The sequence below is a fragment of the Brachyhypopomus gauderio genome, chromosome 16 (genome assembly GCF_052324685.1).
Source record: "Brachyhypopomus gauderio isolate BG-103 chromosome 16, BGAUD_0.2, whole genome shotgun sequence".
Taxonomy (NCBI): Eukaryota; Metazoa; Chordata; class Actinopteri; order Gymnotiformes; family Hypopomidae; genus Brachyhypopomus; species Brachyhypopomus gauderio.
The window spans coordinates 16,509,283-16,580,706 of NC_135226.1; the positions used below are offsets into that span (position 1 = coordinate 16,509,283).

Below are 71,424 nucleotides of genomic sequence, written 5' to 3' on the forward strand. Positions count from 1 at the left end.
CCAGAGAATTGATGGGGATGAATTTGGAGAGTCATTCATTTCCAGATAGGATGCCCACTCTCTTTTAATAAGGGTATTAAACTGAGTATCATTGAGTAGGGAAGTGTTGAAACGCCATCTGTTCTTAGGGTTTGGTTTGTCAAGGAGTAGTGTAAAAGTGACTGGGGCATGATCGCTGATGATAATAGGATGTATTTGTGTGTTTGTAATGTTGGGTAGAAGTGAATTACTAAAAAGAAAATAATCAATGCGGCTGTAAGATTTGTGAACTGGTGAGTAAAATGTGAATTCTCTTGCTGATGGGTGTTGTAATCGCCAGCCATCACAAAGACCAAAATCACCCATGAATTGGTTTATGGTAACGGTTGACTGTGAGATGCGGTTGTTAGTGTTACTTCTGTCAATAGATGGGTTGATAACGGAGTTGAAGTCTCCTCCTATAATAATAGGTAGGTCGAAAGTTGTGGTTAAGGTAGTAAAGATGGTATGGAAGAAATCTGGATTATCTATATTGGGTCCATATAAGTTGCATATTGTTAGAGGTTGATTGTTAATTGTTATGTTAATAATAATATAGCGACCTTCAGAGTCTGCAATGGTTGTATTATGAGTGAATGAGATATTTTTTTTAATTATTATGGAGACTCCTCTTTGTTTACTATTGTATGTAGCTGAAAATGGTTGGTGAAAATGTTTAAAGTGTAGTGCGTTTTTGTCAGATGGGGATAGATGAGTTTCTTGCAATAAGCAAATGTCTGCTAGTTTGGAAATGTGATTTAATATTTTTGTTTTTTTTGCCTGTGAGCCGACTCCCCGGACGTTCCAGGATAGGAATTTTAATGTAGGCATCAAAGTGTTATTGTTAATGTAAGTTCTGTTAATTTCTGTGTGTGAGTAGGTGACAATAAAACAGGTGGTGAACAGATAAGGGGAAGCATAACATTAACCCTTCGGTTTTGTTGACCTCACGCTTTTTACTTTAGTGTTCCCGGTCTTTAGAGACCGGTCTGTTTTAACACACAAAAATTTTTTTCACCACCTTGCAAACATAGGCATAACATGTGTGTGTCTGTAGGTGTGTGTGTAGGTGTGTCTGTGTGTGTGTGTAGGTGTGTGTGTGTGTGTGTAGGTGTGTGTGTGTGCGTGTCTGTGTGTGTTTAGGTGTGTGTGTGTGTGTGTGTGTGTGTGTTTAGGTGTGTGTGTAGGTGTGTGAGTGAGTGAGTGTGTGTGTGTGTGTGTGTGTGTGTGTGTGTGTGTGTGTGTGTGTGTGTGTGTGCACGCGCGCATGTGAATTCATGCACATGAGTGGCATGTCACACTCAGATCAGAGTGTGCCTTGCAAACATAGGCATAACGTGTGTGTGTCTGTGTCTGTAGGTGTGTGTGTAGGTGTGTCTGTGTGTGTAGGTGTGTGTGTGTGTGTGAGTGAGTGAGTGTGTGTGTGTCTGTGTGTGTTTAGGTGTGTGTGTAGGTGTGTGAGTGAGTGAGTGTGTGTGTGTGCGCGTGTGTGTGTGTGTGTGTGTGTGTGTGAATTCATCACACTCAGATCAGAGTGTGCCTTGCAAACATAGGCATAACATGTGTGTGTGTCTGTGTCTGTAGGTGTGTGTGTGTATGTGTGTCTGTGTGTGTGTCTGTGTGTGTGTCTGTGTGTGTAGGTGTGTGTGTGTGTGTGAATTCATGCACATGAGTGGCATGTCACACTCAGATCAGAGGGGCCTTGCAAACATAGGCATAACATGTGTGTGTGTGTCTGTATGTGTGTAGGTGTGTGTGTGAGTGAGCGAGTGAGTGAGCGAGCGAGTGAGTGTCTGTGTGTGTGTGTGTGAATTCATCACACTCAGATCAGAGTGTGCCTTGCAAACATAGGCATAACGTGTGTGTGTCTGTGTCTGTAGGTGTGTGTGTATGTGTGTCTGTGTGTGTAGGTGTGTGTGTGTGTGAATTCATGCACATGAGTGGCATGTCACACTCAGATCAGAGGGGCCTTGCAAACATAGGCATAACATGTGTGTGTGTGTCTGTGTCTGTGTGTGTAGGTGTGTCTGTATATGTGTGTGTCTGTATATGTGTGTGTCTGTATGTGTGTAGGTGTGTGTGTGAGCGAGTGAGTGAGTGAGCGAGTGAGTGAGCGAGCGAGCGAGTGTCTGTGTGTGTATAGGTGTGTGTGTGTGTGTCTGTGTGTGTTTAGGTGTGTCTGTGTGTGTTTAGGTGTGTGTGTGTGTAGGTGTGTGTGTGTGTAGGTGTGTGTGTGTAGGTGTGTGTGTGTGTGTTTAGGTGTGTGTATAGGTGTGCGTGTGTGTGTGAGAGAGCGAGTGTGTGTGTGTGTGTAGGTGTGTGTCTGTGGGTGTGTGTGTGTGTGTGTGTGTCTGTGTGTGTGTGTCTGTGTGTGTCTGTGTGTGTAGGTGTGTGTCTGTGTGTGTGGGTGTGTGTCTGTGTGTGTGTCTGTGTGTGTAGGTGTGTGTGTAGGTGTGTGAGTGTGTATGGGGATGTTTTCTGTCTGATAGATGAATATATTCTGAATACCCATTCATTTCCTGTGACGGTCACGCTTGACCGGCAACAACACAGATGTAAAACGTTGGTTTAAAACACTCAAAATTCAATGAAAAAGATGATCATCACTTTTATATGTTCCAGTGCATAGTGTGGAGGATGGCATAAGGCCTTGCAGCAATCAGATGTAAAACACAATATTTATGAGTGGTTTAAGTTGTAAATCGGTCAGATTTGACCCGAACACGACAGGAGGGTTAAATAAACAGAAAAGGATAAGTGTAGGGGGGTGAGACATTTTGAGGTGGGGGATCATAGGGATCACAGCTATTTTAGAAAATAATATCATAAACTTGCATGGAAGCTTTTCCGTATGGTGTCTCTCCAAGGATTTCATACTCTATATGTTATTAATATCACATGACAGGCATGTGCATGAGCATAAAACCAGAGAACAAAAATGTCAGCATCACAATTACTGTTTGCGAACTTTGAGTTGGCTGTGGCTTTTTTACGGGATGCTGTCATATGCTAAAAAAACCGACTTTGAATAATGGAAAATTCTTCTCGAAAGATCATATTTGTGCTCCAAGGACTGAATGACACAAATACCAACAAACAAATTTACTTTGCATTTGGTCTCTTGATTTACCTTTTCACTCTCTTTGCAAATTTTACACTAATAATTGCAATTGCTTTAGATAAAATGTTACATGAGCCATTGTATCTGTTTGTATGCAACTTGTTTGTTAATGGAATATATGGTGCTTCTGCTTTCTATCCAAAGATCCTTCTAGATTTGTTACTAGACTCTAATGTTATTTCATTTATTGGATGCATGACACAGTTATTTGCAGTTTACTCTTATGCATTTTGTGAATTCACATGTCTTACAGTGATGGCATATGACAGGTATGTAGCAATTTGTAAACCTTTGGAGTATCATTCCATTATAACGAACAGGAAGGTGGGAGAATTGCTGGTTTGTACCTGGCTTTATGTTTTACTAGAGACACTTATTGGGATTACACTGACAGCCCAACTTCCCTTCTGTGGTAACAACATTGACAAAACTTTTTGCTCTAACTGGGAGGTTGTGAAACTGTCATGCACAGATGTAACTGTGAATAATGTGTATGGATACTTTACGATACTTTCTCATTTTTCCCAAGCTGTGCTCATTGTTGTGTCATATATTTACATAATCAGAGCTTCTTTGCGGTCCAAGACAGAGTGGATTAAATTCATGCAGACATGTGTTCCCCACTTAATTACCCTCATAAACGTTACCATTTCCTTGCTCTTTGATGGCTTATATTCTCGCTATGGCAAAAGTGACGGATCACAAGCTGTTCGCAATATTTTGGGTATGGAGTATCTCATTGTTCCTCCTCTCCTAAACCCCTTAATATACGGACTGAAAGTGACCCAGATACGTCACAGCTTTCTAAAACTGTGTGGCTATAATGCTAAAGCACCAAGACAGAGGTGAGATTAGTTCCAGTACTAGTTCTATTTTGATGCAGGTGCATAATAAACAGTGACTTTGTTTTAGCAGAACACGGTTATGATGTTTTCTGGTAAGAACATACAGTATTTGCTTTGTCTCATAAATGTCATGCTATAAGAGCTTTTCAAATTTGAATCCTATAATGTCTCTTCTTTAAAAACTGCTGGGGCCAGAGGTCTTCATAAGATTTGTCAAATGACTCTTATCTTAGTCTCCAGAACTAGGAAAACCACTGTAACTTCTGTTAAATAAATGTGTAGTTTTTTTTTTTTACTTTCTTTTCTATGTAATGAATAACTGGTGATTTAGGCACCTCTCTAAATTCTAAAAGTAACTTTCTTTTATAATAAGCTTCTTGCTAGTTTAGATATAGCCTCTGGTGTAAACTTTCTATGAACTCCAAAAACAAACATGTATTTTTATTTTAAAGCTAGTTTTTTTTTTGCCTTGTTTGTTCAGTAAGTTCTTAGAAACACAGTGTTCAAACACAGTATCTGTCTATCTATTTATCCATCCATCCATCCATACATCTTAAAAAAAAATAGGTAGAGTACCAAGCAAAAGTACAGTACAAGTAATAAACATTCAAGAAATCATAATACACATCAGTTAAAATAATATGTATCTAGCAATTAAAGTTTGTGAACACACTTGAATTGTCTTACCTAAGCCTATTGTAACAATAAAAACTGTCACATTGCTAACTAAGAATCACTATAGTTATCATTATGATGTGCATATGAAGTGATTTGTATCATAATTTGATAATCATGTTAAATTTGTATACATTAAAAGTCAAATTAGTTTCAAATGACGGATGGAGGAATGAAAAAGGTAGAAGTAATAGATGAGGGTCATCAACAAAATACAGCAGCTTACTTGCAGTTCGGGATCAGCTGTCTTTTTTTAACTAGTATTTGTCTATATCTTGAAAATTAAGGGATTTATAAAATCACCTATGAGTGTATGTACAGACGAGTGTGCTGTCACAATGAAATGCAGTTTGGTGACACAGATGACAGATTGACAATTTGTGCATAAAATCAATGTCCAGATATGCTCAGATAATATTAACATCAAAGACTTTATTTCCATTTACTTTTTTTGTTTGTTTTTGGAGATCCTTATCTCCAATGTTATACCTGAATGTTAGTTTTGTCTATCGTAGGAAAAACATAAGTGTGCATAATTATTAAGTTAAATGTTAAGTTTCCATATTGTGCAATCTGTGCAATGAGAAAACACACACATGATCACTAGGATGCTGTGGTACACACATGCCCAGAGCGGTAGATAGCCCTAGCCTGCCACCCAGGAAGCAGCTGGGGGTTTATTGTCTTGTTCAAAGCTACTTCAGTCATGGTCTAGGGCAGGGGTGGCCAACCCGTCAGAGACCAGGAGGGACTTTTTTTTACTGTTACAGCAAAAAAAATGTTAGAAGAAATTAAAGTAAAATAACATAAAATGTAAAAAAAAGTAAAGTAAACAATATAATAAAAAAGTAAATAAATAAATAAAACTAATTAAAATAGCAGATCTAAAGAGGAAGTAAATATAAGAAGATAAAAATAAAATATTAAAATTAAAGATAAAAAGAAATAATTAAATAAAGTGACAAATTATAAAATAATAGACTAGAGTTTCTTAACTAAAAGCAGATCTAAACAGAAATGTTTTGAGACTGTTCTTGAAACTATTCAGGGATGAAATGGCTCTGAGCTCTTCAGGAAGAGAATTCCAGAGCTTTGGGCCATAGTGGCTAAAAGCACCCTCGCCAATCTTTAATCGGCATCTAGGAATCACCAGTAGATTACTGTTTGAAGACCTCAGAGACCTGACTGGAACATATCTAACCATCATTTCACTGAGGTAAAGAGGGGCCAGACCATGAAGACATTTAAAAACCATGACTAGAACCTTAAAATCTATCCTAAAGCTGACAGGTAACCAGTGCAGTGAGTGGAGTGCAGGTGTAATATGATCTCCCTTTCTCCTGCGGGTCAGAACCCTTGCAGCCGCATTCTGAACTCTCTGTAGGTGCGAAATAGAGCTCTTTGGAAGAGCAGATAGAACAGCGTTACAATAATCTAGCCTTGATGTGATAAATGCATGGACAAGTTTTTCACTGTCAGCAGGAGTGAGCATATCTCGGACCTTAGCAATGTTTCGAAGGTGAAAATAAGCTGTCTTGCATGTAGTCATGATGTGTGATTTGAAGCTGAGCTCATTATCAAAGATGACGCCCAGGTTCTTAACACATTGTCTGGCATTCAGATTCATTTGATTTAAATAGGTCTGGACATCATTCTTTTGTGAATCACTGCCAAGAACAAGAACCTCTGTCTTCTGTTTATTTAATTGCAGAAAATTGTCAGACATCCATGTCTGTATATTATCTATGCAGTCAAACAGTGAGCAAATTGATTTTAGGGCCTTAGGTTCTAGAGAAATGTAAAGTTGAGTGTCATCTGCATATTGATGATAACTAATACTATGTTTATTAATGATATGTGGTAACGGAAGCATATATAGGTTGAATAGTAACGGCCCAAGAATTGATCCTTGGGGGACGCCACAAGTTATTTTTTGACGTGTGGAGGAAGAGGTACCTAATGCTACATAGTAATCACGCCCAGTTAGGTACGATCTAAACCAGTCTAAGACTAAGCCACTAAGGCCTACCCAACTCTGTAGTCGATCAAGAAGAATTTCATGATCAACCGTGTTAAAAGCGGTGCTTAAATCCAGCAGAAAAAGGACTGAGAGTTTGCCTGCATCCTTATTCAATCTCAAGTCATTTACTACCTTTACTAGGGCTGTTTCAGTGCTGTGGAGAGCTCTGAAACCAGATTGAAAAGTGTCATTTATTTGATTTACTTTTACATAATCATTCAACTGGATTGACAACTTTTTCAATGATTTTGCTAAGAAAGGAAAGGTTAGATATAGGTCGATAATTATTGAGAATTGTGGGATCAAGATTTCTGTTCTTTAATAGTGGTTTAACCATTGCTGTTTTAAAAAAGTTAGGGAATTCACCCAATTGCAGAGACTGATTAACAATCGTTAGAACTTCATTTGCTAATGAGCTCAGAACCTGCTTGAAAAAGCATGTAGGTAAAGGGTCCAGTTCACAAGTAGAGGATTTTAGTGATGAAATCACATCAAGTAGTGTTACCATGTCAACTTCTTGGAAATAAGACATATTAAAGTTAGGCTGAGTAACTGATATAAGGGTTGATAGTCTATTAGTGCTTGTTGCTATGTTCTGCCTTATACTAGTAATCTTGTCCCTAAAAAATATAGCAAACTCATCACATTTTTCAACTGAAACAGTCTCAGGGAAGACACAGGAGGTGGGGTTTACTAGCTGATCTATATTCTCCACGAGAAATGGAGCATTCAAATAATAGCCAACCGAAAAACAACTGCAAAGCAGTCAACTTAGCAAGGCCCAGAAACAAGGACGAAATAAGGTCCAATGTTGAGCTTCCAGCGGGGCAATGTGCAGCACTGGACCGAACGACCTGCGGGTATAAAAAGGGTGCACAACATAATGGGGAACAGGTGCTAGTATTCTGGTGATTGGGATGGAAGGAGTGACTTGGTGCTCAGGGGCGTGTGTTGTAAGGCAGTGTGAGCTGAGACACGTGCCCTCTGGCGGTGACCCGGCCTCCTCACTGTGACAAATACAATATTAAAAATATACACAATGGTGGTAACTGAGATGGGTTCTATATTTATTTTTAAAATGTTGTTGTTGCAGCCATTAGATCGAAATATGCCAGTACCAGGTAACAGTAAACAGGGATGGGTGTGATGGGTGGTAGTGTGAACAATGATGATAACGATTATGTAGGCCTATGTATCCACCTACATGTGGATAAAAATCTGTCACCACACATATTTCACTTACTCTGTTGACTGAGAAGCAAAGATGGCAAAGGTTTACAGCACACATAACTCTTGATCAGAGTAATGACTCTGAAATCTCTTCTGGTAAGATTTCCTAAATGTCCTATTTTTGTTTGCCGGTTTTGGCTATTGTGTTTTTGGAAGAGACACACTGCAAAAAGTACCATCTTGATAAGTTAAAATTGTTCAAGAATATTATTCTGTTTCAAGTAGCTGAGGGTTTTTTGTATAAATTTACATAAAAATATGTTTACCTATTGGCAGTTTTTCAAAAGACAAAAACTACTTAAAATAAGGTTTTAAAAAATAAGCTTTTTTGACTAATCAATGTGTCACATTTTGCAGTGTGAAAACAATCCTATATTTGTACAAAGGAGGCATACTTGAGATGTTTTGCAATTATAATTCAAATATTATGTTTGTGTCAATGTCACATTATTTCAATCTTTCACTAATCAAATCTCAAACATATGGTCCTGTAGATGAGGAGACTTCATCACCTCCAGAAAAGAGAGGTCACATGGAGACACACGAGTGGCTAACAGAGACGCCAAAAAGCATCTGCAACTGCAACTACCCCACCTCAACCTGCATCCCCTGTGCAACCTTCTTTTCCTCCTTGCAACAGTTCTGTCCCATCTTCTGGTCCTTCCTCTGCACAACACATTGAAAGGCCTTCACATGCTCTTGACAATGAATGTAGATGCAGCGACATCTAATGGCAAATACAGAGAAAAAGTGAATTAGGAAAATCAGAGCAAGCAAGAGAAAACAAGGAGGGTACTTAAGATCAGAGCACCATCAGTTTCTCAGTGCTCACTCTCAAGACCAACCTGATTTATTGATCAGGTTGACTCTAACTTCATTTTAAATATGTGCTGTTTTACTTATTCTCAAATCTCAAATCGTATATGAAAAAGAATCTTCCATAAAAATGGCAAGTGGTAACAGGTTTTGGGGCAGAATGCACACTAATGTCCATTGCTTGAATTATGTATTTTAAAGACTTTAAAATAGCTTATCTAGTTTTGATATACTGAATACAAGTGATGGAAAATTCCTCTGCATTGTTCATGTTTGTGCTTCATGGACTTAACGATACAAGGACAAGCACACACATGTACTTTGGATTTTGTCTTGTTTTCTATATTGCAACGGTGTTGGTCAATTTATTACTAATTATAACAGTTATTCTGGACCAGACTCTTCATGAACCTATGCATCTGTTTATATGCAGTTTGTTTGTTAATGGAATATGTGGTGCTTCTGCTTTCTATCCAAAGATCCTTGCTGATCTTTTATCAGATTCCCATGTTATTTCATATACAGCATGCATGACACAAATTTGGGCAATTTATTCTTATGCCTTGTATGAATTCACATGTCTAACAGTCATGGCATATGATCGATATGTAGCTATTTGTAAACCTTTAGAATATCTGTGTATTATGACCCACCAGAAGGTTGTAAAACTGCTTATTTTTATCTGCCTCTTGTCCATACTAGAGTCAGTACTTGGAACGGCACTGACAATCCGGCTACCCTTATGTGGTAATGACATTGACAAGCTGTACTGCTCTAATTGGGAGGTTGTTAAACTCTCTTGCACAGATGTGATTGTGAATAACCTGTACGGATACTTTCTAATACTCTCTCATTTTTCTCAAACTGTGCTCATCATTGTGTCATATATTCATATCATCAGAGCTTGTTTACAGTCCAAGTCAGGGAAGGTTAAGTTCATGCAGACATGTTTCCCCCACTTAATCACTTTAACCAATTTCGCTCTTTCTCTACTCTTTGATCTCATGTATTCTCGCTATGGCAAAAGCCAGGGGCTACAAGCTCTGCGCAATATCTTGGGTATAGAGTATCTTGTTGTACCTCCTCTCCTAAACCCGATAATATACGGACTGAATTTATCCCAGATACGGCAACAGTTTTTAAAAATGTTCAGACAAAATCTGGTTTGGGTCTCACAACATTGAGCCAGAGCTGATTTTGGGGTTTTGTGTACCATCAGATGTTATAATGAGAATGTGATCCAATTGCTTGTATTATTAAGCTCATTATCATCATATTACTTAGTTGTGTCAGTCATTGGGTGATCAACTTTGTCTTTTGCCTTTTAATTCTTGAATGAATTTGTACAGAATGCTGCTAACTAGGAGAATAGCCAGCAGCTGTAAGCTATTTACTGAACACTATGTCTTTGTCTCTGTGGGTGTTTCAGTTGAATTTTTTTTTCAGTGCCATTATGAAAATAGCTTTTGCTTAATTTGAACATTAAAGTGCTAAAGCAATTTCTGTTTTAAAAAACGACTTAAACGGAACTTTCACTTATCAGTGGTGTATTGTACAAAAGTCTAGGATAGTTGTGCAAGGGCGGCTTGACCAAGACTGATCAGCATAGTTGGTTGCACGTTTGCTGAGCCAGGATGAAAAGGTATGGCTATGTCAAGTTAGGGATAGATAATAAGTATGTGTTCATAGCATTCTTAAATAGACCTCGACACTGCCCACAGAATCACAGATGGGAAAATGGATAATGGGTGTCTTACTTCAAAGTGGCTGAACAACAGCTTTTCATGGAGATTTATGAAGTGGTTAAACACATAATAAGAAAAAAAGGCAGTACTGTTGCTATAAATAATCCTTCAGTCAACCTTTTACACTAGCTATGACCAGTACACAGCATCACAGTGGTAATGGTTAAGGCAAGAAATAAAATATGCTCGGGGCCTGTTTTGGGTCTCCTTGCCATGAAGTTAAACTGCAGTTTCTACCTAGAAAAAGTACTAACTAAAGTGTTCTTGCTATATCACACAACGTAGACCAGTAGAAAATTATTACTCAGCACTATATTTTTACTCAACAGTATTAATACAACCTAGAAGGTTCTAGGGTCTAGAATGGAGTTCTTGACAAAATCAGCTTTGAATAGAGGCAGCTTTAGATTAACATAAAATAGTTTATTATCCTACACATGAGAGTAGACTTTCATTGTCACTGAAATTTTGTGGATATACAAACAACTTCCACAGTGAGTCTCGACTGTTGTGAAATAATGACTTGCCACACATCATTCCTGTGGTAAAATATGTTACAAGCCAGTATAGCTTAAGCGCGTAACAGAAAGAAAGTAAATTGTGTACTAAGGTAAAGGAAAATTGCTGTAATAGTAGAAGATCATGGAAGCCTGATAAATAACCCACAAATTGCTCCAGCACTGATAAATGAGTAGATATATTGTTCACAAACTACAGCAACAATAGAAACAATAGCAACAACACAAAGCATGAAGTGAGGCTCTCCTTAAGCCTGGTTTATACTTGACGCGCCGCGAGCGGCGCGAGGGTCCGCGCGGCGAAAATGACGTAATCGCTGTGGCTCCGCCCGTGCGCGAGGGCCTCGCGCGCTGTCGCGGCGCGAGGTCGTGCACCTCTCGAATTTTGTGCGCCGCGCTTCAGCGCGATCAACAAAGTCATGTTTGCAGGGTTCATACACCTTTACAACGTGGAATTAAAGCATTTGTACGGCACTTTCAAGGTCCATTTCAATATTTTCCAGCACGATAAACATAATTAAGTTAAATATTAATACATATACTCGAAATGATTCGAAATAATTCCCTTTTTTATCACATTATTTAATGGTGGTTTATTTTCAAAACGCCCAATCTTAACGTCTTCACGTTCTCTCATGTTTCGTCCTGGAATTACAAGAGGCTCGTATTTGTTAACGTAATTTCAACATTTTAATGTACTTTAGCCTAAATTCCAGCACTTTTCAAACCTGAAATGAAAACCTTTCGCGAAAGTATAAACGCCTACACCGCTCGCGCAGGGTCGCGCGAGGTGGGCGGAGTCGCGCGCTACGGTCGCTCGCGAAAGTATAAACCAGGCTTTACAGCGTCTCTGGTTGGCGACTTCCACAAAACATGAGAAAAGTGAGTATCACTAGGGGCACACAGAGATATGGGAGACCAACACAGGCAGTGAAACAGAGCACACAAGTGCACCAACAAGCCTAAAGACCTAACAAGACTTTGTCTGTCTAGTTTTCCTAGGCAATTGTCAAAACATTTTCCAAACATATATTTTCCGGGAGGCCGGGATGGGCAGGAACCATGGAATGGTTATGATAGGAGGTAGGTCTGAAGGCTTGGCTACTGCATTGTTCAGAATTCCTCCTAGCTATAGCATGGCCACATAGTCACAATTTTGATATTGAAGTTGTTCAATTGTGCAGGTTATAGGGGTTTAAAAGATACACGTGACTCCATGTCAGACCACAGGGAAATGCACAATGTGAGAGGTATAATTGAAGCCTCCATAATTTGCTGTGCACACTTGCTCTAGAAAACATTTAAGTTCATATGTCACACTTCATTCCACCCTTACTTTGTTATTTTGGGTGCACACCCTCTTCTTCCTGTGGATGGAACAAGATTCAGACAGGAGAATTGTGGTATGTTTGGTCTGTTGAGATGATACTAGTGATGAGTGACTAATCAATCGTATGGCCAGTATTTTAGTAAAATTTTTTACATCAGCATTCAACTGATGGACGATATGAATTACATTTTGTTGCATCTTTACCTGGATGAAATAAGATTGTAATCGAGGCCTCTTGGCTGCAGATATGAGTGGTAAGAGATAATGATATTTCTTAGCTATTTTATTTAGTCTTCTATAATCAATACAAGGGTATAGTCTTCCATTTTTCTTTCTTAGAAAAAGAAACCAGAAGCCAGGAGAGAAGTGGAGGGGCATATAAATGCTTATTTCAAGGTGATGTATTCTTCCATAGACCGTTCTTCCTTTTGGGTGAGGGGGTAGATGCTGGCCTTGGGGATGGTAACGCCTTTGTTTAACTCAGTCATACAGTCATATGGCCAGTGTTGAGGTATCATGGTGGCCTTTTCTCTACTAAACACTGCTCGTAGATCTTTATATTCAGGAGGTATTTCAAATGATACAGCAGTTTCAGGACTTTTCTCTGAAGTAGAAGTAACTCGAACAGTATGGGACACTAACCCTAGTATGGTTCACTCACCATTGCAGATCTGGACCTGGGTTCATTAGAGAACCGCTTAGCAGATCAACGTCTTTTGCAGGGCACTTCAGGGCAACATCTTACCGGATGAACCTCTATACCACAATACAAGAATAAATCATGGTTCAAATGTCTGTAGCGCTCCTCTCAGATTAATCTGGAGAAGTCGCACTGTATAGGCTCCTCAGTGGTGGGACCCTCAGCTCATGTGAAGGTGGTAGGACAGCGCTGCTTATGGCACTTTCTCTCCTTTATACTCCTACATTGCCCTCTGTGGAAGCTCAGTAGTTTATGGCACATGTCTGAACTAGGCCTAATTTGGCACAGTTCCTGTCCATGTACCTAGGCAAACTTTCCACTTAGGGCTGGGAGATGTGCAACTAGACCTTATTTTATAGAGACATTAAATCATGAACTAAATTATAGATTCATCATCAAATAAACAAATTTCCATCACAAATGGTCTCTGTCTCTTTTAAAGTGTTACTTTTTTGGGCAAGGTACCGCCAAACAAGAGAATCACATGTATTAAAGCTGATGTAAGCTATTTGTTTAATTAAGCCACTTTTTATATCCTGTCTGGGTAACTACTTTGAGATCTATCAGGGACTACTGTCACTTAGGGCTACTCCCCCCTCTCCTAGCTGTCACTCCAGTGTCCCTGCTCCTCGTGTCTGTGTTGTTCCTTGCTTGTTACCATAGCTTCCCGCTGTCTGCCACGCCCATGTCGTCATTGTTTTCACCTGTTTCTAGTGTAGTTCCGTGTACTTATAGTCCCTGTGTTTCCCTAGTCCTTGGTCTGTTATTTGTAGTTTATAGTTCCTTTGTGCATCTATGTTCTGTCTTTGCTGCCTTGTGGTAATCGCTATCTCTGTTGTCTGCTCCTTGTTCTGTGTTACTCTGCCTTGTTTCATTACTGTCTGTTTTATCATGCCTCTGTATCTGTCTAATCTGGATGGCTCACCCGTTATGACCCCTGCCTATACCTATGACTTTGACTATGTAATTCCCCTTATTAAATCTTGCTCTCCTCAGCGTTTGTGGCCGCTTCCATGCTCCGTAACGCGCTACACGTTACAACTACAAATTCATGCATTTCAGCTCAGCTGTCTTGATCATTCTGGAAATTGTTATTAATTGTTATTTATGCTTAATAAAACAGCATGAAAATCAATAATTGCCACACAAATTAAAACATTCAGTAATACATGTATTCGTCCGAAATGCATTTAGAATTCTCTTCATGTCTATATGTGAATGCACTACAATGAAACAAAGCTTGTTAAATAGTGCAGAAGTGGTTTTTTAGGGTTATCCACAAGAAACCATTCATTTAGCCCCAATGTGGTCCACAAAAGTGCAGAAGGTGGTTGTAACGTTTCACGGGGGCAGGAGGTAGCAGGAGTGACGCAAGTGCAATATTCAGGGGGGTTTAATAGGAAAGTAACAAACACAAATATAACACAGAGGGCAGAGGGACAATACTAAACAATAGGGAGAGGACACCAACTAAACAGGTAAGCTAACCAACAGGGAAACGTGAATGTATAGACCATAACAACCTGAGAACTATGTAAGCATACGGAGGGGAAGAACATATGATACAGGGATAACACAACCGTAAACTTAAACTAAGCAAACAATGAGACACGGAAGTACAAAAGATTACAGAAGACTAGGGGTATGCACAAGGAAAACATACGCGCTGAACATGGGAAACAAAACAAACGAAGGCTAAGAACGAAGCAGAGAGGGAGAACAAGAACTATAACATAACCAGACTATGAAGCAGGGCAAAAGGAAAAACGAGGGACTTATACACAAGGACAATAGCATGAACGGACCAAAGGCAAAACAGAGGAACAGCGAGGGACTCACGTACAGGGAATAACCGACAAGGGAATGAAACACTCGGGGTTCTTTATACACAGAGACAAGATGGTGAAACGAGACTCAGGTGTGTGGGCACTAACGAGGGGGGCGTGACAGACAGAGGGAGGAACGAATGGGAGTGGGGAGCTAGGCGGGACCAGGGAGGAGGGAGGGGCTGGACGTGACATAACCCCCCCTCAAGGCGTGCAACTCCGGGGCACGCCAACCAGGGAGGGCCAGACAGACGCTGGGGACAGAGACACCACGACACAGAGGGAAACGAGAGGGCGAGGCCGGGGCAGGGACAACAGACACGGGGTAGGACGGACACAACGGCCAGGACACCGGACGCATGGGAGGACCAGGACAAGGAACGGGTGGCGACATGGGAACGGGGCCAGACAAGACAGGACAGGGGGTCGACACAGGGGGCGAGACCAAGGGGGCTGGACAAGACGGGGTCAAGGGCACAGGACTGGACACCAGGGAGGACTGAGGCGCGGAGGCAAACAGGCGGAGGACGACGGAGATGGGGACGGGAACAAAGTGGGTGATGATCTGGGGAACAGAGACAGGGACAGGGACATGAAGGACACCACCAAGGACGGACACAGGGACGGGCACGCGGACGCGGACAGACACGCACACAGGAACGGGGACCAACAGGAAACCAGGAAGGGGACAGGGCAAAAAGGGGAACACAGGTGTGTGCAAAACAGGATCAACCAAGGGGCGAGTATGTACACAGAAAGGCATAGAATTAGTCCCAGGCCCACAGGCGGGCAAAGTAGTCTCTGTAGGGGCTGGCGTATGCTGAGAAGCGTCCTGGGGAATCGGCTGAGCCGGTGGAGTGTCCACGGGAGCCGGGGAAGGGTCCAGGGGTGCCGGCTGGTCCGGCTGAAGGACAGCGGAGACCGGGGAGGCCGGAGGAGGGGCCGCAGGGAACTGGGAGGCCAGGTGACGGGTCGCAGGGAGCGACCAGGCCTGTTGGTCGGCAGCGGGAACAGGCGGAGTCCGCTGGTGGGCAGCGGGAACAGGCGGGGTCCGCTGGCGGGCAGCGGGAACAGGCGGGGTCCGCTGGCGGGCAGCGGGAGCCGCAGCCGGCGCGGGCGACCTCTCCAGGGTCGTGGGGACAGGAACTGGCGTGGACTGCCGACGGGCAGCGGGAACAGGAACTGACGTGGACAACCCCTCCAGGGTCGCGGGGACAGCAGCCGGCGCGGGCGACCTCTCCAGGGTCGCGGGGACAGCAGCCGGCGCGGGCGACCTCTCCAGGGTCGCGGGGACAGGGGTGTCAACAGGGCCTGAGGCAGCTGTGCGGATGACATCGGGGGGTACGGCCGCCGTGTAGACGTCATTGTGGGGCGCGACCGCCGTGCAGACGTCATCGGGGGCTGAGGCAGCAGAGGCGTTGTCGCCGTCTGGAGCAGGCGGGGATGCCGGGCAGGCGTCGCCGCCGTCAGGGACCGGGCTCGCCGGGCAGGCGTCGCCGCCGTCAGGGACTAGGGAGGCCGGGCGGCGGGCCGCAGAGACCGGCCGTCGGGCCGCAGGGACCGGAGGTGCCGCCGGAGTACAGTCATCGGAGAGCGGTGCCGCCGCACTGACGTCATCGGGGGGCGGTGCCGTCGCACTGACGTCATCGGGGGGCGGTGCCGTCGCACTGACGTCATCGGGGGGCGGTGCCGTCGCACTGACGTCATCTGGGGCCGGTGCCGTCGCACTGACGTCATCGGGAGCAGGCGACACCGGGCAGGTCTCACTTGGAACAGGCAGGAATGCAGGGCCGGTGCTGCCTGCAGGAGCCGGAGACGTAGGGACCGCGTCGTCGTCAGGGGTCAGAGCAGCTGGGCCGACGTCGTCGTTGAGGGACGGAGCAGCTGGACCAACGTCACCAGGCAGGGAGGCCGTTGCGCCGACGTCACCGGAGGGCGGGGCCACCGTGCCAACGTCATCTGGGGTCGGGAGCACCGGTGTGGTATCCTCGGAGCCCAGGGACGTAGGGCAGGCGCCGTCCTTGCGGTCCCCGATTCCTCCCACACGGCTGATGGAGTAGGCCTATTGGGGACCGCGGGTTTGGGCACAACCACCCGCAAAAAATCCTTTGGGGAATGCCCCCGCCGCTTGTCCCCCAATCTGATGGGAGGAGGGCCGTATAGTGACTCCAGCGAACCTGGCGCGCATATACTTAAAAAACCCCTCAACAGTTAAGGCTTCAGTCATGCGCTGAGATAATATTAAGTTCGCCCACTCGAGGGCCTTGGCTCTTAGGAGAGAACGCATAAATAAAACCAGTATATCCTCAGGTGGCGGAGGGCAAGTTAACATTCGGATGTAAAGTGTACATTGCATGACAAAGTAGTCAGCAGGCATGGTCTCCCCATCGTACTCCTCAGGGCAGGGGGCCAGCGATGGTAGGGCAATGTATTTTCCCTTCGAGTCCTTGACCAGTAAGGCCTGCAGGTTATCTAGACTGGATAAAAAATAATCACTTTCTCCGGGAACTACGGGATTGCGGGAAGTACATGGTTCTTGCTGCGTCATATTTTTAGGGTCGGTCATTCTGTAACGTTTCACGGGGGCAGGAGGTAGCAGGAGTGACGCAAGTGCAATATTCAGGGGGGTTTAATAGGAAAGTAACAAACACAAATATAACACAGAGGGACAATACTAAACAATAGGGAGAGGACACCAACTAAACAGGTAAGCTAACCAACAGGGAAACGTGAATGTATAGACCATAACAACCTGAGAACTATGTAAGCATACGGAGGGGAAGAACATATGATACAGGGATAACACAACCGTAAACTTAAACTAAGCAAACAATGAGACACGGAAGTACAAAAGATTACAGAAGACTAGGGGTATGCACAAGGAAAACATACGCGCTGAACATGGGAAACAAAACAAACGAAGGCTAAGAAAGAAGCAGAGAGGGAGAACAAGAACTATAACATAACCAGACTATGAAGCAGGGCAAAAGGAAAAACGAGGGACTTATACACAAGGACAATAGCATGAACGGACCAAAGGCAAAACAGAGGAACAGCGAGGGACTCACGTACAGGGAATGACCGACAAGGGAATGAAACACTCGGGGTTCTTTATACACAGAGACAAGACGGTGAAACGAGACTCAGGTGTGTGGGCACTAACGAGGGGGGCGTGACAGACAGAGGGAGGAACGAATGGGAGCGGGGAGCTAGGCGGGACCAGGGAGGAGGGAGGGGCTGGACGTGACAGTGGTTTTTAGGGTTATCCACAAGAACCAATTCATTTAGCACCAAAGTGGTCCAGAATAGTGCAGAAGTGGTTTTTTAGGGTTATCTACAATAACCCATTCATTTAGCACCAAAGTGGTCCACAATAGTGCAGAAGTGGTTTTTTAGGGTTAGCCACAAGAACCAATTCATTTAGCACCAAAGTGGTCCAGAATAGTGCAGAAGTGGTTTTTTAGGGTTATCTACAAGAATGCATTCATTTTGCACCAAAGTGGTCCACAATAGTGCGGAAGTGGTTTTTAGGGTTATCCACAAGAACCCATTCATTTAGCCCCAAAGTGGTTTAAATAGTGCATAAGTGGTTTTTAGCTATAAGAACCCATTCGTTTAGCCCCAAAGTGGTTTAAATAGTGCAGAAGTGGTTTTTTAAGGTTAGCCATAAGAACCCATTCATTTAGCACCAAAGTGGTCCACAATAGTGCAGAAGTGGTTTTTTAGGGTTATCCATAAGAACCCATTCATTTAGCCCCAAAGTGGTTTAAATAGTGCAGAAGTGGTTTTTTAGGGTTATCCACAAGAACCCATTCATTTAGCCCCAATGTGGTCCACAAAAGTGCAGAAGGTGGTTTTTAGGGTTATCCACAATAACCCATTCATTTAGCACCAAAGTGGTCCACAATAGTGCAGAAGTGGTTTTTTAGGGTTATCTACAAGAATGCATTCATTTTGCACCAAAGTGGTCCAGAATAGTGCAGAAGTGGTTTTTTAGGGTTATCTACAAGAATGCATTCATTTTGCACCAAAGTGGTCCACAATAGTGCATAAGTGGTTTTTGAGGGTTAGCCATAAGAACCCATTCATTTAGCCCCAATGTGGTTTAAATAGTACAGAAGTGGTTTTTTAGGTTTATACACAAGAACCAATTCATTTAGCACCAAAGTGGTCCAGAATAGTGCAGAAGTGGTTTTTTAGGGTTATCTACAAGAATGCATTCATTTTGCACCAAAGTGGTCCACAATAGTGCGGAAGTGGTTTTTAGGGTTATCCACAAGAACCCATTCATTTAGCCCCAAAGTGGTTTAAATAGTGCAGAAGTGGTTTTTTAGGGTTATCCACAAGAACCCATTCATTTAGCCCCAATGTGGTCCACAAAAGTGCAGAAGGTGGTTTTTAGGGTTATCCACAAGAACCAATTCATTTAGCACCAAAGTGGTCCAGAATAGTGCAGAAGTGGTTTTTTAGGGTTATCTACAAGAATGCATTCATTTTGCACCAAAGTGGTCCACAATAGTGCGGAAGTGGTTTTTAGGGTTATCCACAAGAACCCATTCATTTAGCCCCAAAGTGGTTTAAATAGTGCATAAGTGGTTTTTTAGGGTTAGCTATAAGAACCCATTCATTTAGCCCCAAAGTGGTTTAAATAGTGCAGAAGTGGTTTTTTAGGGTTAGCCATAAGAACCCATTCATTTAGCACCAAAGTGGTCCACAATAGTGCAGAAGTGGTTTTTTAGGGTTATCCATAAGAACCCATTCATTTAGCCCCAAAGTGGTTTAAATAGTGCAGAAGTGGTTTTTTAGGGTTATCCACAAGAACCCATTCATTTAGCCCCAATGTGGTCCACAAAAGTGCAGAAAGTGGTTTTTAGGGTTATCCACAATAACCCATTCATTTAGCACCAAAGTGGTCCACAATAGTGCAGAAGTGGTTTTTTAGGGTTATCTACAATAACCCTTTCATTTAGCACCAAAGTGGTCCACAATAGTGCAGAAGTGGTTTTTTAGGGTTATCTACAAGAATGCATTCATTTTGCACCAAAGTGGTCCAGAATAGTGCAGAAGTGGTTTTTTAGGGTTATCTACAAGAATGCATTCATTTTGCACCAAAGTGGTCCACAATAGTGCATAAGTGGTTTTTTAGGGTTAGCCATAAGAACCCATTCATTTAGCCCCAATGTGGTTTAAATAGTACAGAAGTGGTTTTTTAGGTTTATACACAAGAACCAATTCATGTAGCACCAAAGTGGTCCAGAATAGTGCAGAAGTGGTTTTTTAGGGTTATCTACAAGAATGCATTCATTTTGCACCAAAGTGGTCCACAATAGTGCGGAAGTGGTTTTTAGGGTTATCCACAAGAACCCATTCATTTAGCCCCAAAGTGGTTTAAATAGTGCAGAAGTGTTTTTTTAGGGTTATCCACAAGAACCCATTCATTTAGCCCCAATGTGGTCCACAAAAGTGCAGAAGGTGGTTTTTAGGGTTATCCACAAGAACCAATTCATTTAGCACCAAAGTGGTCCAGAATAGTGCAGAAGTGGTTTTTTAGGGTTATCTACAATAACCCATTCATTTAGCACCAAAGTGGTCCACAACAGTGCAGAAGTGGTTTTTTAGGTTTATACACAAGAACCAATTCATTTAGCACCAAAGTGGTCCAGAATAGTGCAGAAGTGGTTTTTTAGGGTTATCTACAAGAATGCATTCATTTTGCACCAAAGTGGTCCACAATAGTGCGGAAGTGGTTTTTAGGGTTATCCACAAGAACCCATTCATTTAGCCCCAAAGTGGTTTAAGACACAAATAAGATTGATAGAGGTAGTTGCATCACTGGGTCAATACTAGAGTAATTAGAATCTTCAGGGAGTTTTTACACATGATCTGTATGGCAGTCGACAAAAAAACTGTATATATAACTGAGGGCACCAGGTATGGAAAACAGAAAAGTAAGTGTTGATGGAACTATGAGCATACTAACAAATGATGAGTGACTGTGGACATTTTAAGCAGATAGACAAATTGCTACACAAAGAAACCATTTAGGGATTATAATTGTTTTCTTTTACAGCAAATGAGGTTGTAATTTTTTTTTTTAACTTGACATCTGGATTTGTTTCCAAATATACTGAAAAGGAGTGATGGAAAATTCTTCTGCAGAGTTCACATTTGTCCTTCATGGACTAAATGACACAAGAACAAACAAACAGATTTACTTTGGATTTGGTCTTGTTGTCTACACTGTGACTGTCCTGGTAAATTCAGCATTAGTCATAACAATTATTCTGGATAAGACACTTCATGAACCTATGTATCTGTTCATATGCAATTTGTTTGTTAATGGAATGTGTGGTGCTTCTGCTTTTTATCCAAAGATCCTTTATGATCTTTTATCAGATATCCGTGTTATTTCATACACAGCATGCCTGATACAAATATATTTTATTGTCTTTTATACTTTGTGTGAGTTCACATGTTTAACTGTCATGGCATATGACAGATATGTAGCCATTTGTAAGCCTTTGGAATATTTCACTATTATGACACATCAGAAGGTTATGAAGCTACTGGCTTTTAGTTGGCTCATGTCCTTTTTGCAAACATCCATCGGGGCAGTGTTGACAGCAAGGCTGGTTTTATGTGGTAATGACATTGACAAGCTGTACTGCTCTAATTGGGAGGTCGTTAAGTTGTCTTGCACAGATGTGATTCTGAACAATGTGTATGGGTACTTCCTCATTTTGTCTCATGTTTCCCAAGCTGTGCTCATTATTGTGTCATATATTCACATCATCAGAGCTTGCTTGTGGTCCAAGACAGGGAGGGTTAAATTCATGCAGACATGCATTCCCCATTTAATCACCCTCATGAATTTCAGTGTCTCCCTAATCTTTGATGTCATGTATTCTCGCTATGGCAAAAGCCAGGGGCTGCAAGCTCTTCGCAATATCTTGGGTATGGAGTATCTTGTTGCACCTGCTCTCCTAAACCCTATAATATATGGAATAAACCTCAGTAAGATACAACAGCGGTTTGTGAAAATGTACAACCACAGACTTAAAGCTGTGAGTTGATATTGATAACAGTAAAACATTCAATTCAATTCACTTTATTGATCCCACGAGTGGGAAATTCAAGCACAAAATGGACATACGTTAAAGCGACAGAGAATAGATGTACCGTGTAATGATGAGAAGGCAGAGCCCTGTGTGCTTTGTGTCATATGAACAGTAGGCACAAAGATAATTCAAATCAGAATTTGGCAGTGAGCTTTTTTATTGCCCAAGAACTGTTTTAATTCATAGTTTTAAAATAGCCTGCCGTATTCACCTTTACAACCATGCAATAGAGGTTACTGTTAAAGTAATATTTATTTTTCATGAAACATTCTTAAAAGTATAATCGCATTACATCAGAATACTTTTAACTTTAATATTTGCATTTATATAAATTTTTTATGCTCTTTGTCTATGTTAATACTTTAACTGAAACACTTACTCTAACAAAAGAATTACAACAGTCTGCCTGTATTCATCATGTAGGAAATGTCTTCTGTGAAGGTGGTCCTCCCTTCCTGTCAGTCAACATGCCTGTGGATAGAAGGATTTTGGAGAAAAGTTTTGAAACAAACCAAGGATTGAAAGAAGAGAATGGTTTCATATCAATGACATTAAAATTGATTACAACAGCTTTAAATGGCCTCTAAAAGTGTTTCAAATAGCAATTGTATATGAGAGTATTCAATCAAAGAGCAATACCACCATTTATTCTTTGATAGTTGTATGACTATAGTCAGACCCTGCCATAAACAAAATTACAATTTGCCAATTTACCTTTTCATGGTTTCCCCCTCCCTGGTGTGAAGGATCCCACGGCAATGCCTCCTCGTGTTCTTGGTCTTGGTTAGTGCTTTGGTAATTTCCTCGGGTTTCTATGTGCTAAGCTTGCTATATCAATAGAGCGATGGTCATAAAGACATGATACAGAAAAGTAATGAAGCACCATCACTTGATGTTCAAGGACAATTCTCCTCCAAAAAGGTACAGTTTAATAATAGATAAATACATTTTTAAAACCTTCAGATGAAAGCAGATGCATGAAATGGTTTTTAATATGTAGCCTTTGTCTAGCATCTATTCTGTTGGATAATGCTTTAATTTGTTTAGGTTTCAAAACGCAATTTTATTTAACTGTCCCAAACGGAGGTCAAAAGGGAAGCACAGCTAGAGACAAATAATGTCCCCCTCCCATGTTCCCAGGTAGGACATTTTAGGATAGGACAAGATATGTCATTGGTACATGAGGTGGAACAAAATTGAGTACCCAAGGTCTGCAGTTACCCCAGTCTTATTTTAGAAAATCTGAGCCAATTTTGATATTGGTAAAGTGACTGTGTGGTAAAATGTCAGTGTGCCGGATATTATTTTGAGCTATACATTTCTGGAATTAAGCTATTCCTCAGTCTATACTTTATGCTCTACAACCTCCTGCCTGAGGGAGGGGGACAAAAAGTATGTGTGCTTGGTCAGTGGGGTCGTACTTGATGCAGAGGGCACTCTTCCTACATCTGGAGGTATAAATTTATGTGGTGGTGGGGAGGCTGGTACGTTGACAGGCCTCTCCCCGAGGGAGGCTGATCAGAGTTTCATAGTGATGGTGCTCCATGCTCTAGTCTCACCCTTCGTTGCTGGTCTGGGGTCAGACTGCTGGGCACTGGGCAATCTTGGAGAATGCTCCCCTTGGGACTCTTTTCTCATCTGCTTCTTCTTTCTAATGTTTATTTATTTATTTTAAATTTGTGGTCATTTTTCTAATCCATTATAGTTTTTATATAAACTCTCTTGTTTATTTTCCTGTAAAGTGTCCTTGTGTGTCCTGAAAGGCGCTTATAAATAAAATTCTATTATTATTATTATTGGGGGCAGGGCTCAGTCATGGTACAGCCCCTCCCCCGGGCCTGTTGGTGTATGTGGTTACCTTTGTCTGTGTCTATCTATGAGTATGTGCTTTTGCTTTTCTTCTTAATGTTGTGTGTCTTGGTTATGTTCATGTATTTAAGTAAAGTCTATGTCTTTACAGTTCTTGTCATATGTCATCCACAACGTAGTGTCCCCCGAAACTACATGACCTGAAATGAAGGAGTTAATGGTGAAGGAGATGGAGATGATGGTTAATTGGATCCAGTGGGCATTGCTGGAAGTCAGGAGTTGATGGATATTATCTGAGTAGAGAGGGTAGAAAGAAGGTTAGAGATACTGCAATCTCAGGAGTAAGAAGGGATGAAGGAGGAGTGGGGGAGGGTTAAGGAGAGAAGAAAAAATGCTAAATAGCTTGAGTGGGTTGGATGCGAATGATTCAAATTTCTGTCTGCAGTGGGCCGACTTTGCCTATGTGACTTCCAATGAGAACTTTGAAAGGTGAGCCTGATATGAGCTGAGGTCTGAATCTTGGTGACTCTGTTTCCACTGCTTCTCTACATTTCTTAGTTTTCTCCTGTGGCTGCATAGCACTTCCATTAGCCAGGGGTGGATGGGTCAGATCATCAGATTATTGATTGATGAAGAGAGGAAAGTATTTGTAATTGTGTCCAGGGAGAGAGAAGAAAGACAGTCCTGGTGAGGATGGGAGGTCAAGATTATAGCAGCAAGGGTTGAGGGAGTGATGATTTAGATGGAAGTAAGAATAATGTATGGAGGAAGTGTGAGTGGAAATGGCAGGAAGGGAAAGAGAAGGATAGAAGGTGATGGTCTGAGAGGTGAAGTGGGGTGGCTGTAATGTCCGATGTTCCAGTGGCTCATGTAAAGACCAAGTCCAGAATGTTGCCAACAACAAAAATACAACTGCCACTGTGGACAGGGGCGAACAGTAGTGGGCCCACTGTACCGTGACAGTACATGCTTATTTATGATAAATATCTGTTAATAAGATGATTCCAGTATTTTTAACTATTGACACAGTTACAGTGGGGGGGGAAAGTATTTAGTCAGTTACCAATTGTGCAAGTTCTCCCACTTAAAAAGATGAGAGAGGCCTGTAATTTACATAATAGTTAGACCTCAACTATGTCTCAACATCAACAGACCTCAACAGAAATTTAGATTTTTTAAGAATTTATTTGCAAATTATGGTGGAAAACGTATTTGGTCACCTACAAAAAAGCAAGATTTCTGGCTGTCACAGATCTGTAACCTCTTTTTTAAGAGAGAGTTGTGGCAGTTCACTGCTGAATCGTTTTGGTCCCCATGCTTTATCTCTCTCAGTCTTCTCTTGTTGGTATCGTGCTGCATTTGTTGGTGTTTTGCCACGATTGCATTTTTTCTCTCTCTTGCTCCCTTTGTTCTTTCGAGTACTTACCTCCTGCGCCGCTCCCTGGCCTATCTCAAGTTTTCTCCCACTACTATATTCCTGTGCAGTTCATGACAGACATGAGAAGATAAGCATACCAGGAAATCTGTTTACAATAATGTAATATCGATCATTAGATGCATGTACTCGCTATACATAGAACGCTAAAGTCAGCAACATTCTATAGACAGTGATGGTTTAGTTACCTTGAAAAAGTAATATGATTACTGAGTACTGATTACTCCTTTAAAAAGTAACTAAGTTACATATTACTGTCACGGTGAGGCGGCCGCCTCCGTCCACAGCGGCTGTTGTTGTTGTTGTTTGGTGACGTCATGTGCGTCCCTCAGGTGGGCGGAGCCCATGATCCGTCTCACCTGAGGGTCGTTTGTTTGCCTATTATGTCTTGTCTTTGTACCAGTTGACCGCTGGTCATTATATCCTTAATTTGGATCTTTTGCACGGGTTTTGGTTTGCACACTTTCTATTAAACCATCCTTTTTCCCTGAGACTTGGCGTGATCGCTTCCTTTTCAGTTGCTCACACCGCCCGTCACAATTACTTGATTTTAAAAGTAACTACATTAGATTACAGGTTACTTTAGTAGTTACATTCAGCAGCAAAATGAGTTTTTCCAATACTCACTTTATTGGAAGTGCATTTTAACAATGTATCTCCTGACATTACGTTTATGTGGCTGCACAGTATTATTTGTAAATATATTTGTAAACATAATACAAGAGAACTGTTCAGTCAGACAGCCATTTGTTGTGAAACAAAATACCATTACAATTTCAAGCATTTTTAAGTAGGCTACGTTAGCCAAAATTGCAGCACTTTTCAAACCTGGAACACAATGCAACATTAAAATTTGTCAGGTAAATGTTCCTTCCCCTGTTTTCGAGGGGTATTCCTTTACACTACCACATATCGTTACGGACAACACTGCAAAGAATGACGTGAACGCTTTCGCGCTCTCACAGGTTTGCGCGCAGCATGCAGAGTCGAGCGCTACAGTCGGATGCAAAAGTATAACTGAGCCAGGAAGAAAGGAAAAATATATATTTTTACTAAGGAAAATAAAAATAGTAACACACAGTTATTTGGATAAGTAACTTTAATCTGATTACTGGACTGGAAATATTACTTGTTACTGAAAAAAGTGGTAAGATTAGAGTAACGCGTTACTGACATAACTGTCTATAGATTAATTCCAAATGTCCATATAGCTGGACATAAATGTTTTGCTCAAAATTTGGGACTGTGAAAATAACTTTCCATTGTTGGTATAATTATTTTTCATATCAGTTTATGGGTACGCTCCAACGTTGTTTGCTGACCAGGAGAAAGATGTGCCTGTGCCAGCTTTGGTGAAACGGTGTCGGCTGACCTGGCAGAGGCCCTGCAGGACCTTACTAGTAGCATCCTCCAGGTACCACCGTAGCGCTGACAAGCAGCGACTCCCTGCCACGTCCTTCCGTCCGGGTCAGAGAGTGTGGTTGTCGGCGAAGGACCTGCCGGTTCGGGGAGCCACCTGGAAATTGGCTCCGTTACCTGGGTCCATTGAAGATCCGGTATCTTACCGTCTGCTGTTTCCCCCATCGCTCAGGGTCCATCCGGTCTTTCATATGTCTCGCCTCCAGCTGGTACTGTATCACCTACCTCTGGCTCCGCCACCCCCTCGGATCATTGATTGGGCTCCGGCCTAGAGGCCATGATCAGTACCTGATGGACTGGGAGGGGTACGGTCCTGAGGAGCTTTTGCCTCCCTGCATTTTCTCCTGGTGTTTTTGCTAGACCAGTGTTTTGCTGTTGAAAGAGCCATATTGGACCAAAAAAACAAAAAACAAATATGTCTGGAGCCGCAAAAAATGTAAAGCCATATAAGCCTTATAATGAAGGCAACACCTATATGTATCTATATTAGCCTACTATCAAAGTTAGCTATAACTTTTGGCAACTTTTCAAGATCACTTGAAATTGAATTTCATTAAGAATGTTGGTGTCATGTTTGTCTCCTACAAAAACTATATAAAACAAAAAATATATTTCTCTCCCCCATCTTTTTACATTTTCAAACATTTTTGAAAAAGCTCCAGGGAACGCTAGGGTAGCGCCAAAGAGCCGCATGCGGCTCTAGAGCCATGGGTTGCCGACCCCCGTGCTAGACTGAGTTTTTGAATGAGCTTTGGTTTGAGTTTTCCACGCTCTTTAAGTTGGAGTTTTTCCCTAATTCCCTGTGTTTGTCTGCTTCTCTCGCTTTTCAGCATTTACTGTTGTTACTACTTGTGCAAGCCGGCACTTGGGTCCACCTTTTCACAGTATTTTCACTCACAGCATTATATCAACTGTGGGAGCAATAATTAGAAAATGGAAGACCTTCAAGACCACTGATAATCTCCCTCGATTCTCCACACAAGATCTAAGCCAGTTGGGGCAAAATGATCACAAGAACGGTGAGCAAAAATCCCAGAACCACACGGGGGAACCTAGTGAAGGACCTGCTGAAAGCTAGAACCAACATTAAAAAGGTTACAGTCAGTAACATACTACGCTGCCAGGGACTCAGATCCTGCAGTGCCAGACATGTCCCCCTGCGTAAGCCAGTACATATCCGGCCCCATCTAAAGTTTGCTAGAGAGCATTTGGATGTTCCAGAAGAATACAGGGAGAATGTCATATGGTCAGATGAAACCAAAGTAGAGATGTTTGGTACAAATACAACTCATCGCGTTTGGAGGAGAGTGAATGCTGAGTTGCGTCCAAAGAACACCATACCTCCTGTGAAGCATGGAGGTGGCAACACCATGCATTGGGAATGTTTCTCTGCAAAGGGCAACATGAAAGAATGAATGGGGTCATGTATTGTAAGAAAATGAGTGCAAACCTCCTTCCATTAGTAAGGGCATTGAAGATGAAACGTCTTTCAGCATGACAATGATCCCAAGCACACTGCCAGGGCAACAAAGGAGTGGCTTTGTAAGATATATTACAAAGTCCTAGAGTGGCCTAGCTAGTCTCCAGATCCCAACCCCATAGAAAACCTTTGGAGGGAGTTGAAAGTCTGTGGTGCTTGCTGACAGCCGCAAAACATCACTGCTCTAGAGGAGATCTGCATAGAGGAATGGGCCAACATAAGGATATATAACAAAGTACTAGCATTAACTTTTGTTATTGACGAAATACTTATTTTTCACCATAATTTGCAAATAAATTCTTTAAAAATCAGACAGTGTGATTTTCTGAATTTTTGTTTCTCATATTGTCTCTCATAGCTGAGGTCTACCTATGATGTCAATTACAGGCCTCTCTCATCTCTTTAAGTGGGAGAATTTGCACAATTGGTGACTGTAAATTACACCTTCAGGGAGTTTATGCACAGCATCATTTGCATAACAGACTACAAAAAAAATCTATATATAAGCTAGGGTGACCAAACGTCCATATTTCCCAGGACATGTCCGTATTTCACGTCCTGTCCCGGGTTTTTTTTTTTAAGTGAGGAAATGTCCTGGTTTTTAAATTATCTTCATACAGGCACTAGGGCACTGTGCACAGCGCTGTGTGTGACTTTCGTGAGTGACCATAGCGCGTGACTCCGCACACCTCGCGTGAACCAGCGCAAACGGCGGAGGCATTTATACTTGGCGCGTCACATTCTTTGCAGTGTTCTCCGAAACGATATGTGGTAGTATAAAGAAACACCTCCCAAAACAGGGGAATGAACATTTACCTGACGAATTTTAATGTTGCATTGTGTTCCAGGTTTGAAAAGTGCTGGAATTTAGGCTAAAGTGAGGGCAGCCCTGTTCTTTGTGACTGTCAGTACACAAGCAACAAGCAACCCCCCCACTCCAAGGTGTCCTGGTTTTCCCAAATGAAAATATGGACATCCTATATAAGCAAGCACACATAGAAAGCAGAAGTCGTTAAGGGACAGTGAGGATTTGACTGTCTAATGGGTGAACATCAGCAGGGATGTCATTTTTATTTTCTAGCAAATTATGTTTTTCTGTCTGAAACTGAAAACTGACATTGAAAATAAGTGATGGGAAATTCATCTGCAGAGTTTACGTTTGTGCTTCATGGACTTACTGACACAAAAACAAACATCCACATGTACTTTGGATTTGGTCTTGTTTTCTATATTGTGACAGTGTTGGTCAATTTGTTGCTAATTATGACAGTTATTTTGGATAAGACGCTTCATGAACCTATGTATCTTTTTATATGCAGTTTGTTTGTTAATGGAATATGTGGTGCTTCTGCCTTCTATCCAAATATCCTTGCTGATCTTTTATCTGACACTCATGTTATTTCATATACAGCATGTCTGACACAAATGTGTGTAATTTATTCTTATGTATTGTATGAATTCACATGTCTAACAGTCATGGCATATGACCGATATGTAGCTATTTGTAAACCTTTGGAATATCTGTGTATTATGACCCACCAGAAGGTTATAAAACTGCTTACTTGTATCTGTCTCTTCTCCATAACAGAGTCATTAATTGGTGCTGCACTGACCATCCGGCTTCCCTTATGTGGCAATGACATTGACAAGCTTTACTGCTCAAACTGGGAGGTTGTTAAACTCTCTTGCACAGATGTAACTGTGAACAATGTGTATGGGTACATTCTAATATTTTCTCATATTTCCCAAGGCATGTTCATCATTCTGTCATATATTCACATCATCAGAGTTTCATTACAGTCTAAAGCAGGAAGAGTTAAATTTATGCAAACATGCCTTCCTCATTTAATTACCCTCATGAATTTCAGTGTTTCCATAATCTTTGATGTCATGTATTCTCGCTATGGCAAAAGCCAGGGGTTGCAAGCTATGCGCAATATCTTGGGTATAGAGTATCTTGTTGTACCTCCCCTACTAAACCCCATAATATATGGAATAAACTTGTCCCACATACGGCAACAGTTTTTAAAAATGTTCAGGCACAAACTTGAAGCTGTGAGACAGAGCTGATATTGCTGTTCTGTGTAACAGTAACCCATCTGTCTCAATTCAGGCAATCAGTCTAGGATTACAGTTGCCTGTGGGCTGTTTCTAAGATAAATGGAAAGGACTCACACAAGGGGATTTCAAATCATAATCCATAGTGCTCTACATGTCTAAGCAATTTGTGATTATTATTACTGGGGGAATTTTCTGCTTCATGCATTTGACTCAATCTAAATATAGCTGCCTCAAATATTATTTAAAGTAAATAATTTTATAAAGATTTCTGTGTAGTAAAATACATCATGCATATACATTAGAATGAATTATGATTGCCTGTATTACTGAACTCATTCTAACAAATACATCACATAAAACAATGAAAATTCTCTAGTTGTGTGAATGATCAAGTTTAGTGGCTGACTTTCTTTCTTATTCCATCTTGTAATGCTTCAAAGAACTTGTCTTGTTGAACAAAAGAACAGCCATGTTAAATTATAAAATTTTAAACAAAACTTTGGCTGAAAGGCAGAATATTACCATAAAGCCATTCACTAAATCTGTTACTTTAACATTCTCTGGCTGTTTCCATTCAAGTTATTTTTTATGAAAATTGCTTTAGTGCTTAACATTTGGAAATAGAAATTGTCTTAATTCTAAAACATTGCATTCATAAGTTGTGTCATCAAGCATTTTATATGCTAAAGCAATTGAACATGAAAATGAGAAAAAAAAGTGCTTTTGCACTTAAAATGTTTGAACCAAGGTTATAATAGTTTTGGATTTTTCATTATAGTTTAGTTTTTATTTAATTGTGAATTTTTTTTCTAATTCAGTTAGTTTTAATTCGTTTTAGAACATATTTGCTAGTTCTTATTAGTAAATATTTTTTTAAGCTTAGTTTTAGTTTTGTTTTCATTAGTTCTAGTATTTGGTTCGAGTGAAAAACTAAAGGCTTTTTGAAGGCAATCGAGTCACACAGTCGTGTTGACATCCCAGTCTCAACACATTAACCAGTGCATCCTCCCGCTTGCAGTTTTCCTGCATATTAATTAACCAGCAGCTATTTGATCACTGAAGAAAATTGTCCATTATGGTTGTGTCCATCCCGGTGCTACCTAGCCGGAATGTTGCTTCTCTTTCAGCGGAGCTACTCAGAGAGTCTAGCTTGTCAAGGTACTGGCATTTAGCCCTATTATGTGAGCTCAACCCCCACAAAATCCACCAGCCACTTGCACATCTCGCAACCTGTGAAACAATACTTTATGAAACAGGCATATGGGACCTAGCATATGGGGACAAACATAGTCATAGGAACAGGAACAGACACATATGAGACCTGAAACAAGTACATCAAAAGAGGCACAAACTGAAGTAATCATAGGAACCAGAACAGCATGAGGGACAGGAGACAGTAACACCAGGGCACCCACAGGGAACACAGTATGCACTGGGGAACTACAAGGTGCGGATATGTAGAGGACATGACTATAGAACTCCACTGGAAACAGACCATCCATACATATATATTTTTTAATTATTATCTGTCACTTTATTGTTTTTTTTTTAAATAATATTTGTGAGAGGGTATCAGCAGTCAGGAGCGACAAGTTGGTATTTTCCTCAGAGCCTGTAGAGGGCGCTCGGTGCTGATTGTTAGGAAAACTAATGCCTCTGGCAAAATACAAAAAGGTCAGAAGGTCACAGATTATATATTTTTTAACTATCTGTCAACCTCAGGAAATTATTTATGCTCAAATGGTACAATAAGCTTTTAAGTTTAAACATTTAAGGCAATTCGTTTCCTCAAATCATGCGAGTTGACTTAGCTCAGGTGGGAGGGTCCGTGCGGCGAAAATGAGGTAATCGTAGTGGCTCCGCCCGTGCGCGAGGGCCTCACACGCTGTCGATTCGTGCCACGCTTCAGTGCAATGAACAAAGTCATGTTTGCCGGGTCCATACACCTTTATAAGGTGGAATTAAAGCACGTGTATGTCACTTTAAAGGTCCATTTCAATATTTTCCAGCACGTTAAACTTAATTAAGTAAAATATTTATACCTATACTCGAAATGATTCGAAATAATTCGCTTTTTATCACATTATTTAATAGTTGTTTATTTTCAAAACGCCCAATATTAACGTCTTCATGTTCTCTCGTGTTTCGTCCTGGAATTACAAGCGGCTCGTATTTATTAACGTAATACAAGAGAACTGTTCAGTCAGACAGATATTTGTTGTGAAACGAAGTAGTTACTATTTCAAGCATTTTCAAGTACTTTAGCCTAAATTCCAGCACTTTTCAAACCTGGAACACAATGCAACTTTAAAATTCATCAGGTAAATGTGTTTCCTTTCTTTTCTGCACTCCAGATTTCTGTATTTACTTTAACTATCCACCACTGTATTTCTCGCTGTTGGGCGGGTACCAGCCGGTTACGGTCGCTGGATCAATCAATTTTTCAGTGGGAGGCAGGGGTGTATGCACTTAATGGAAAATATGCAGATAGGTAAAAACACATATACTTTAGCCATTGAGCTTATTTTGAGTACAGAATTTTATATTAATGAAAGATTTCAAGATTATTTAAAAATTATAGACTTTAAATAAAAAATAATAAATTGCTGGGCTCTTTTATGGGCCCCCCTGGCCCCTTGTTTATCCAGAGGTGTCAATTCCAGGTTCAAAAAGTAAAAGTCTTTCTGGATTGTGTTGATTCCACTAATTTTACCTGGATTGCACTAATTAGAAAATCTATCAAGCTTGAGCAAAATCCTGGTGAGGACTTTTACTTTCTTAACCTGAAAATGACACCTCTGTGTTTATTTACAAAAACTACTGGTAGAAGTATTATGCTGCCCTCGCTCTGAGTTCTCTAATTTCACTAGCTAGACAGCGAGTTAACGATGCTTCAAATAATCAAGCTTTGTTTCTTTTAGTGTTGACTTATTTGTAGAATGGCCTCTAACCATTGACCTCTTTAGGCCGTCGTAAATCTAAGAAAAAATGTACAAGCATAGCATTAGCTAACATCGCAAACTGTCATGTTACATGTTAACTGTAGGCTAGACCATACAAATCCATATCAACCCAAATGCACATATTTTTACACAAACAAAAATAAAACCACCATTTTGTCATATTCTGATACTTACGGACAAATCTCGTCCAAGGCTACAACGTTTGGAGTTCAACACTAATTCAACACATGAATGGCTCAACATTGCGTAGCCTACAGCCATCTTGAATGATTTCTTCTTTTTTTACAAAGTTAATGAAACAGTAATGCCAATCGTCCACAAGAGGGTGTCCTGAAATAGTGTACAAAAGACTGCTGCTCGACAAAACTTACAAGGGGCAAAACAAGTATATCATATTGAGAGTGACTCCAGTAGGATCTTCAGGGAATTCTAATAATTTGCATAGCAGTCACACAAAAAAAATCTGTATGTATATTTATACAGGCACCATGTATGGAAAGACATTTTTCAAAGTCTAGAGTTTTTGTCCAGATGTACTGAGAAGTGATGGAAAATGCATCAATAGAGTTTGTATTTGTACTTCACGGATTGAATGACACAATGACAAACAAACATATTTACTTTGGATTTGGTCTTCTTCTGTATATTGTGACACTGTTTGTAAATTTGGTACTTATTATCACTGTTATTCTAGACAAAGCACTTCATGAACCTATGTATCTGTTCATATGCAATTTGTTTGTAAATGGACTATGGGGTACATCTGCTTTCTATCCAAAGATTCTTGCTGATCTTTTATCAGACTCCCATATTATCTCATTTTTAGCATGTCTGGTACAAATATATATGATTTTATGTTATACCATGTGTGAACAAACATGTCTAACTGTAATGGCATATGATCGATATGTAGCTATTTGTAAGCCTTTGGAATATCTGGACATTATGACACACCAGAAGGTTGCAAAACTGCTGGCTTTTAGTTGGCTCTTCTCCTTACTAGTGACATCTATCGGGGCAGTGCTGACAGTCAGAACGCCTTTATGTGGCAATGACATTGACAAACTGTACTGCTCTAACTGGGAGGTTGTTAAACTCTCTTGCACAGATTTGATTATGATTGATGTATATGGAAACTTTCTTTTACTTTGTCTTGTTTTCCAAGTTACATTCATTACTGTATCGTATATTCACATAATTAGAGCATCTTTACAGTCCAAGGCAGGCAAGATTAAATTCATGCAGACATGTCTTCCACATTTAATCACTCTCGTAAACTTTGCACTTTCTCTAGTCTTTGATGGCATGTATTCTCGCTATGGCAAAAGCCAAACACAGCAAGCTCTGCGCAATATCTTTGGCATAGAGCTTCTTGTTGTGCCTCCTCTCCTAAACCCCATAATATATGGAATGAACTTGTCCCAGATACGGAGACAGGTTGTAAAAATGTTCAGGCACAAACTTAAAGCTGTGAGACAGAGCTAATATTGATGTTCTGTGTAACATTAGTAACTTTATAAAAGTAAAGCATTTCAAGATTTCTGTGTAGTAGACATCATGCATATAAATTAGAATAGATTCTGATTGCCTGTGTTATTGAACTCATTTGAACAAAAACAGCACATAAAATACAAATTCCCTTCAATGACGCAGTGCCAGTCTGTAAAAATTTACATGAAACTTAAAGCAGCCCAGAGGAAAATTTTATTGCTTAAATGTTGATCTTTGATGTCTCAGGACACTTATTTGAGATTCTCATTTATGTTTCATTAAGATATCAACTTTGTCACAGATGTTTCTCCTAAAAGTTCTTAGGAGAAATAGAATTAGACAAAATTGAGACTTGAGAAATCTCTGAGGTTAAAGGAGTCAAAACTGAGAATTCCAAATGATATCTCTTTCTTGTATTGAATTAATCTCCTTCAAGGCTCCATTTTTACTATAGAATGAAAAGGAAATGACTCAGTTACATTTTGTTTCCCCAAATAAACAAATTCATTTTAATTAAGACACAACATTTTACATACATACATTTTATTCTTGCATGCGTCTTGCAACTTCTTTTTTCTTGAACAGAAATGTTGCATATGTACAAAAAGAAAAAAAAAAAGAAATTGCAGGAGTAATAACTGAGGTGTTGGTGCAATGTCAGAAACTGAAGTACAATTTATGTACAACTGAATTAGATGCTAAATAGATTCGAACAAAATACAAACAAAAAACAGTAGCATAATATGATACATCATACATGACAAAGGTAAGACAATATTCCCTGCAAAACACTGTCTTTTGAGCCTTATTAATTTAACTTAAAAATGTAACTTAAAAAATTTAAATAACTTATGTTAACAAACAATGCTAAATATTAACAATACCAAAGCGTAAAACAAAAGAACTCACACTACAAATATGAATTGTCAAGTCAAATCTGGCCAATAGACTGTATGTAATGTAATATAATATATTATATAATATGTACGTAATAACTTGTATCCTACAATTTTTCCCCTTTTCTTCAACTGAAAGATTGCTATGCTCGTTTCAAGCATTACTTCTAATAAGTAATATAAACAATTTTCATTAAAAAGATAACACTTGTGTGTTAGAACTGTGTATTAACTGTGTATCTAAAACTAAAATATTATTTAAAAATATCTTGTTCATGAAGTTGTACATCAGTGTTCTGCGCAAAGAACCTTAGTTTCTTTGGTGGACAGCGGGTTCTCTTGAGCATTTCCCGTGCACCTCACCTACAGTCAGTCAGTCAGGCAGTCATGGCCTGGCGGTTAGGGAACTGGTCTTGTGACCGGAGGGTCGTGGGTTCGATTCCCAGACAGGCCATGACTGAGGTGCCCTTGAGCAAGGCACCTAACCCCAACTGCTCCCCGGGCGCCGGGCTAGGGCTGCCCACCGCTCTGGGTACGTTTGATCCACAGCCCCCTAGTAATCACTAGTGTGTGTGTGTGTGTGTTCTGACTGCACAGATGGGTTAAAAGCGGAGGACAAATTTCGATTGGGGTGTAAAAAATCACAATTGACAAAATATGGCACATTTCATTTTTCATTTTCATTACCAGGACTTGCCATTCTGTGAAAAAGATAAAATTGTAAGATTGTCTAAACTCAGGAAATCCAATTTAGCAGAAAATATTTTATTTTAATAAAATAATTGTTTGTACATGTGGAATCTAGGCTAACATACATACATTAAATATTATATATATATATATATATATATATATATATATATATATATATATATATATATATATATATACGTGCACACACAAACACACAGTATACAGAGCAAGACCAACAACACTTACGTGTCTGAGCAAACTGGAACCCCAGTGATTTTCCAATCTAAACAACCCAAAAATAAATATTTCTGTAACACACTAAAGTAGGAATACTAGTGTATATGTTAATAAAGCAGGCATTTGACGATCATTCTTTTTGTCTGGATTATAATGGCTGCAAAAACATGTTTGCAAGTAAACTAAACTATATTAGCATAAATATAGGATGATGCTTACTAAAATTAATCTGGAGAAGAGCTGTATTTTCAGACATATATGCTAAAAATGATTTAAGAAAAAAACGTAATGTTTTATGACAAGATGCAATTGGCATGTATTTGTCAAACTACAAACTCTGAACAAAATGTAGAAAATGTCTTGGTTATATTGCTAGCATACCAACATCGTTAGCCAGATATCCAGCGGACCGTTACGAAGCTATACCACTAGACTAACAAGTTGTTAGTAATGACACCTGAAATATAACTTAAAACATAGCCTTGTCTTTCGACAAAAATATCACATTTTAAACCAAGTAATGTTAAATAACGTTACTCGTATAACATTCAATGTTTGGGTCTATTTACCGTGTGATTTCCCGTCGGATTCCTCAGCAGTTCTTCGTGACTTCACTGAAGGAGGGACTTGCACTTGAACGGACCAATCACAGTCCATCTCCCGTACTATTGACTAATTAGGATCGCACACCGCTTTCAGCAGTTCTTTAATTGGATGATGTGGGATGACAACGAAAGGTGCGTTCACAGATCTCTCCTTCAGAACTGGGGCAATGGCGCAGCGTCTTCTGAAGAAACAGCTGATCCACGGTCAGTTGTTTCAATCTCTTTCATTATTTCCCAGTACAAGTTGATCGCAAACCTGGCGCATGCGCGATGCTAGGATGGTTGTTACGGTTACGTGGAAGTTCAGTGCTACTTCTCTCACATAATTTGGCCCGCCTTCTGGCTTCGTGCCTGAATTTGAACGAGGAACCAACAGTGCTGTTTTTTGGGCTACTTTTTAGTTGGTCTACCGCGGGAGTTACAAGTAAACATAAAGAATCGATCGCGATATAATACTTAATTTGCTTTACATTTATTTGTGGCCCGGCTCCTCCTTCAAGTTGTGCATCCCTGGGCTGTAGTATGCACTGATAACATGACAAATGTTCAATGAACTTTGCGTTGGGCAAAAAAAATCTAACTGGGTGTTATAAATATAATTTATCTTATATTGTAGAAGGAATCTAACTCAGGAGCCCAAAACAACAATAGCATTATTGGTATTTATGGTATATGATAATTATACAGGCAAGTATCTGGTAATTATATAGGCAAGTTGAATCTGACACTTGACCAAATGCAGAGTTTGTCCAGTAAATCTTGTCATGTATTTGTATCATTAGGGTTTTTTATTAGTGCTTGCTGTTTTACCATCCAAATGTTCTATGCATAATTGTTTTTCCAGTGAACTAGTCCTTTTGATCCAGTGTGTGATTTATTAAATTAAGGATACTGCAAAATTGCTAGTTTATTCTAATAAAATGTGAATTCCTGTATTTGTCCATACTGAGACTCATTTAATGCAATTGTTTGGTAAATCTGAGCACAATGTGAGACTTTACAGTGATGTGTGAATAAATTCAGAAGGAGACATATGTATAATACTTAATTTCTGTAGTCTTTACTGAGATCTCTACTAAAATTAAGAAGAGACACATGTAAGATTACTGGAGTCTTTACTAAGATTTATACTAAAACTTAAGAAGAGACATGTGAGATTACTGGAGTCTTTACTGAGATTTATACTAAAACTTAAGAAGAGACACATGTGCGATTACTGGAGTCTTTACTGAGATCTCTACTAAAACTCAAGATGAGACACACAGAAGATTACCAAGATCTTTATCTCAAGAGACACATTTGAGCAGCAGGAGACTTAAGGAAAAATCTCATTTGTCTTTCCATATAATCTCAGTGTTGTCTAGGAGAAACTGCAGAGATATTAAGGAGATCTCCTTTTTGATTTTTCTTTCCTCTGGGAGTGAGTCAGGGCTGATAATGGTTTTGAGAAATAATGTTTGTGTGTCTCAATTCAGGCACACCATACTGTATGACAACATGTATATTTACATGTATATTAAATTTTAGTAATGGAAGCTGATCTCTCTACTGTAATCAGTTGATTTGCTATGAGAGCTTAGAATTTAATAGTTCTGTCTTGAAATATAAGGCCAAAAATAGATGCCACAGTAAACTCTGTTTAACTGTTATTTTCCCATTTGTTTTTGGAAAGTACATTTTCAGCATTTTCACATTCAGTGTTACCACACATAAAAGCTATGTTTTAGATTAATTTACACAAGCCTTGCAATATAGAACATACTGTATGTGGCAATTGTCCTGTATGCTGTCTGTTTCTGTTAAAGTTTAAACTACCTTGTTGTACAAGGTGCTATTGAACAGGAAAGTCACCAGTGTTAAATTAATTGTAAAAGTGTGTAAGAATTCTCCATTTTATTTGGTCACCTAGTAAAAACATTACAAATAAAGGTAAAAGTAAACATAGGTAAAGATATAACATGTAGAGTACCAATGTGCATTTTCAAATTCTGCTCTTTAGTCTTCCATGCTCTCATACATTTTATTAGTACAAGATTCTGTGTCTCACTAAGCATTCAAAGTGCAAGATGCTCTCCCCCCGTTGTTCTTGTAGTTTAGTTCACTACTGTCTGTCTCCTTCTTGCTTTAGTTTGCTGTGATTTTGCTGACTTATTTATTTTTTATTGTTTGTAATTTTGAGAGATTGCATAATTGACTGGATAGTTCTATAAGAAATTTTTGAAAAACTTCTCAAATAAATAAGAAGAAGTATACAAAGTAATAGGAATGATTATAGATTGTGACGCACGGTGCAGGGCGAAGGACAAGGCACAGACATCCTTGCTTTCTCTCACGGTCACTTAATTTATACAAATATAGCACAGTCAGCGCTCGTGTAAACAACATAAACACACTATGTGTAGACTCAGAACAAAGACCAGCACGGGACACTGTGCGAACGCACATTAAATAGACGAACCACATAAACCCCAAATGTTGACAAGACGAGCCACAGGTGAGACCAATAAACACTTGGGCTGTGTTCGAAATAGTCTACAACAGGGGTAATCAATTAAATCTTTCCGCGGTCCATTTTTGGCAGATAGCTCAGACCTTAGGTCCGGGTCCGCGGTGGCGAACGAAAGTTGTTGAGCGGGGGGGGGGGGGGGGGGGGGGGGGGGGGGGGGGGGCAACGTAACACTCAAATGGGTGGGGGGGGGGGGGGCAACGCAACACTCAAATGGGTGGTGAACGTAACACTCGTCTCCGGTTTAAAATATAGTCTCCCGTTAAAAATTTTTTGGCATTTGGGTCCGTATCCAGTTAATCAGGAATGTAATTGGGTCCGGACAGGACGGCGTTCGGGTCCGGATCCGGACCGCGGTCCGCCATTTGGTGATACCTGGTCTACAACATACTGGATACTGCATACTGGACTCAGTATATACTGGATACTGCATACTGGTCCTCGTAGTAGTATGCAGTACAGTTTCCAGTATGCGACAAAAGCAAAGCATACTATGGGGTAACGTGAACATAGCGTTGCACGATGGGATGTAGTACACCACGAAGATAGCTCTGTTCGTGTACTGGAATATTTTGCGGAAGTAGTAGGTCATCCGGGTATGTTTCGCATACTGGAAAATTTCATTTTGGTCACATACTGCATACGGCATACTGATTTGGGGCTCGATCAGTACGCCAGTAGTATGTAGTAGGCTATTTTGAACACAGCCTTGGACACAATCGCACCCACAGAGATCCACCGACGCAGACGACTTGACGTAGGCAATGTAACACGCCCAAAAGGGAGGAGTCAGGGGCTGTAACGTGACATAGATTACCTACACAGAAAAGTTAAGGTCAAGTAATATTTTTATTGAATTCTGATACTTGATTTTGCTACATATTAAATGGTCGTAAATATTTCCCAAACATCGGCAGTCTTTCAAGTAGTTTAGTACAATGTTTGTACACATTCAAATGACATTTTTGTATTGTATATGTACATGGTATTTTACTGTTTTATATTTTGTTTGGGTTGGATATTCCTGAGTCATCTAGGTTTAGATGCAGTTTAATAATCCTTTAATATATAATCAGGAGCCCATAAACTAGGGATGACCAATCGCTGAAATTCTCTTTCCAACTGTTCCTTAATCTGGGAGGGCCCATAACAGCAATGGTGTGATATGATGAACAGGCTATTAAGATATTGCATGTTTAAAGATATCCTACATGATTGTTGTTCATAACATATACTTGATCACAAAACTCTGAACATAAAAGTAAATCTAGAAATGAGCATGGAAAGTAGGAAAAGTCAGCACGACTATGTCTAGTAGTTGAAGTTATGAACATTTTATGAACTAGTTATGGGCATTTTAAATCAGGTTAAAAAATGTGTAGGCTATACTTCTTTTGATACCCCCCCCCCCCCCCCCCCCAAAAAAAAAAGAAAGGGCTGGGAGTGGAATGGGAGGGGGTGAGAAGATGAGGCTTATAAGACATTTTAAAAGCTTGATGTCTTGTATTGCATACAGCTGTGCAGAGGAGTGATGGAAAATTCCTCTAGTGAGTTCCAGTTTGTATTACATGGATTGAATGACACAATGACAAACAGAAATATTTACTTTGCATTTGGTTTTCTTGTCTATATTATGACACTTTTTGTGAATTTGACACTTGTGATAACTGTTATTCTGGACAAGACTCTTCATGAACCAATGTATCTGTTCATATGTAATTTGTTTATAAATGGAATATGTGGTGCGTCGGCCTTCTATCCAAAGATACTTGCTGATCTTTTATCAGACTCCCATATTGTATCATATATACCATGCCTGATACAAATATATTTGATTTTTTGTTATGCTATGAGTGAATTCTCATGTCTAACAGTTATGGCATATGATCGATATGTAGCTATTTGTAAGCCTTTGGAATATTCAGAAATTATGACACACCAGAAGGTTGCAAAACTGTTGGCTTTTAGTTGGCTCTTCTCTTTACTAGTGACATCTCTGGGGGCAGTGCTGACAGTCAGAATGCCTTTATGTGGCAATGACATTGACAAACTGTACTGCTCTAACTGGGAGGTTGTTAAACTCACTTGCACAGATTTGATTATAATTGATGTATATGGCTACTTTGTTTTTATTTATCTTGTTTTCCTAGTTACAATCATTATTGTGTCATATATTTACATAATTAGAGCATCGTTACAGTCCAAGGCAGGGAAGGTTAAATTCATGCAGACATGTCTTCCACATTTAATCACCCTCATAAACTTTGCAGTTTCTCTAGTCTTTGATGCCATGTATTCTCGCTATGGCAAAAGCCAAACACAGCAAGCTCTGCGTAATATCTTGGGTATAGAGTTTCTTGTTGTGCCGCCTCTCCTAAACCCCATCATATACGGAATAAAACAGACTGAGATGCGCCGTCAGTTTGTAAAAATGTACACAAAACTTAAATCAGTGAGTCGGAGCTGATAATGGTTCTGAGAAGTGTTCTGTATTTTAGATGAGCAAATACCACCAGGACTTTTTTAGGATGAAAACATTTGTGTTTGCGAACGTGTGTATGTCAAATTTTGATTTTGAATATGCATCTTATCTCTCAACTGTTATCACCTGTTTTGCTATGAGAGCTTAGAATTGAATTATTCTATCTGAAATATAAGGCACCAAATAGATGCCATAATAAATTATGTTTAAAGACAGTTCTTCCCATTTATTTTGGGAAAACACATTTTCAGCAGTTCTGCATTCAGTGTTCAATGAAAAAGCTGTGCTTTTTTTCTTATACAAGGCGCTATTGAACAGAAAAATCACCAGTGTTAAATCAGCTGAAAAGGTGTGTAAATTCTTCATATTATTTGATCGCCTAGATAAAGATATAACTATTATTATGAAATTATGAAATTATTTTCCTGGTTTCTGCTTTGTAGTGTTCTTTGCTCTCATACATTAATTTGTAGTAAGATTCTCACTAAGCATTCAAAGAGCGTGACACTTTCCCCCATTTGTTCTTGTAGTTATATCACTACTTTCTGCCTTCTTGTTATCCTGGGAGGGCCCGTGAAATGCCATCAGCGTCAGGGGGCGATAAGGCAGATGCAAGCGCTGAGAAGAGCATGATTTAATAAAAGGCATATATTCAGGGTCATATTCAGGGTCGCATGAACAGGCAGTGGTCAAATCCAAATGTGAGTCTGACAGGTGGGGGCAGGACTACAGTAGGCTACATGTGACAGCAACTTCCTCCCCCCAAAAGCGCACCACACTGAGGTGCGCAAACCAAAAAAACAAAACCAGAAACCTAGAATATAACCACCAAACAAAACACAACTAGAACATCAACCAAGCACACCCGAAGGAGAACCAAAAACAGACAACACAGACAAACCAGGCAGAGACACAGATAACACCAGAAGAGCAAAAAGTAACAGAAGAAGCAGAAGAAACTGAAGGAAACGCAGACACAGGAAACACAGAAGCTGAACGAGAAACAGAAAAACCAGAGACAGACACAGGAACGGGAGTGAACTCAGGATAACACAACCAAGAACACACGGACGACGAACAGGCCGACAAGAGGACGGAGGAGCATCGACACAAACAGAACGATGACATCCCGGAGGAGACACCACAGGAGAACAAAAAACAACGCAACAAAGATCAGGCAAAAGACAATGGAATGGGCACAAAAACCGGCACAGACACTGAAACAGAAACCACAACACAAGCAAAAATAAAACCAGACACGAAAGACGGCAAAAACAACAAAACAGGAAACACAGAAATAGAAAAAACAGAAGAGGGTGGGACAGGTGGGAACCAAGGAGCTACAGGAGGCAATGAACAGGGCGGGATGGGCTGGAACCAATGAGCAACAGGATGCGTAGGCTGGCCCGGGTCCTCTGGCGCAGTGAGGACATCCAGTGGACATTCACCGGAGGCATGGCGTCAACGTCACGTGGAGGCAGGTCTAGAGGTACCGAAGGGTCACAAGACCTGAGGTTGACCCACTCAAGGATCACTGGAGCCAGGGTTGATCTACTCAGTGTCACTAGAGCTGGGGGAAATGACCTTTTCTGGGTCACAGGAATGGGAGCAGCTGCCGTGACGGCCTCCAGGGTTGCTGCCACTGTGGAAACGGTCTCCAGAGACACTATCGTTGTGGAAAAGTGTCCATATGTGCAGCTGCTGTGGAAATGGCGTCCAGGGATGCTGCCACTGTGGGGAAGGTGTCCAGGTCCAGGACCAGTGATGGCTAAGTTACCTTGAGAAAGTAATCCGATTACTGATTACTGATTACTCCTTTTAAAAGTAACTTAGTTACGTTACATATTACTTGATTTTAAAAGTAACTACGTTAGATTACAAGTTACTTTAGTAGTTACATTCAGCAGCAAAATAAATTTTTCCAATACTCACTTTATTGGAAGTGCATTTTTAACAGTAACAATGTATTGAAGCAGGTTCGGTAACCGAGGCAGAAACTGCTTAATCCAAAAATCCCGAGGAGGGAAACTTTATTGATAACGCAACCCTGGCTCGCGCAGGCTCCGCCCCCCACAGTGTCACTTAAAGGGCGAGACTCGCCGTGAGGAGTAGTAGTCGCTACAGTATCTCCTGACATTACGTTTGTGTAGCTGCGTGGTATTATTTGTAAATTTATTTGTAAACGTAATACAAGCGAACTGGGGTGGGTTTCCCGAAACGTTCGTAGCGCCAAGTACTTCGTAACCTCGTATGAAACGTACGTTTCGGGAAACCCACCCCTGTTCAGTCAGACAGCTTGTGAAACGAAATACCATTACAATTTCAAGCATTTTAAAGTAGGCGACGTTAGTCAAAATTCCAGCACTTTTCAAACGTGGAACACAGTGCAACATTAAAATTCTTCAGGTAAATGTTCCTTCCCCTGTTTTTGAGGGGTGTTTCTTTATACTACCACACATCGTTATGGGAGGACACTGCAAAAAATGACTTGTAAAACGCGCTCGCGCTCTCACAGGGTCGCGCGCAGCGTGCGGAGTCGAGCGCTACGGTCAGAAGCAAAAGTAGAACTGAGCCAAGAAGAAAGCAAAAATATATATATTTTACTAGGGAAAATAAAAATAGTAACGCACAGTTATTTGGATAAGTAACTTTAATCTGATTACTGGACTGGAAATAGTAGCGCGTTATATTACTCGTTACCGAAAAAAGTGGTAAGATTAGAGTAACGCATTACTAAGTAACGCGTTACTGACATCACTGTCCAGGACCTAATGAAGACACCCAGTATCCCACCTTCAAAACATCCAGGCATTTCACAAGCCTCTGGGGAATCCAGAGGAACAGCTGGGTGAACTGGAATAGAGTGCATGGTCCTCTCCACACCTGCAACCGTGGTATGCCGGGGGCATGAGCTTCCATCTCCCTCACAGGAGCCTGGAAGACCCTGGAAGAACATACAGACACAATCCCCTCTCGGCCACTCTCACTATGCCAGCTCCCTCCACACGAGGTATGGGGAGCTCATATTGGTGCTTGAGAGTGCACAGAGAGTACTGCCTTGGGTTTAGGGGTGACCTGCAATAGTCGCTGATTCGACTATAGTCGACTATACCCCCTAGTCGACTATGAACTTCATAGTCGAATGTACCATTCTAACTGCATGGGGGTGCCCAAGGATGTTGCTAAGCATTAGTTGTTACATTAAATGTCTTTATTTTCGTTATATATAGCCTTTTGTCAAATAAAATCATCCTAATTTCTGTTAATAAATATTTAAAAATGATGTGTGCGCATTAACAATAGGCATCTTCCTTACTACACATTAATACATCACACCCTGCAGTTGCACAATCCAAACGAGCGGAGCTGAACACGCTACAGGATCAGCGTCCGCCGAGATTATAATGTCTACTAAAAAACTTCAAAAGTATTTTGAAAAAGATAAAGATGAATCAAATAAAGTAAAGTGCAAGTTATGTCATCAACGTCTTTTATTTCACACGACAACAACCAACATGGCATACCATTTAAAACGCGTAAGGCGAAAAAAAACGTTTGCCGCTTGTCGTCTCGTCGCGGTGCGTCTCGGCAAGTAATCCTATAAACATTTATTGTTGTTGTTTGCTTTTAAACCCTGTTACTTGAACCTTTCCTTATAATTTGTTTGCTGTTGTGTGGAAATGTTTTATATATATTTTCAGGCAGGCATATTTTATTTAAAATATTTTTGACATTTTGCACAGTGCCTGTCTGACAGTTCGATATGCGCACTGACGGTTAATGTTCTCTAACGTTTCATTAAAAAATAAATAAGTAATAAATAAAAGCTGAATAAAGACAACCTACCATGTTTATTCATTTATCTGAGTGTTTTAGGTTTTTACTTTGAAGTGGAAAAAAGTCCTGAATGAGAACGGTATCCCGTTTAAGGTGCTCTTTAAAAAAACCCTGATTCGACTATTAGTCGACTAAAGGGAAAATCTGACGAATCAGATTCGACTATGAAAATCCTTAGTTGAATACACCCCTACTTGGGTTAATTGCAAACCACATTTTGCACTACAGGTCACTCCTCCCTGTAGTGTTGGTTAAGATGGGTAGACTCACAGATCTTAACTGGGGTCTCGTCATAAAACCCAGCCAAAACCAAAAGCGATGGCTTTCTTCCATGAATGAGAAGAAACAGTGCCAGGGGAATTCTTATCTCTGGCTCATATTTGCTGAAACATGGGAGACTCTAACTGCATGGAACCAACCAGAGACTCGTTCCAGCTATAGAACTTACCAGAGTCTCGCTCTCTCACTGAATCCTGTTTAGGCTGATTTTTATGTAACACTGCAGGCAGAGGCGGTCTTTGCATAGAGGCGTGGCTAGGCAACTGCCTTGGGCCCCTCCCACTGCAGCCCACTGTAGGGCCCCCTGATTAGCTAACTTATTTCTCCTATATTAATGTTGATGGGCCCCCTAGCTAAATTTGCCTTGAGCCCCCAAACTGCTAAGTCCGCCACTGACTGTGTAACGGAGGGGTGGTAATGTAACCAGGGGGCGGACACACTGGCGCTGGAGAGCGGGACTCTAAGCTATTTGAACTAGCCATCTTGGCTAACCGTATCGTGCCTGCACATAGAACTCTACTTTTACGTGGCATGTGAACAAAGGAACAGACACAGACTACTGACTACTTAAATAAGAGGACGCGACACAAACCAGGTAAATTCGAACAAATTATAAATACTGAAAGCAACAACGATCATGAACATACCAAAACACAAGACTAGATGAAATACAAATGACACCAGGAGTAAACGCAAAACAGAACCAGATCAAACAGAAACATAGACCGTAGAATACATACAATATAAGCCGACACAGGGAACAGTGAATGTGTAGGCTACTTTAGACCAAACGTAAACTAGCAGCAGGACAATACACCATTGGATTACAAAGACATATAACGAAACTGACAATGAACCGTAGACAACACCAGACTATATACAAAGTAACCACAACAAAGAGAAACGTGACACAACAGAAACAAACCTTACACACTGACTCTCGAACTAAGAGACACACAGAAGACCAACATCTAGAACGACCATATTCCTGAAACATAAGCAAGACTATCCACATAAACAATAAGCCGAAGCACTCGCAACATTCAGACCGAAACATAAACCACTGCAGTACGAGACACTGACTTCACCATAAACATTGACCCACAACAAATACCCGAAACACAAGGATTAAATACAAACCTTAACGAACACTCAAACAAGCAACAGCTGAAACCAATGAAACAAACAGGCAGAACTAAACAGAAGACCAGAGGAGGAGGAGCCAGGTGTGACAGAACCCCCCCTGTAAAGCGCCACTCCGGGGCACTTAAAACCACACCAGAAAACAAAACAAGTCACGTACAAAAAGGAGCAAAACCAGGACGAACAACACGGAAACCAGGAAACAAGACAGGAGACACGGAGGCAGGACCAGACGCAGAAGTTGGCGAATACCCAAAACCAGAACCAAACATAGAAGACACAGAAGAGGCCGGGGACACAGGGGCAGTGAAAGGAAGCGAAACACTGGACGCAGTCGGCACAGTACCGGACGGCCCAAGCGACCCAGAGGCAGAGAATGGACTGGATCCCATCGGGGGCACTCCAGAAAGTGAGGCTGTAGAAAAAGAGACATTATCGGGTGTACGAATGGGAGTGGATGAGGAACCAGCCGAACCCTCAGAGGGAGAAGAGGTAAGTACAGCAGCAGACCTGGGGGGAAACACCGGATCGGAGGAACAGGAGAACACCGAGGTGAGTATACGAAAAACAACAGATACATGAATAGGAACGAGTTGAACACACAGACAAGGAACCGGAATCGTACAGGGCACAAAAACACACAAACCTGAAACATATATGGGTACAGAGACTACAGAAAAACGATAGGAGGTCACAGGCACTGGCACAAACACGTATTCAGGGACAGGAGTCCAGAACAAAAGTTTCATGTGGGACATGTGTTCCAGGAGTTCCCATATCATGGGGGTTACGCTGACCCCTATATCACTGTCATAGTTCTCTTGGGTGGCTGTTCCCGGTAGTCCCTGTGGCAGGATAGTGGGAACAGGCGGCACAGGTCCTGGCCCAAGCTCAGTAGTCTGAGGGTCAGGCAAAGACCCCTTGCAGGGCGCCGAGACGGGCGGCGACGACCACCTCCCAGCAGCTGGAACAGGTAGCGGCGACGGCTCTGACCCCCTCCGGACAGCAGGAACAGGTAGCGGCGACGGCTCTGACCCCCTCCGGACAGCAGGAACAGGTAGCGGCGACGGCTCTGACCCCCTCCGGACAGCAGGAACAGGTAGCGGCGACGGCTCTGACCCCCTCCGGATAGCAGGAACAGGCGGCGGCAACGGCGGCGGAAACTGACAACGAACCGTAGACAACACCAGACTATATACAAAGTAACCACAACGAAGAGAAACGTGACACAACAGAAACAAACCTTACACACTGATTCTCGAACTAAGAGACACACAGAAGACCAACATCTAGAACGACCATATTCCTGAAACATAAACAAGACTATCCACATAAACAATAAACCGAAGCACTCGCAACATTCAGACTGAAACATAAACCACTGCAGTACGAGACACTGACTTCACCATAAACATTGACCCACAACGAATACCCGAAACACAAGGATTAAAGGGCATTGCATATTCAGGGTCATATAAACAGGCAGTGGTCAAATCTGAAAGTGAGTCTGACATATAAACAGAACCAACAAGCAAAGACATACTTGAACACAAAGAACAAACAGTAGCACTTCAAAAATACATTAACACACAAAGCTGTACATAAAACAAAGATCAGTACAGACTAGACACAACAAGGGGTTTAAATATAACAGAAAAAACAAGAAACATCTGAAACCAATGATGTGCCGGGTTACAAAAAAAACACAAGGAGGGGAATACATGACAGCACGCACATGGCTAAATAAACAAGTACTCGTGAGGGGCGGGGTTAACCATGACAGCCCTTATCAGCGACGGTGTGGTATGATGAACAGACTATTAAGATATTGCCTGTTTACAGACATCCTACACATAGGCGTGGTAGTGGGGGGAAAAGTGGACCTGACTATACAGGGCCTGAGTAGGGAAAGGGGCCCATTTTTCTCATGTACCTCATTTACTGGCAATTATAAGGGCCCACTGTCATTGAGAGTGTACAGGGCCCAGAATTTGCTGCTACACCCCTGATCTTACATAATTGTTGTTCATAACATACTTGATCACAAAACACTGAACATAAAAGTAAATCTAAAAATAAGCATGGAAAATAACCAATAATAAGACATCAGTACAACTATAGTTATATCCAGTAAATGAACATCTTTAAATTTAGTTCATAATAATGTTTTAAAACATTTAAAAACAGGTAGAGAAAAAAAGTATACTTCTTTTGATCCCCCACCCCCCCTCCCCCCTGGACTGGGAGTGGGATGGGAGGGGGTGGGAAGATGAGGCTTATAAGACATTTTAAAAGCTTGATGTCTGGTATTGCATACAATTGTGCAGGAAACGAGCGATGGAAAATTCTTCTAGAGAGTTCCAGTTTGTACTGCATGGATTGAATGACACAATGACAAACAAAAATATTTACTTTGCATTTGGTCTTCTTGCCTATATTATGACTCTGCTTGTGAATTTGACACTAGTGATAACTGTTATTCTGGAAAAGACACTTCATGAACCTATGTATCTGTTCATATGCAGTTTGTTTGTAAATGGAATATGTGGTGCTTCTGCTTTCTATCCAAAGATCCTTGCTGATCTTTTATCAGATTCCCATGTAATTTCATATACAGCATGTCTGACACAAATTTGTGTAATTTATACTTATGCCTTGTATGAATTCACATGTCTAACAGTCATGGCATATGACAGATATGTAGCTATTTGTAAACCTTTAGAATATCTGTGTATTATGACCCACCAGAAGGTTATAAAACTGTTAACTTGTATCTGCCTCTTCTGTTTAACAGAGTCATTCATTGGTGCTGTACTGACAATCCGGCTACCCTTATGTGGTAATGATATTGACAAGCTGTACTGCTCTAACTGGGAGGTTGTTAAACTCTCTTGCACAGATGTAACTGTGAACAATGTGTTTGGGTACATTCTAATATTTTCTCATATTTCCCAAGGCATGTTCATCATTATGTCATATATTCACATCATCAGAGCTTGTTTACAGTCTAAAGCAGGAAGAGTTAAATTTATGCAAACATGCCTTCCTCATTTAATCACCCTCATGAATTTCAGTGTTTCCTTAATCTTTGATGTCATGTTTTCTCGCTATGGAAAAAACCAGGGGCTGCAAGCTATGCGCAATATCTTGGGTATAGAGTATCTTGTTGTACCTCCTCTCCTAAACCCCATAGTATATGGAATTAACTTGTCCCACATACGGCAACAGTTTTTAAAAATGTTCAGGCATAAACTTGAAGCTATGAATTTGAGGTGATATTGGTGTTCTGTGTAACAGTACTAAACTAATTTGAAAAAAAAAAACATCACATAAAACCATGCAAAGTCCTTAGTTGTATCAATGATTAGGTATATTGGGTGACTTTCTTTATTGATATGTTTATGCTTCAAACAACGTGTCCTGCAGACTACTGCTAAACAAAAGAACAGCTTATGTTAAATTAAGCAATTTTTAAGAAAACTTTGACCGAAAGGTTGAAAATCACCTCAAAGGCATTCACTAAAGCAATTACTTAAATGTTCTCTGCCTGTTGCCATTCAAGTACAAATTGCTTTGTTTTTTATCATTAATTAATTAATCATTAATTATTTGATCATTAACTAATTTTTTAAGTGCAGGTGCAACATGCTAAGGATTATGGCCAATTGAGGTATGATAAATATTAATGTTATATTAATGTTATAATGTTTGTTATAAAATGCTAAATAAAGGTAAGGATCAGGAGCCCATAAACTTCCCTTTCCAACTGTTCATTAAGCTGGGGGACCTTTTAAAAATGTGCAAATGTGCCTCTGTTTATGCTCCTGTGTGTCATAATCATGCATTTCCACCTTCACTGTCTGATGCAACTTTTCACACTTGGAAATTAACAGGCATAGTTGCTTTGAAGGATTTGTACATCAATAAGCATTGTTGCTTCATTTACTCAACTGCAACATAAGTTCTCCCCCCCAGCGTCACATTTCTTCAGGTACCTGCAAGTTAGGAACTATGTACGCCAAAACATAGATAATTTCAAAATTCATGCTGAGGAAAGTAAGATTTATAATCTTTAGTTTGGCCCACCAGATTCAAGGCACCTGATTTCAAATGTTGTTAAAATATTCTCTGAACAATTGGATTGTGCCACCCAGTCCTTGAAAAATGCTTGGGAAGAAGAGTTGAGTATACAGATTGATGATATTGTTTGGGGGGAAGGTCTCAGTAGGATACAACATTGTTCCATCGATGCTAGACATCACCTTATTCAGTTCAAGGTCATGCATAGGCTCCACTACTCTAAAACCAAATTGCCTAAAATATATCCAACTGTCTCCCCTTTGTATCAGAGAGGCAAATCTGCAGAGGGTAGCCCACCTTTTCTGGTCAAGTCCAAAACTGTATGACTTTTGGTGTAGTGTATTTCAATGGTTTTCTGAGCTGTACAATTGTGTTTTCAAGCCTGACCCACAGGTGGCACTTTTTGGGTTCTCAATGTCTCTGTTGCCGCAAAGTATGCGTGTACAACATACCATAATGTACGGAATGGTTATTGCAAAAAAACTAGACATGGTTGTCTGAGCTTTTCAAGACATGGTTGTCTGAGCTCACATCTTTATTGTCTAACAATCTCAGAGAAATTTACAAGATATGGCGGCCATTCTTGGACCATCTCGAAGAGTTTGATGGAGACCTTGAAATGTGACAGGCTACCCACCTCTTACTCTTTTCTTTTTTTTTTTTTATAAATGCTGGCTTTGCACTAGTGAAGATATGTCATTGCCTTAGTTTGTACGCCCCGTCTGTTTTGTTTTTGTGTGTGTTTTTCTTTCCTTTTTTTTCTTTCTTTTCTTTCTTTTTCTTAAGCATATTGTATTATTTTTTCAGCTGTTTACTTGTCAATTTGTACATAACATTTCTGAAAAACTGTAATAAACATATTGATAAAAAAAATAAAAATGTGCAAAGTGGTACCTTTGCACTGTACTGTAGAAATGGTATTTGGGTCAAATCTATAATCAGGGTATACATTTCACATTTTTCAATTTAAAAAAGATGATTTCCATAAATTTTTTTGGAAAGCATTACGTATGCACAAATTTTTTGATGTCACAAATAAACTGTCTAGTGACAGGTTTAGTGGTGCCCCGTGACGCTAGTTGTTATTTTGGCTTTTAGAACTAGGCCTTATGAGTTCCATATTTGTGGTTCGTTTAAAGGGCCTTATGAGACACACACATTTTATATATATATATATATATACCTCACTTATATAGAGTGTTATGAGAAGTAATGCTTTGTAAGTAAGGCTTTGACTAAATCAGGTTATTTGTGTAACTGTGTAAATTATATATAATTGTATATAACTAATACGGTTTGTTTTTTGTATTTCCTCTTTTTTTGGACTTGTACAGGTGGGTTGCCATTTTGGTTTGCATTTTCTCCTGTTTATGTTTGTAGTGAGATGGGAGGATAATTAGTATTTTGTTTGTTTTATGTTGCAAGGAGACTTAGTTTATAAGTTGCTAGTGATTTTTTGTTTGTTGTGTTGGCATAAGCCCACCCTGAAGCCCCAAATGTAAAAACATTTATTAATTATTATAGATGCATCATTTTGCCAAAAGTATTCGCTCAGCCATCCAAATGATTGGAATGAGTTGTTCCAATCAGTTTCCTGGTCACAGGTGTATAAAATTAAGCACCTAGTTGTGCAGGCATGTTTGTTTTTACAAACATTTGTAAAAGAATGAGCTTTCAGGACCTCAGTGAATTTCAGCGTGGAACTGTGATAGGATGCCACCTGTGCAACAAATCCAGTCATGAAATTTCTTTGCTTCTAAATATTACACAGTCATCTGTCAGCTGTATTATAAGAAAATGAAATTGTTTGAGAACGACAACAACTCAGCCATGAAGCGGTAGGCCACGTAAACTGATGGAGTGGGGTCAGCAGATGCTGAAGCGCATAGTACGAAGAAGTTGCCAATTTTCTTCGAAGTCAATTACTACAGACATCCAAACCTCATGTGGCCTTCAGATTAGCTCAAGAACAGTGCGTAGAGAGCTTCATGGAATGGGTTTCCATGGTCGAGCAGCTGTATCCAAGCAATACATCGTCAAGTGCAATGCAAAGCGTCGGATGCAGCGGTGTAAGGCACACCGCCACTGTACTCTAGAGCCATGGAGATGCATTCTCTGGAGTGATGAATCGACCTTGTCCATCTGGCAATCTGATGGACGAGTATGAATTTGGCGGTTGCCAGGAGAATGCCCATAAACACACTCCTAAACCTTGTGGACAGCCTTTGCAGAAAAATTTAAGCTGTTCTATCTGCAAAGGTTGGATGGATCAACGTCATATTGAACCCTATGGATTAGGAATAGGATGTCACTTATGGCAATAGTATATATTGTATTTTGTATTTTGACACATAGGTTTAAAAATACACATTAATGAGGGAAAACAAGAGACAGGTGAACACACAAGGCAAGCTAACAAGGGGAATGGCACAATAACCACATCAACACTACAAAAAACATGCACATAGTGGACCATACCAGGGGCGCCAGGCCAGGGGTGTGTGTGTGTGTGTGTGTGTGTGTGTGTGTTGTACCGTTACACTTGTTTATCTACTTATCTGACTGAAGAATATGCAATTGCATCTTCAGGGAATTGTAATAATTTGCATATAGAAACACAAAAAAAATCTGTACAAATATTTATAGGATCACTAAGTACTGTAAGTGATGTTTATCAGACTTTTTTGAAAGCCTGCAATCTGTGTTTTTGTTGAGATATGCTGAGAAGTGATGGAGAATTCATCTACAGCGATAATATTTGTACTTCATGGACTGAATGACACAACGACAAACAAACATGTTTACTTTGCATTTGGTCTTCTTGTCTATATTGTGACACTGTTTATAAACTTGGTACTAATTATCACAGTTATTGTGGATAAGGCACTTCATGAACCTATGTATCTGTTCATATGCAATTTGTTTGTAAATGGAATTTGGGGTGCATCTGCATTTTATCCAAAGATCCTTGCTGATCTTTTATCAGACTCCCATGTTATCTCATTTGTAGCATGCATGATACAAATATATATGATGTTATGTTATACTTTGTGTGAACAAACATGTCTAACTGTAATGGCATATGATCGATATGTAGCTATTTGTAAGCCTTTGGAATATCTGGACATTATGACATATCAGAAGGTTGCAAAACTGCTGGCTTTTAGTTGGCTCTTCTCCTTACTTTTGACATCTATCGGGGCAGTGTTGACAGTCAGACTGCCTTTATGTGGCAATGACATTGACAAGCTGTACTGCTCTAACTGGGAGGTTGTTAAACTCTCTTGCACAGATTTGATTATGATTGATGTATATGGATACTTTCTTTTACTTTATCTTGTTTTCCAAGTGACATTTATTATTGTATCTTATATTTACATAATTAGAGCATCTTTACAGTCCAAGGCAGGCAAGATTAAATTCATGCAGACATGTCTTCCACATTTAATCACCCTCATAAACTTCGCAGTTTCTCTAGTCATTGATGCCATGTATTCTCGCTATGGCATAAGCCAAACACAGCAAGCTCTGCACAATATCTTGGGTATTGAGTTTCTTGTTGTGCCTCCTCTCCTAAACCCCATCATATATGGAATGAAACAGACTGAGATGCGCCGCCAGTTCGTAAAAATTTACACAAACCTTAAAGCAGTGAGTCGGAGCTGATAATGGTTCTAAGAGGTGTTAATGTTTGTGTGCATTCATCCAGGCACACTGTTCTGTATTTTAGATGAGCAAATACCACCAGGACTTTCTTAGGATGAAAACATTGCCAAGTGTGTAAGAACACATGTATCTCAAATTTTGATTTTGGAATCAAATGTCTTTAGTGGTAATCAGCTGTTTTGCTATGAGAGCTTAGAATTGAATAGTTATATCTGAAAAAATAAGACACAAAATAGATGCCATAATAAACTCTGTTTTAACAGGCTTTTTTCCCCATTTGTTTTGGGGAAGCACATTTTCAGCATTTCCGCATTCAGTGTTCAATACCACACATAAAAATCTGTGCTTTTTTTCTTGTACTTGGTGGTAATTATCATGAAAGTCACGAATGTTAAATCAGTTGTAAAAGTGTGCAAATTTTCCCTTTCATTTGGTCACCTAGTATAAAGCATTACATCATTTAAAGATGGAACACGTAGAGTACAAATGTGCATTGTGCATCAAATTCTGGTTTGTGATCTTTAGTCTTCCATGCTCTCATACATTTATTAGTACAAAATTCTGTGTCTCACTAAGCATTCAAAGAGCATGACACTTTCCCCTCTTTGTTCTAGTTTAGTTCACTACTGTCTGTCTCCTTCTTGCTTTAGTTTGTTGTGATTTTGCTCATTTATTTATTTTTTATTATTTGCAATTTTGAGACATTCCATAATTGAGTGGATAGGTTGCCCTACAAAAAATGTAAAATGTTTTCCTAAAAAAAAAAACAATTAGAAATATAGAAATCAATAGAAATTATTGCAGATTTACCTAATCAACTAATATTTTTTACTGTGAAACTTGATACTGCCATCTTCTGGTGAAATATAATAGCTTTTATTTTATGATTTTATGACAGAGGATGTGGGCCAGTGCAAATATGAACACAGGCCACATTTGAAACATAACTGCTAGAGATAGTTGTGCATGAAATTCACAGTAGATCAGCAGTTTCTGAAAAACCTAGAGAAGCCCTCATTAGCACCAACAACCATGCCACATTCAAAGTAATTCATCTTTCTTTCTCATTCTGATGTTTAATTTAAACTTCACTCATCTTGACCATGTCTAAATGGCATATGATTGCTTCTGCTATAATTGGCTGTTTAAGTTAATGATGAACAGTTTATGTGTGAGTCTGAAACTATATGTGTGTGTGTGTGTGTGTGTGTGTGTGTGTGTGTGTGTGTGTGTGTGTGTGTGTGTGTGTGTGTGTGTGTGTGTATGTGTGTGTGTATACATATACATATATAAGCTATACACATATGAGAGAGAGAGAGAGAGAGATATTAAACGATTAAATTCTTCTATATGACTACACATCATATGGAGTGGTCCACTGTTAATATACTATACTTTGAATATAATATATATTTTACACCTGTAAAATATATATATATATATATATATATATATATATATATATATATATATATATATACAGTGGTGATCAAATTTATTCAACCCCCAATGCTGTGAAGGGTTTTATGGAATTCAGTGCACATTTGTAATTGTGTTCATAATGAAATCTTACAAGGACTTGTTAAAGAACTAAATGCAACTAAGATAGCATCAATTTTTTTTGTCATAAAGTATTAAATGGCCTTTTTGTGATTTCTTCATTGACACAATTATTCAACCCCTTTACGACTACCACTCCTAAGAACAGAGGTTCATTCCAGTGTTTTCCATGAGGTATTGAAAACATCTGTGGATGTCAACGAGCAGCAATCAAGCATGATAAGCACCAATTAGGCAGATTTAAAAGGACTGTGATACTCAGCTCCTTCTAGACATCTACTGGTGTGTTTCCAAGCATGGTGAAGGCAAGAGAATGGTCCCAGAAGACAAGAGAAGAGGTTATTGCTCTTCACAAGAATGGCAATGGATATAAAAAGATTGCGAAGTTGTTAAATATTCCAAGAGACACTATCGGAAGTATCATTCGCAAGTTCAAGTTAAAGGGCACAGTGGAAACATTACCTGGTCGTGGCAGAAAGAAGATCCTGACCGCGACTGCTGTGCGCTACCTGAAGCGTAATGTGGAGAAAAATCCCCGCGTGACTGCTAAGGAACTGAAAAAAGACCTGTCAGATGTGGGCACTGAAGTTTCAGCTCAGACAATAAGGCGCGCACTGCATAACGAAGACCTCCATGCCAGAACGCCCAGACGCACCCCCTTGCTGACTCCAAAGAACAAGAAAAGTCGACTGCAGTATGCCAAAAGTCATGTGGACAAGCCACAAAGGTTTTGGGACAGTGTACTGTGGTCAGATGAAACTAAATTAGAACTGTTTGGGACAATGGACCAGCGCTATGTTTGGAGAAGGAAGAACCAGGCTTATGAACAAAAGAACACCTTGCCTACTGTGAAGCATGGCGGGGGGTCAATTATGCTTTGGGGCTGTTTTGCTTCTAATGGTACAGGAAAGCTTCAACGTGTGCAGGGTACCATGAATTCCCTTCAGTACCAGGAGATCTTGGAGGAAAATGTGATGGAGTCAGTCACAAACCTGCGGCTTGGGAGACGTTGGACCTTCCAACAGGACAATGATCCGAAGCACACATCCAAGTCCACTAGAGCATGGTTGAACATGAAAGGCTGGAACATTCTAGAGTGGCCATCGCAATCACCAGACTTAAATCCAATTGAGAACCTCTGGTGGGACCTAAAGAAGGCAGTTGCAGTGCGCAAGCCTAAGAATGTGACTGAACTGGAGGCTTTTGCCCATGAAGAATGGGCTAAGATACCCATAGGTCGCTGCAAGACACTTGTGTCAAGCTATGCTTCACGCTTGAAAGCTGTCATAACTGGAAAAGGATGTTGTACTAAGTACTAAAAAATAATGTCACTAGGGGGTTGAATAAAACTGATAATGATGTGAGCACAGTAAAGACATTTGTGGTTATTCCATCATAAATATTATGTTATGTTTGTCTAATTTATAAGTGCCTCTTTGATATAATTGTAAATAAGATGACTGAAATGATCAAAATCATTGTCAAACTGGCCAAAACACTTTATTTCAGTGGGGGTTGAATAAATTTGATCACAACTGTATATACACCTGTGCCACCTATACGGGGGCGACCGGCAGGGGGCCCCCCCACAACGTGACAGACCCCCCCACCAAAGCCGCACTCCCCTCCGGATGTGCGGCTTACAGCGGCAGCACACAAAATACAACAAAGGGGCGGGAGGGCGGGGACAAGACAGGGACCCGTTCCCTGCCGTCCTATATAATATATATATAATTCATAATTTACATTTGGGGTATTTAGAGATCTTCCTGTCAAAACAAGAAAGGAGCAAAATATGCAGGTATTAACGTTTTCTTTGATTACTTTGATTGCTAAAAAAATTGCTATATGTAGTTTATCATTAATGTTCAAAATTGCAGGTGAAACTGTCAAGTCTGACCATGCCCCCACCTGTCAATCATGTCCTTGTTTTCCAGTTCCATATGCCTTTGTTTTCATTTTTTTGTCATGCTTCATTGTTTGTAACCACCCCTCGTTATGGTTTCATGTGTGTTGCATGCTTTGCTGGTCTTACAGCCCTGATGTTGGTGTCCATCTTCATCTATGTATTGAGTTGATTTTGTGTTATCTTTTTTCATTCATGTCTCACCCTGTGTTACACATAGGTAAACTGACCCTGGACCCTGTTAGTGGCAATGATTTTGGATTTGTCCCTAATAAATCTCACTCATCTCAGCACATGCATCGCTTATACTTGCTCCAAAATGGCCTCAGTGTTACATAATGATCAAAAATCTCACTGCACACTTTCACGGCTGTATCCGCTCCTTTGTCTTCTGTTTGTGGTCCTTCTGTTCTGGTTTCTTTGTCTGCTAGACTGTCCGTTTTGTCTTCTGGTTCTGCCTCTGTCCCTGGTGTGTCTTCTTTGCCTGTTGGTTATGTTGCTGTTCCCTTTGGCATTTGTAGTCCTGTTGCCATTTCTTCTGTGCCTGTTTCTTCGTGCCCTATTTCTGTGTTTCCTGGTTTATTCCATTGTCCCATGTCACCTTCATTACCTGATTTGGATGCTCTTATTTCCTAACCTCTGGTTTCTCTGGCCTTTGCCCCTAGTGTTCTGGTTTCTGGTTCTGTCCGTCTACGTATTGAGTTGATTCTGCATTATCTTTGGTCATTCATGTTTTCCCTTGTGTTATGCATAAGTAAACTGACTCTAGACCCTGTTAATGATAATAATAATAATAATAATAATAATAATAATAATAATAATAATAAACTATTTGTATTTGTATATTTGTCTGTTTATGGTTATTTGCCAAGAAACACAAATAACCATAAACAGACATACAATTTAAGAACAACGGCAAGTGGTATCAGCTGAATTAGTGCTCTGGTAAGAACTCAACAAACAGGTGAGTCTTCAGTCTACGCTTGAAGATAGCAATAGACTCTGCAATCCTAGCAGCTAATGGAAGATCGTTCCACCATCTTGGAGCCAGGACGGAGAATAGTCTGAAGCTTTGTCTTCCATGAGACTTTAAGCATGGAGTTTCAAGTCGAGCCAATCTTGAGGTTCTAAGTGTTCGCTGTACAGATCGGCTTTTTACCATGGACATCATGTAGGGAGGGGCCAGTCCATTTTTGGCTTTGTAAGCAAGCATCAAGGTTTTATATCTGATGCGTGCCGCTACTGGAAGCCAGTGAAGAGAGCGTAGTAGAGGAGTCACGTGTGAGAACTTGGGTAGATTGAAGACCAGTCGTGCTGCAGCATTCTGAATTAGTTGTAGAGGTCTGATGACCCGTAGAGCAAGACCTGCAAGTAGGAAATTGCAGTAGTCCAGCTTAGAGATTACTAGAGACTGCACAAGCACTTGAGTAGCTTCCTGTGAAAGGAAGGGTCGTATTCTCCGTATGTTGCAGAGAAATCTGCAGGATGTGGTCATCTTTGAAACATGTGTTGAGAAGGACAACTTGTTGTCCAACGTTACACCCAGATAGGAATTCTGGCCTATCTGTACTATTACCTAGGATGTATTCTGTGATCAGAAGCAAAGCACTTTGTAATTCGCTCTGGATAAGAGCGTCTGCTAAATGCCGTAAATGTAATGTAATAAAGTGAATAAAGTAAATAAGATGGAACAGATTTAGGGTTGCTTAAATAAAACTAAAAGCAGATCTAAACAGGAAGGTTTTAAGACACTTCTTAAAGCTGTGCAGGGATGAAATGCCTCTGAGCTCTTCAGGAAGAGAGTTCCAGAGCTTTGGGCCAAAGTGGCTAAAAGCCCTCTCGCCAATCTTTAATCGGCTTTTAGGAATCACCAGTAGATTACTGTTTGAAGACCTGAGAGACCTGAGTGGAACATATCTAACCATCATTTCACTGAGGTAAAGAGGAGCAAGATTATAAAGACATTTAAAAACCATGAAATTTAAAAACCATTAAAATCTATTCTAAAGCTGACAGGTAACCAGTGCAGTGAGTGGAGAGCAGGTGTAATATGATCTCTCTTTCTCCTGCGGGTCAGAACCCTTGCAGCAGTGTTCTGAACTCGCTGCAGGTGAGAAATCAAGCTCTTTGGAAGAGCAGATAGAACAGCGTTACAATAATCTGGCCTTGGTGTGATAAATGCATGGACAGGTTTTTCACTATCAGCAGGAGAGGGCATATCTAGGACCTTAGCGATGTTTCAGAGGTGAAAACAAGTTGTCTTGCATGTAGTCATGATGTGTGATTTGAAGTTGAGCTCATTATCAAAGGTGACGCCCATGTTCTTAACACATTGTCTGGCATTCAGATTCATTTGATTTAAATAAGTCTGGAGCAAAACAGTGAGCAAATTGATTTTACGGCTTTAGGTTCTAGAGAAATGTAAAGTTGAGTGTCATCTGCATATTGAACATAACTAATACCATGTTTATTATTGATATGTGGTAACGGAAGCATATATAGGTTGAATAGTAAAGGCCCAAGAATTGATGATTTAGATTTTGGCCCTAATAAATCTTGCTCTTCTCCGCACATGTGTCCATCATTCAGTCTCTCCAAAACGCCCTTGGTGTTACAGAAACATGCTAAGGATTATGGTCAATACCATAAATAATATGCTAAATAAAATTAAGGGAATTTATGTGACCCAGCCAACATTTTAACGATGTTCACAATAAGCCTGGCTATGCCACCCAGGAAGGGATGAGAAAATGAAAGGAATATTAATATTAACTAAGCGCAGCTTCCAGATCAGGTGGTGAGCAATCAGCCAATATTTATCACAATTAATCAAAAAGACAAAGACAATCCCAGCCCCTTCCTTTGTAGAATGCCTGTAAACCAACTAACAAAACAAAAACCCCATACAACCAAAATCACTACAAACCAATAATGCACAAAAGAACACTAAAGAACACCATAACACTGCAAACCATTTTCCTTAATGCCATCTTATCTAAGAAGGAAAATGCCAAAAATACTGCCCACCCAACAATCAACACCTGGTAGACAGTCTCTTTAATCAACACCTCCATTAGATTGGTCCAAGTGGAAAAGGAAAACTTCACAATTATCACATTTACTTATATTTGTAATGAAACAGTCAGACAGATGCTTGCAGACCAGAGATATTTAATAGACAATGGATAGTCCAAAACAGGCGAGTCAGGGACAGGTGAGGGTCAAAGCTGGAGATAGACATAGACTGAAGCAGGACACTCCAGGGAACAAGACAGGAACAGGCAGAGGTAAAGAATTTTGCACAGTTCTGTAGATTTGGTATGTGAGTCAAATCTGTTACCAAGGCTTTCCATTGAAAATATTCTTTGGGAATCACTACGTATGTGTGACGGGCAGTGTGAGCAACTAAAAAAGTAAGCGATCACGCCAAGTCTCAGGGAAAGAGGATGGTTTAATAGAAAGTGCGCAAACCAAATACCCGTGACATAGATCCAGATTAAGGAAATAATAACCAGCAGTCAACTGGTACAAAGACAAGACATATATAGACGAACAAATGACCCTCAGGTGAGACGGATCACGGGTCCTGCCCACCTGAAGGACAAACATCACGTGACCAAAAACAGGACATCTGCCGCTGTAAACGGGGGCGACCGGCAGGGGGCCCCCCCACAACGTGACAGACCCCCCCACCAAAGCCGCACTCCCCTCCGGATGTGCGGCTTACAGCGGCAGCACACAAAATACAACAAAGGGGCGGGAGGGCGGGGACAAGACAGGGACCCGTTCCCTGCCATCCTGAGCTGAAACACAAAACACATAAAAGCTCCTCGTCACAGGACGCAGACCAGGCAGGGACCCGTTCCCTGCAGTCCTGGAGCTGAAAACATAAAACACATAGGTTAGCTTGCCTCCTGGGCGGGACCCTGGACCGACTGGGCCATCAACAAGACGATAACCACGCCCCGGTCGGTCACAGGGCCCTCGCGCCCTAACCGGCCTTAGGCCGCTTAAGCCCCACCGCTGTGTGCGGACCGGGAGCACATGGCCCAACACACGTCACAGGTGTGGATGTGTGCAGGCCGCCACACTGGGGTGCGGCCACGGCTTCTACCAACCACCTCCCGAACCTACCTCCTCGCTCGGAGCTGACCCCTGCCCTTTTCGCTAGGGGTCACCCCAGACTCCTGGGGAGTGAACCCCTTCTGGGGCCCCTCATCTCAAGGTGGACTCCTCCACCCAACCCAGGAGCGCCAGAGACCAGGGCCCTGGCAATCCGCATCAGGGACACGCTGGTCACCCCGAGCTCGAAGGGGAGGGTCTCCTCCTGGAGACCCCACTAGGTCCGGGAGTGCCACAGTCCACCACCAGGAGCGACCTGCAACACATCACACACACACGCACACAGACAACACATAACACCAAACGCGCACTGCTCTGACCACTGACCCCCCCTTTTACCCAGGGGGGAAGGGACCCCTTCTTAGCATGAGGAGACACCCTGTCCATACACCCCAGGCATCCTCAGCCTACAAAGGGGTACAGGGGCTCCTCCCTGCTCAGGGGTCCCTCCCAAAGGTCAGGTCTCCTGATGGAGCAGTGCCTTCTGAGCCACATGTCGTGGCTCAGGAACCTCATAGCTCCCCCCCAAAAACATATTTAGGGGGGGCCCCTCTGGGGAATAACAAAACAAAAAACACAGACACAACATACAACATATACGCACCTGAGATGCCCTCCGTGCCACATCCAGTGGCACGGGACCTCTAATGGGCCCCTACCCACACACAGTGAAGAGGGGTGCAAGAGAGGAATTACAAACAAAGCACGCTACACGCTAGGACAAAACAAACACGCAAAGACAGAACACAAACAAACGGACAGGACCCACCGATGCGTGCGCTCTGTGGTGCGCGACGCGCCCACTCCAGCTCTCTCTCTCTCACCGTTTTCACCACGGGATCTGTAGATCTTTGGAGAGAGAGAGCTATGCGCGAGCGGCTTGCGCGCCACGCCCACAGCGACGCGTCCCTCTGGCTCGCGAAAGGAGCAGAGAGACGCGTCTCACGCAAAGTGCGCAAACCAAATACCCGTGACATAGATCCAGATTAAGGAAATAATAACCAGCAGTCAACTGGTACAAAGACAAGACATATATAGACGAACAAACGACCCTCAGGTGAGACGGATCACGGGTCCCGCCCACCTGAAGGACGAACATCACGTGACAAAAACAGGACATCTGCCGCTGTAAACGGGGGCGACCGGCAGGGGGCCCCCCCACAACGTGACAGTATGCATACATACTTTTTTGATGTCACATAAATTAAAAAGTAATACTTTTAACATCTACTTTTAACATTTGCTTTATGTATTAATAAAAAACAAACATAAAAAACAAAGAACAAAATGACTTATGAGAAGCATTACGCACTATAAAACAGTTAAGCCCATGGGGGAAGATCCCTCAACAAATAGCTTCTTTAGGGAGTTCATGCATTTGTCACCATCATTTACCACACAAATTTACATATATAAGCATGGATTCTAGACATGGAAAGTAGTAGGCTATGAGAAAGTCAACACCGCAACATCGCTTGAGAAAATTTTGTAGTCGAAATATTTATGGATTTAAAATCTCTGCTTTTTTGGAAAATCCTCCAACCTGATTATCTAGTTAAATAACAGGAAATGGAAAATTCCTCTGAAGAGTTTATGTTTGTTCTTCATGGACTGAATGACACAGCAACAAATAGGCATATTTATTTTACATTTGGTCTTCTTGTATATATTTTGACACTGTTTATAAATTTGTCACTTATATTAACTGTTATTCTGGACAAGACACTTCGTGAACCTATGTATCTGTTTATATGCAATTTGTTTGTAAATGGAATATGTGGGGCTTCTGCCTTCTATCCAAAGATCCTTGCTGATCTTTTGTCAGACTCCCATATTGTATCATATACAGCATGCCTGATACAAATATATTTGATTTTTTGTTATGCTATGAGTGAATTTGCATGTCTAACAGTTATGGCATATGACAGATATGTATCTATTTGTAAGCCTTTGGAATATTTGTGTATTATGACATACCAGAAGGTTATGAAACTGCTTGCTTTTAGTTGGCTCTTCTCCTTATTGCAAACTTCCATAGGGGTTGGGCTGACAGCTAGAACGCCTTTATGTGGTAATGACATTGACAAGCTGTACTGCTCTAACTGGGAGGTTGTTAAACTCTTTTGCAGAGATATGGACATAATGGATATTTATGGTCACTTCCTAATACTTTCTCATGTTTCACAAATAGCATTTATCATTGTGTCATATGTTAAAATCATCAGAGCTTCTTTACAGTCCAAGGCAGGGAGGATCAAATTCATGCAGACATGTCTTCCCCATTTAATCTCTCTCACATACTTCACCTTTTCTTTACTCTTTGATGTCATGTATGCTCGCCATAGCAAGAGCCAAGGTCAGCAAGCTCTGCACAATATAATGGGGATGGAGTTTCTTGTTGTGCCTCCTCTCCTAAACCCTGTAATATATGGAATGAAACTGACCCAGATGCGGCGCCAGTTTGTGAAAATGTATGTCACCAAAATTAAAGCAGTGAGACAGGGCTGATATCCGTGTCAGGAATTCTTCAGACTTTTATCAGGCACACCGTTCTGCATTTCAGAGGAGAAAACACTGTGGTGATTTTCTTCTAGTGGTTACCAATGTGCAGTTATGAATGACTTACTGCTCTATAGCCTACTGTTAATCAGCTGCTTGGATGAAATATTACAATAAACAACTTCCTCCTGATCTATTTGTCTTAATCTAGGTTTCACGATGCTCTTTGTTTGTGTAACAGGCTTTTTCACCTTTTGCTTTATAAAAACCTGTCTTCTGTGTTCAGTGTTTAAAATTGAACAATCAAACCTGAGGGTCATTATAGGATTTGTTTGTATGATACTTTTCCTCCTTTCACTTTGTAAAAAATGTTTTTTACGTTACTTTTTTTATAACAGTCCCAAAAGCCTCAGAACAGCATGTTTTAAAGGTATTTGTGTTCAGTGTTTAAAAAGTTTTAGATACAAAGGTATAAAAACAGAAAATACCTGTATGATTAGGTTTACAAAAACCTTACAATTCCCTTGATTGCATCACAAAACAGCATGGCATATGTCACACTTACTACAGTGATTCTACCACAGGTAATTTTATGCAAAATAAAAAATATTTGATGATGGGCTTGTATGTTCTGTCACTGCTAGGGATTAAACCAATTTGGTGATCAAAGCGCTTAAAAAAAGGGAAATTAGTGTTAAATTAACAACTTTTGCAGTTGTTTCATTAATTAAGACTCCAGAGTAGTCAATTTATTGTGTACTTTGTCAGTCTTTGGTTATCTTTTGAATAGAAATGAAAGATTATATATGCTCGAATAAATAATACATAAATAATACATAAACAATAATAATGCTGTGAGGTGGAAGCAGCAAGAAGCGGGGGGTTGGCTGAAATGTCTTTATTGTCATTGTTAACAACAGGTGGTTGAAATCAGTATGAGGGAGTGTTGTATTCTGGGGGTGTCTGAGAGTGGGCGTCTCCCCTGAGGACCTGGGCTAGGACAGAAACGCTAAACATCATTAAGCAAGACTTTGCAATGACAGACTAAAACAGGAGGGTTTAAATACACAGAGACAGGGATAAACTAGATTCAGAATCTGGCCAGGTATGTTCACACAATTTGGTTCTGTCTGTTGGTACCTTTAGCAATACAGGCAGCTGCATACCATACACAATATACAAGATATATTCACAAATTAGGTATTAGGTACAAGAGAACAAACACATACAGAGGCAACAGGTGTAGCAATGCTAACATCACTAGTAACTTTGGGAGTAAAGTTCTTGTAAAGCATAATATTTATACATTTATTGTAGCTTGTTATAGCTATAAAAAAATAATTTACTTATAAGTATAGTAACTATTTATGAGGGTGATGGCTTGAGGGGAGAAAGTGCCCCTGTGTCTATCAGTTTTAGTATACAGAGTTCTGTAGCACCTGTTGGAGGGCATCACTAGAGAGAGGTCATATCCAGTGTATGAGAGACCTGTACAAATTTTCCATGCCTGTTTCCTGGTTCTTGAGATGTACAAGTCTTCGAAGGAGGATAGGGGAGCACACCCTGTTGTTGTTGGCCTCCCACTTCAGATCGTAGATCTTCCTAGGAACTTTATGGACTTTACAGTTGACACAGGACTGTTGCATATTGTGACAGTGATAACCGGTGCATCAGTTATAAGATGAGGTTCATAATATACAACACAGCTACACATTTTATAAACAAATTGTGCATGGCAGCAAACAAACTATTGAAGTCTGTTGATGTTCTGCTGCAACTCAAAAGTGATTAGTTACAGATGAAATTGCTCCAGTTAAACCTAAAACAATCTAATTCCAAACCATTTCAGCATTTCATAAATGTTTCTCCAGAGATTCAATTAAGTTTGTAGACTTAGAGCAAGAGAAACTGTCAAAATATGTTACTGTTACTTCTAATATTAGGCAATTTAGTCAGTTGATTGGTCTTAGATCTTTTCTGATTGTTGTTTTGGCACCAGCCCACCCTGACGTCATACTCCCAGGCTGTGTTTATTCATCATTGTAATTCTGTTCTGCTGTAATAATGTCACGTATGGCCTCGCACCCTCCCTTAGCTGTCACTCCGGGTTCCCTCTTGTCTGTGCTCCTTGCTTGTTTATCCCGCCCTGCTCGTTTGTCTCCGTGATACCTCGTTTGTTACCACGCCCCCGTGTCATTGCCCTCACCTGTTCCCTGTTTGGTGTTCTGTGTATATATAGTCCCTGAGTGTCACTTGTCCCTCGTCGATTGTTTTGACTGTTTGGATGTTTCATTGTTTCTATGTTTCCATTGCCCGTAGTGTGTTTCCTGGTTTTTTATTCTTTGTTCGTTACTCGTGTTTCTGTTTAGTTATGCCCGTGTACGCTTGTATTTCTGACTGCCCTCCTGTTATGAACCCGGACTGGTTATCAGACGACGATGATGGTATGCCCTGTAATAAATCTCGTTCTTCTCAGCATTTGTGTCCGTCCCCTCGCTCCGCAGCCTATGCTGCGTTACATAACAATCGAGCCACCAAGGACACAGCGAGAGAGCGAGACTGGTGAGTTCATTCACTGTAACGAGATGTTGGCTGGTTTAATTCGGTTCGACTCTCCTGTGTTACAGCTCGAACAACCCAGAGACAGGAATACCCCTGGCGCTGTGGGAACGCTGTGCCGATTCCAGAAGCCGCTCCCCGAAGGCCCCCCAAGAATTTTTTGGGGGGACGTAGTAGCCACGCACCCCAGGAGTGGCCGGCTCGGACCCGGGATGATGTCAACGCGGCAGACACGCCCCCCGAGGACGTCAGCATGGCGGACACGCCCCCCGAGGACGTCAGCGTGGCGGACACGCCCCCCGAGGACGTCAGCATGGCGGACACACCCCCCGAGGACGTCAGCATGGCGGACACGCCCCCCGAGGACGTCAGCATGGCGGACACGCCCCCCGAGGACGTCAGCATGGCGGACACGCCCCCCGAGGACGTCAGGGCGGCAGTCACGCCCCCCGAGGACGTCAGGGCGGCGGTCACGCCCCCTGAGGATGTCAGGGCGGAGGTCACGCCCCCCGAGGACGTCAGGGTGGCGGTCACGGCCCCTGAACGCATCTCCTCACCTCGGCGGCCTGTACCAGTGACCCGGAGGAGGTCTACAACGGTTCCCGTCCCCGCGACCCAGGAGGGGTCGTCCACACCGGCTCCCGTCCCCGCGACCCAGGAGGGGTCGTTCACGCTGGCTCCCGTCCCCGCAACCCAGGAGGGGTCGTTCACGCCGGCTCCCGTCCCCGCGACCCAGGAAGGGTCGTCCACGCCGGCTCCCGTCCCCGCGACCCAGGAGAGGTCGTCCACGCCGGCTCCCGTTCCCTCTGCCCGCCAGCGGACGCCGCCTGTTCCCGCTGCCCGCCAGCGGACCCCGCCTGTTACCCCAGAGACTGTGCTGCCCTCTATGGGTCATGGACTGAATGTGCCCCCTGCTCCGCCCTGTGCCCCTGTCTCGTCGCCCATGTTCCCCTTGCTCCCATGTTCCATCCCTGGTTTTGTGTTGGTCCCGGTTCCTGTGTGTGTGCCTGTTCGTGTCCTTGTGCCCATCCCTGTGTCTGTGTCTGGTCGGTTCCTCCAGGTCCCTGTCCCCCGTGTCTGTTCCCCAAGTCATTACCCATTTTGTGCCTGTGCCTGTCACCGTTGTCGATAGTGTCTTTGCCTCGGTGTTTACCTCTGCCCTGTCCCCTGGCCCCACTCCTGTGTCTGTTCCCAGTCCTGTCCCGTCCTGTCCTGCTCCTGTACCTCGTCCCAACCCTGTCCGGTCTCCTTGTGTCCCCTGTCCGGCCTAATCCTTGCCCAGCTCTTGGCCAGTCTCCCTATCTCCGGTCCCTGCCATACCCCAGGTCCCTCGTCCTGTCCCTCCGGTCTGTCCTGTAGTGTCCTGCCCTGTGTCCGCTGTCTCTCGTCCTGCCCCATGGTTCCCTGTCCTGTCCTAGTCTGGTTCCTGTCCCGTCTGCCCTTGCGTGCCCCGGAGTGGGACGCCTTGAGGGGGGGGTAATGTCACGTATGGCTTCGCCCCCTCCCTTAGCTGTCACTCCGGGTTCCCTCTTGTCTGTGCTCCTTGCTTGTTTATCCCGCCCTGCTCGTTTGTCTCTGTGATTCCTCATTTGTTACCACGCCCCCGTGTCATTGCCCTCACCTGTTCCATGTTTGGTGTTCTGTGTATATATAGTCCCTGAGTGTCCCTTGTCCCTCGTCGATTGTTTTGACCGTTTGGATGTTTCATTGTTTCTATGTTTTCATTGCCTGTAGTGTGTTTCCTGGTTTTTTGATTCCTTGTTCGTTACTCGTGTTTCTGTTTAGTTATGCCCGTGTACGCTTGTTTTTCGGACTGCCCTCCTGTTATGAACCCGGACTGGTTACCAGACGACGATGATGGTATGCCCTGTAATAAATCTCGCTCTTCTCAGCATTTGTGTCCGTCCCCTCGCTCCGCAGCCCATGCTGCGTTACAAATGAATATACAAATGGTAAACAAGACAATAACATTTTTGAAATACCATGGATTGTATTCACTGTGCTTTATTTTACTTCACACCTGATTTGGATCTGGACAAACAAGCTTGTCGGATGTTTGTAGCAGGGTCGTAACATCTACATGTCACGTTACGGTCCCCAAACCCTCCCTTTGGGGTGTGTGTTAACGTCGTCTGCGTCTACGCGTCTGCGTCTACTCGTCTGCGTCTGTCTATCTCCGTGGGTGGGGGTGTGTCTTGTAATTATTCGTCTCACCTGTGGCTTGTCTCGTCATCACGTGGGACTTGTGTGGTCTGTCTATTTAATGTGCGTTCGCGCAGTGTCTTGTGCTCGTCGTTGTCTATTGTCTGCACGTTGTGTGCGCTGTGTTTGTTTATCGTGCGCTGATTGCGCAATATCTGTACAAATAAACTTGACGTCTGTTACGCAAAGACGGGATTCTGTGTCTCATCCTTGTCAAGCCGCCATCGTCACACAACAAAGGAGTCATTTGTATGAGAAATTGCACTTTTCTGCATGCCTTTGTTGTTTTACACTAGAAGTCCCAGAGAAGGGTCATTTAACATTTCTACCTTTGGAAACCAGAGATGGGTTCGAATGACTTGAAGGATTTTAGCTAACACCCTATAATCAGCTGTGAACAGGCGCTTTTGTTCTGGAAATAAGGCCATTATTGGCAAACCACAGGAGGAGGCATGCTTAAACTCACAACTAACTGTTGTTTTCCATTGAGTTTAGCCATTTCGTTTCTAGTTAGATCTATTCAGTTTATTGTATTTTATAATATAAAGGTCATATATATTGTATTTAGTTTAGTTTTATCTGAGCAACAAAGCACAATTAATTATTATTAATAATATTTAAAATAGAAAATTAGAAATGTTACAGCCAGGTACAACTGTGAGTAATGACCAGAAGCATTTGTGTCTATGTCAATTTGTGTGACACATTTTGTTTTGAAGCATACGTAAGTGTGGAGAGATGTGAAGAGAGGCAGTCAGAGGGCCTGCCTGAGAGCAGCAGCTACAGAGGACATGATGTAAGTTTAGAAATATATACAATAAATATACAATAAAGTTTAAATGGTCTCATCAGAGCACTCACATACAATTATCCACCCAGTCTGCCACTCACTTGTTTGGGGAGAAAGCTAGCTACAGTATTGTGGCTATTCCCCACTTTAGTGACCCCATTTTTTTTCTCTTTCACTCAGACAGTAAAATATTAAAATACAGTGAGGACATGCACCTAAGAAGAAAATTTCAGACCCCTCCATGATTTCTAAGTGGGTGAACTTTCAAATTTGCAGGGTGTTCAAAAACCTATTTTGCTCACTGTATTTTAATTTTTTATTGTCTGAGTGGGGACAATAAAATTAAAACTTTATTGTATATATTTCTAAACTTACATCATGTCCTCTGTAGCTGCTGCTCTCAGGCAGGCCCTCTGACTGCCTCTCTCACCTTATGCATGTCCCCTGCACAACAATGCAGCTGGGGGATGGGCAGACACACTCAGGACCAACTTACAGTCTTTTGCATGACCTTTTTTGAGGTGGATCAACACAATTAATTTGGTTTATTTTTTTTCAAAACTGTAATTTTGAACCCACTTATCTTTTTAAAAAGAAAATCATTACTAAATTATTTTAGAAAAACTTTAACATATTTCTTGAAACAGACTGTACGTTTTGCAAACTACATGTACATTTGGCAAAATGACCTGGATAATGCTGCAACATCATGGATCAGCAGCAAAAGTTCACATCTCTCCCA

The 71,424-nt window shown here is 41.2% G+C and overlaps 9 protein-coding genes across 9 annotated transcripts; all 9 read left to right on the plus strand.

Moving 5' to 3' along the window:
* Positions 1-3,046: 3,046 nt before the first annotated feature.
* On the plus strand, positions 3,047-3,988 carry LOC143477379 (olfactory receptor 4S1-like). The gene has a single exon (XM_076975961.1). It carries the CDS (start codon positions 3,050-3,052, stop codon positions 3,986-3,988), a length of 939 nt encoding a protein of 312 aa, XP_076832076.1. The 5' UTR covers positions 3,047-3,049.
* A 4,982-nt stretch (positions 3,989-8,970) lies between these two features.
* LOC143477381 (olfactory receptor 4E1-like) lies at positions 8,971-9,909 on the plus strand. Its single transcript, XM_076975962.1, has one exon. It carries the CDS (start codon positions 8,971-8,973, stop codon positions 9,907-9,909), a length of 939 nt encoding a protein of 312 aa, XP_076832077.1.
* Positions 9,910-20,984: 11,075 nt separating this feature from the next.
* LOC143477382 (olfactory receptor 4B13-like) lies at positions 20,985-21,917 on the plus strand. Its single transcript, XM_076975963.1, has one exon. It carries the CDS (start codon positions 20,985-20,987, stop codon positions 21,915-21,917), a length of 933 nt encoding a protein of 310 aa, XP_076832078.1.
* Positions 21,918-29,236: 7,319 nt separating this feature from the next.
* Positions 29,237-30,175, plus strand: LOC143478242 (putative olfactory receptor 7A2). Its single transcript, XM_076977216.1, has one exon. It carries the CDS (start codon positions 29,237-29,239, stop codon positions 30,173-30,175), a length of 939 nt encoding a protein of 312 aa, XP_076833331.1.
* Positions 30,176-33,675: 3,500 nt separating this feature from the next.
* On the plus strand, positions 33,676-34,614 carry LOC143478389 (olfactory receptor 10A3-like). The gene has a single exon (XM_076977350.1). The coding sequence runs from the start codon at positions 33,676-33,678 to the stop codon at positions 34,612-34,614; it is 939 nt and encodes a 312-aa protein (XP_076833465.1).
* Positions 34,615-41,088: 6,474 nt separating this feature from the next.
* LOC143478195 (olfactory receptor 2K2-like) lies at positions 41,089-42,024 on the plus strand. Its single transcript, XM_076977160.1, has one exon. The coding sequence runs from the start codon at positions 41,089-41,091 to the stop codon at positions 42,022-42,024; it is 936 nt and encodes a 311-aa protein (XP_076833275.1).
* Positions 42,025-49,635: 7,611 nt separating this feature from the next.
* On the plus strand, positions 49,636-50,574 carry LOC143477383 (olfactory receptor 4E2-like). The gene has a single exon (XM_076975964.1). It carries the CDS (start codon positions 49,636-49,638, stop codon positions 50,572-50,574), a length of 939 nt encoding a protein of 312 aa, XP_076832079.1.
* Positions 50,575-54,108: 3,534 nt separating this feature from the next.
* Positions 54,109-55,044, plus strand: LOC143478376 (olfactory receptor 4B13-like). The gene has a single exon (XM_076977335.1). It carries the CDS (start codon positions 54,109-54,111, stop codon positions 55,042-55,044), a length of 936 nt encoding a protein of 311 aa, XP_076833450.1.
* Positions 55,045-64,201: 9,157 nt separating this feature from the next.
* LOC143477384 (olfactory receptor 4E1-like) lies at positions 64,202-65,140 on the plus strand. Its single transcript, XM_076975965.1, has one exon. It carries the CDS (start codon positions 64,202-64,204, stop codon positions 65,138-65,140), a length of 939 nt encoding a protein of 312 aa, XP_076832080.1.
* The last annotated feature ends 6,284 nt before the right edge of the window (positions 65,141-71,424 follow it).

What these genes read in the sequence shown, in the direction of transcription:
- LOC143478389 (XM_076977350.1), top strand. Translation starts at nt 33,676, where the DNA reads ATGGAAAATGCATCAATAGAGTTTGTATTTGTACTTCACGGATTGAAT.
- LOC143478242 (XM_076977216.1), top strand. Translation starts at nt 29,237, where the DNA reads ATGGGAAATTCATCTGCAGAGTTTACGTTTGTGCTTCATGGACTTACT.
- LOC143477382 (XM_076975963.1), top strand. Translation starts at nt 20,985, where the DNA reads ATGGAAAATTCTTCTGCAGAGTTCACATTTGTCCTTCATGGACTAAAT.
- LOC143477381 (XM_076975962.1), top strand. Translation starts at nt 8,971, where the DNA reads ATGGAAAATTCCTCTGCATTGTTCATGTTTGTGCTTCATGGACTTAAC.
- LOC143477379 (XM_076975961.1), top strand. Translation starts at nt 3,050, where the DNA reads ATGGAAAATTCTTCTCGAAAGATCATATTTGTGCTCCAAGGACTGAAT.
- LOC143478376 (XM_076977335.1), top strand. Translation starts at nt 54,109, where the DNA reads ATGGAGAATTCATCTACAGCGATAATATTTGTACTTCATGGACTGAAT.
- LOC143478195 (XM_076977160.1), top strand. Translation starts at nt 41,089, where the DNA reads ATGGAAAATTCCTCTAGTGAGTTCCAGTTTGTATTACATGGATTGAAT.
- LOC143477384 (XM_076975965.1), top strand. Translation starts at nt 64,202, where the DNA reads ATGGAAAATTCCTCTGAAGAGTTTATGTTTGTTCTTCATGGACTGAAT.
- LOC143477383 (XM_076975964.1), top strand. Translation starts at nt 49,636, where the DNA reads ATGGAAAATTCTTCTAGAGAGTTCCAGTTTGTACTGCATGGATTGAAT.